Genomic DNA, 71,799 nt, shown 5'->3' with positions numbered 1-71,799 from the left:
CCAAGTGTGTCACCCTGGCATGCTGAATATTTGAAGCTGAAGGAGAGTGAGAAAGAAACAGAAGCAAGAAGGTTACTCTGACCTTCACGTCGCCCTTCTGCCCTAAAACAGGTCATAAAACCCTCACCGGAGAGGTGTGTCCTTATCTCGAAGACAAAGGGACACCCGGAAGAACTGGAACAAGCAGGCCTTGCTAAGTTTCCCCTGTTTACTCCCCTTAGCTCATCCACCTTAACTGATCCTAGAGCTATGGGACCGCCCCCTCCTCATCAAAGCTTGTGTAAACACACTCAGGTCTAAGTGTTTCTTCGGGTCTTCTTTTCTTTATGTGGGCGCTCATGTCTCATAAAACATATTTTAGAATTGTATGCTTTTATCCTGTTGACCTGTCTTTGCAAGTTATATTTTCAGACCCAGCCCGGATGCCTAAGGGGGTCCAGGAGAACTCTTCCCTCCCCTACACTGGTAAAAGGTAAACATGAAAGAAACGAGTTCTTTTTTCGCTCTCCGACCTGAAACGTGACCATAACCTGCTTCCCTGGCCCTGTCTGACTCCCCTTGGAGGCCACTCTCAAAAGTCATCACATCCCAATGACCGAAATCCTACTGTAAGAGTGTTGGTGAGTAGCGCTTTCCCTCTCGGGGCGCACCTGCGCTGTCCCTGGACCCCCTGTGCTCCCCCCCCCCCGCCCCCCAGTACGTTACCTCTTCCGTTCCTGTCTCCTAAGCTCCAAGGGCCTTCCTCTCTGCTTCTAGAATTTAGTTCCTGAGCCCATTTCTTGTACAGCTCACTTCTACCTCTGTGACTTTCTAATAAACTTTCTCTTCTATAAAAAAGCAGTTGGTAATAATTTTTTAAAAGAGTTTATTTATTTCTAGAGAGAGGGGAAGGGAAGGAGTAAGAGAGAGAGAAACATCCGTGTGTGAGAGTAACGTTGATTGGTTGCCTCTTAGGGATTGAGCCTGTGACCTTTCGCTTTGCAGGATGACTCCCAACCAACCGAGCCACGAGCCACGCGCCACGCAGGCCAGGGCGAGAAGTAGTTTCCTGAAGGTTTCTAGGGAGACAGAGAGGTGGTTGCGTAACACACCACTAGCAGCTTACCTGCTTGAATATTTCTCTCTCCCACAAGGTTTTCCAAGGGCAGCCTCACATTTTGGTCTTTTCTCTTTCTCAGATCTGTCCAGCCTCCCTCCCTGTCTTTGATGCTCTCACTTCCTCCCCTCCTCCTCCTCTTTCTCCCCAAGATCTTCCCCTTCATGTCGCTTTCCCTTTTAAAGTAGGGCAATGGCCCTTTTTGACTCCTCCAGTTTGCACCCCTACCTCCTCAGCAGGTGCTCTGCAGAAGGGCTCCTCTCAGGATACGGCATTAAGAGAAGGTGGAAGAGAGAAAGAAATGGCAAATTAATAATCAGTTTTCTTTTTCTGTTTGAAATTGTATAATGGGGGAGGGGGGTTAGGTGAATGTGCAGTACAGCAGAGGATACACCAAAATATGAAACCTGCAACCAAGCCTTTGTGCCTAGACAGATCGGCTATGAGGGCACTAAAAAGACTGAGCAATTTCCCTTGGCTTTTGTGCCAAAACGACTCCTTAGAAGTCATTGATGACCCAACTTGCTAAGGCTCCTCTGTGTAACTTCTAAAAGAATGCATTGCAAATAGCCTCTGTATGATTTTTAACTCACTTCATGCTCTCTCACTTAAGGTGCGTTTTATTGCCTTCCAGATGCAACCTTTCTGCAATTAAAAAATAAATGTATTGCTGAGTCCTTCACTGAACTAGTAAGTGCTCAGATGCGATAGGCCTCCTGCAGGTCTCCTCCCCTTTGCTGGTGTGGGCTGTCAGTTATATGAATGTAGGTCTAAAGACACGGGGGAAGGAATTTTTAGCATTGCAACATTCAGGCAAATGTTCAGTGTCCAACCAAAGCTAATTCTACATGGGACAAAAATAGATGGAAATGCGTTATTTGTGTTCAGCTTGGCTTGCTTTTTTGACTTAGCCAAGAAATGATTTCATTTTTATATTTTGCTATGTTCTTTACAGTGACTTAAAAAACATAGTATAGAATCTTTAAATAGAATATCTGTTATTCCCCAGCAGCCCCAAATGGATATTTAAAAGAGTTTAAAAGCAGAATATAATGCAATTCACTTGAGTGCTGCTTTCAAGATAATTTGGGTTTTTTTTTAAAGACATACTAATTTTTCACTGATTATAAAAGTAACATATGTCTATTGTCAAAATTGATAAAACACCTAAAATAAAAACCATCATTAATCCCAAAGCCCAAAGATAATCACTATTGATATTTTGGTTTGTATTCTTCTTGTCTTTTTCTATGGTCAGGGACAATTTCAGGGACATGGAACTCATGTTCAGAAGGGCCCTACACTTGGTATTATTGCTGTCTTGGAATTATTAATGATTTTTGAATGAAAGGTACTGCATTTTCATTTTATACAGGCCCTGCAAATTATGTAGCTGGTTCTGTCTACAGATGTTCACACATACATACATACTGATTATATATACATATACATATGTTATATGCATATACACATATTACATACATTTATAATGTATTTATAATCTGTGGCATTAAAATCCTAAATTTCTTTGTAAATGCTTTAAATTTTTTTTTTAACATTTTAATATAGATCAGTGTGTCTGGTTCATTTCACTTCCTTCATGGCCAAACCTGGGGGCAGGGACTGCTTGTTTCTCAGCCTTCTCTTTGTCCGTGAAGACCAAGGTGTAAAGGTATCTGCTGCATTGGACTTTAAACTTCACATTGTCCTTATTTTTCTTGATCTTGATGGATTTGGCATCCTTTCATCTGGCTGTGAGCAGGAAGTCCTTGATTCCCTCAATTTTGTGAGGCATGGCTACGAGGCACAGCCGGCATCTCGGATTGACCCCCTTATTCCCTGTGTACCTCTCAAGAAGAAGCTATTTTTAATACTAGTATACTTCATCATATGGAAACATAATCACTTATTTATGTTCCTATTTTTGCAACCTAGACTTTTAAATTATGGATCGTTATAAATAATGATGAGAAATATAGTTTGGTATTATCTTAAAAATGTATTTCCAATTATTTCCTTAAAGTAACACCCCAGAAGTAAAACTGAAGGGATAAAGGGACATAAGCTTTTTTGGACCTTAGTATTTAAATTGCCAAATAACTTTTCAGAAAGATTGCTATTATCAGCAGAGAAAAAGAAACTCCCTCTTCATACCCTCAGCAGCAAAAAATATAATTGAAAAATATTTGTTAATTGAATAAGTTAAAATATCATTCAATTACCTTAATTTCCATTTCTTTGACTGCTAATAAAACAAGTTTTAAAAAATATATTTATTGCTCTTTAAAAAAAACAAAATCCATCCTTCGCTGGTGTGGCTCAGTGGATTGAGCGCTGGTCTGTGAACTAAAGGGTTGCTGGTTTGATTTGCAGTCAGGGCACATGCCTGGGTTGTGGGCCGGGTCCCCAGTTGGTGTTTCTCCCCTCTATCTCCCTCCCTTCCCCTCTCTCTAAAAATAAACAAAATCTTTAAAATAAATAAATAAATAAATAAACAAACAAATAAATAAATAAATAAAATAATATTCAAGGAAAAGAATATTTTATTTTTCTCATGACAGGGAGAAGGTGGCAGCAAACACCTATGAAAGGATTTATGGAGGCTTGACAGCCACAGCAGGGAGGCATCCGGGTTCCCTTCCTCACATTTGCTTTCTTGGTTAGGAGGCATTGGGGGGGTAGAGGCTTCCCTACCTATGATGGAATCCCAGATTCCAAAGCAAAGATGGAGCAAGGGAGAAAGGTGCATGCATATCTTCTGTGGACAGTGTCCCTAAACCCCAGGAACACAGGACATGGGATCTGGGGCAGAGGCAGACCCTGGATAAAATGAAATTCAGATGCCTGGAGAGAGCATGTTGGCTGCTACAGAACAGGAGTCAGGAGGGAAGGATGCAGGAGGGCACACAGGGCAAAGAAGATGTGAGGGGCCCCTGAATCCCAGACACATATCCTCTGAGGACTAGCGTCTGTCTAAACACACTCATAGGCTGTTAAAATAAATAGAGCGAGGGAAGGAGAACAGTGTTGGCTTTTCTCTTGTGATCTTAAAGTCATCTAAGCCTGAACCTCTCCAAATTCCTGTTGGTGGCTGGTTGTGTTTTTTAAATTAATCAACTTAGTGGAAGTTGAAACTACTTCTGCCTTCTTTGATGCGAAATTCTCTCTAATCATATTCTAGATTCAAATTTTGCCTGGTATTATTGCTATTTATTTATGCGTCATGTAATATGGTATATACTTTGACAGGAAAGTCTATATACTTTCAGCATTACATTCCCTGAAATATCTAGCACAGTGCCTGTCAGAAAGGAAGCACATATAATATTTGCTGAATTTAAATTCTTATTTATTTTTTATCACCATAGGTACTTTTTGGGCAAACTTATCTGCCTCCTTGAAATTCCTAAATCATAAATGTGTGTTTAGTTTAGGCTCTTTGAAATTATATTGCTGCATGAACAGTTTTTTTTAAAAATATCTGATCTAGGACAAGTTTGCCTAACCTCTTTTTTTTTAAAGTGTATTTTATTGATTATGTTGTTACAGTAGTCCCAATTTTTTTCCCTTTGCTCCCTTCCACCCAGTAGCCCCCTTCCCTCCGGCAATTCTACCCCCTTAGTTCATGTCCATGGGTCATGCATATAAGTTCTTTGGCTTCACCCTTTCCTATATTATTCTTAACTTCCCCCTGTCTATTTTGTACCAGCAGTTTCTTCCTCTGCCACAACCCCCACTAGTTTTCATAGTCAGAAGCAATGAGGCTTTATTTTCCCTGGCACTAGAACCATGAGCTGTGTGGTCTGGTGTGGGGCTGGGCGTGCTCCCCAGGCATCCTTCCCATCTTTTTAAGTGTGACTGTGCTTTCTGTCAGGCTGCTGCCACCGCCACCGCCACCACCACCACACTGGGTCCTCTCCACCCGGCTCCACCCCTCCTCTCTGTCTGGATGAGTATTTCCTCTTTATATCTTTATTTGTTGCACTTCCATGCAACTTGGTTTTCTGGAACTTCTGGTTGTCTCTAGTTTTGAGGTCGTTGTATTTCTTCTTGGTTGTGGAGGGAGATGCAGCGTGTCTGTCTAGGCCTCCATCTTGACCAAAAGTTGCCTAACCTCTTTGAGCCTCAGTGGATAGCATATAGGAATAAAAATTCTTATTTGACAGTACTTGTTGGTGCAAGAATTTTAAGAAGAACATCCCTGACTAGTGTTGCTCAGTGGGTTGGGCATCATCCTGCAAAAGAAAGGTTGCTGGTTCGATTCCCGGTCAGGGCACATGCCTGGGTTGTGGGTTGGGTCCCTGGTCAGGGCACAGATGAGAGCAACCCATTGATGTTTCTCTCTCACATGATGTTTTTCTCCCTCTCTTTCTTCCACCTTTCCCTTCTCTCTAAAAATAAATTTTAAAAAAATTGTTTTAAAGATAAAAAGAACATAAGTTAGCTAATATAGGACCAGACATGTACTAGTATTTAAGGGATCATTGGTCATTCAATCAAAAACTTAGGAAATTTCAAAGTTAATTTAAAACCAGTTTATTTGATTATGTAAAGAATGTGCTAGTTATTTGTTAACATTTGTTATTAGTTATTTCCTATAACAAAACCATGATATTATAAGATCCTTTCTTTAATCAGCTTTCTTGAGATAATTTACATATAACAAAATGGATCCATTTTCAGTGTACAGTATTTGACAGATACATACAATTGTGTGTGTAATTACCACCACAATTAAGTTGTAGAATATTAACATCACTCTAAAAGTTCTCTTACACCACTTTTTCAAGGAATTCCACCCTTCCACCCCCAGAACTGACAACTGCTGATCTGTTTTCTGCAAAAGATACTTTTTATTTATTAAGCAAATATTCATGAAGGCCTTCTATTTGGAAGTCCATGAGCTAGATACTTCATGGAATACAAAGGTAAGTAAGACAGATTGTTTCGTTAAATACTTAAAATCTAGCCTAGTTTTATGTAATGTTGTGATTACTTGCCTACAAGTAATAGAATGGCAGCCGTCTGTCTCGAGAGACGATGGTGTAGCTTCTTAAGAGTCTATCTGCACCGCCAAGAATGGCTGTGCAGTCCGACTCGGGAGTGACACGGTATCTGTCTCCTCCCGTGTTGAATCGACATCTTGCGATGACGCTGGAGTGTCCTCTCTAGTGAAGCTGAAGCTACAGAGCCTGGGCAGGGTGATATGGAGGGTCTGCTGTTGCCCATGCAGCAGACCCCCCCTCTCTTTGCAGCTGAAGGATCCAAGGGAAAGACAGAGTCAATACAGCTTGGCTTCGGGTGCGCCGCAGGAGTTGCCGGTGTTGACTACAACGTCAAACCGCCTTAGGGACTCCGGCTCCGGATTTTCTGTCGGGGTTTACTCCCTTAGCCTTTCCCCTGAAGAGGTATGCCGCAAGGCAGCGGAGGTTTTTTGGAGTCAGAGTTTTCCTTCTCTGATGTGCCCTGACTGGAAGATCGAACCAGCGACACTTAGCTCGCAGGCCGACGCTCAATCCACTGAGCCAAACCAGCCAGGGGAAACAAGTAATAGGGGACTAAATTTTAATATGAGTTTTACCTTCAAAAGAAGAATGGGAAGAAAATATATTGCAAATGCACCCTGCTCAATGGATTGAGCTCCAGCCTGCAAATCAAAAGGTTGCCAGTTAGATTCCTGGTCAGGGCACATACCCAGGTTCTGGGCCAGGTCCCTGGTTGGGGGCGTGCGAGAGGCAACTGATCACACTTCGATGTTTCTCTCTCTCTCTTTCTTTCTCCCTACGAACTCTATCTAAAAATAAATAAGTAAATAAAATCTAAAAAAAAAATGAGGAAATCAAGAGAATAACTATTAGAAATCACTCTTGCCCTGACCCTGACTGGTGTGGCTCAGCTGGTTGGGTGTAGGTTGCTGGTTTGATTCCCTGTGGGGCTCATCTAAGAGGCAAAGAAAGGCAATTGATGGATGTTTCTCTCACACGTCCATGTTTCTCTCCCTATCTTTCTCCCTCCTTTCCCCTCTCTCTGAGGGTAAATAAATAAAATCTTTTATAATATATATATAGCAAATGCTTCCTTAACTTTATTATACATATATAGCAAATGCTTCCCTAATGTTTAGAACACAGAACAAAATCATGTACCTTCATGAATACAACTAATTACGATTTCTTTAAAAAGGCACAAAGTTGTGATTACTTGATGTTCCAGAGAATTATTAAAAAGTAAACTCTTTTTAAAGTTAAGTAACATACATATAGGAAAAAGTGCAGAAATCATAAGTGCACAGCTTGATCTTTCTAGGTTATTTAATGTCAACCTAGACCAGCTCTTTGACCAATATGGTAAAAAAAAAGAGAAAAAAGCAACATCCTAAAGCCTTTTGGTTTAGAGAGAATAATTACATCATTGAAAGAAAGAGATAAGAGAATAATGTTCTACAAAGGTTCACAGAGAATTGTGGGATAAATCATGAGAAAATGGATGGCACATTAAAATTCATGAGGAAATGTGAATAACAAAGCGATTATTATTCAGAATCAAGGTTTTTTTTAATCATTACAGAAAGACAAAATCATTATCATGATCTGCCATGTGTTCTTCCTTTGTCATTAGATGCGGGGGACAGGACTATTCGATGTTATGTGTTACCCAGGGGAACAGTCACAGTGGTGAGGAATGGTGGTTGCGGTGCATGTGGCTTTCTCCGATTCTAATTGTAAGTGCGTTTAGACCAGCGAAAAGGAGCAAATTAAAAAGAAGGGCAGAACAGCTGGGGGACGGGGTGTATTTTCCTGTGACTACAAAGAACTGAATCTGTTCTTCACCTCACTGCCCCTTGCCTCATGCTTTACACCTGCCAATTCCGAAATAAACAAAACTGGTATTTGCATTTGGAACCTCCTTGGTCAATGCACTGGGGACTGCAGTTACTTTCAAAAGGGGTAATACATGTGAATTTAGAAAGATATTAGCATCAGCAGAAAAAACCAACCTGGAAAAATAATCATATAAACATTTGTGTAGAAGGGTAAAACATTTATCCACACTGTAATTCCAATATACAAAGAAAATACTGTTCTTTATTTTCTTTGATGGATCTAATTTTCCCTGCAAGCATCCATAGTTGGAGGGGGGGGGGGGGAAACAAACCAGACTTGAAGCTTCTCAATTCAAGCTAACAACTTTCTTTTTTTTTCCAGTTTAAACAGTCACTTTTGAATAATAGATTTTCTTTTGGGTAAATGCAAAGTTTTTCACGTTTCTCTTCTATATAATGTCTGGCTGTACAGAGGGATTTATGACCTCATGCTGGCATGGAGAGGAGGGGCCTCGGATCCCCGTGGGGGTCTCAGGATGCAAATTTGTCCCTGTGGCAGAATGACATCTTGGTGGATTGGTGGCCATTGAGGGCCCCTTTGAGATGTAGCAGGTAAATACCTAGCTCTTGGATAGTATGCTGGTATCCTCGCTGGGTCTGTGGTTTAGAGCATTTGTTCTACACACTGTAGCGTCTTAGTTAGCCTTCCTCGTTTCTGTGCTCCCTCACTGGGGCCCTCGCAGGCCACACAGGAGCCAGGGCCCTGCGTCACACTAACCCACCCACCCAGTTCTCTGTCACAGCTGAACAACCACTGGATTGGAAGTTGCACCAAGTCAAATAGGAGCAGGGCATGAGCCCTTCTTACTTTCAGCTTTCTCCTCATGCTACCTAACATGTCTTCTTTTTCTAGTAAGTTCCCCCAGAGAAGAGCACTCAAGACACAGGAGTCTAACGCCTCTTTCCCTTTCAGTGCCAAACTTCATGCTCTTTCCCTCTGAGCAGGCTTTTTCTATATCCTCTTGCTTCACGAGGAGTGGGCAATTTTTCTGCACTGTGAAAGGGACGCTTAGGAGTGGGTCCTGAAAGGGTAAGTTGTCTCCCCTGCAAGGCATCTGGGAACTGGAAGGTTATAAAATACCTACCTATTTTCCCTAAATATTGTTCTAGTTTCTTTTTGAGGGAGGATAGTAAATACTCCATAATTGTATATGACACAATGTTAAAAAATTATGACTGTCAAGAAAAGAAAAATTAGGCCCTGGCCAGGTCACTCAGTTGGTTAGAGCATCATCCCCACATAGCAAGGTTGCGGGTTCAATCCCCAGTCAGGGTACATACAAGAATCAACCAATGAATGCATAAATAAGTGGAACAACAAATCGATGTTTGTTTGTTTTTTTTCTCTCTCTCTCTCCCTTCCTCTCTCTTTAAAATCAATAAACATATTTAAAAAATGACATGTGTAATATAAAATCTGTGCCTTAAATAGGTAATATTAGTTATGAACAGTATTTAATCATTAATAATTTTTAATATTTTTCGCTTTTTGATTTTATGAGTTAAATGTTGAGAAAGTTTGTCTTTTTTCAGAGAAGTATTACTGTTCCATTTTTCTTTCAAATAATGTTGATGCTGAAGTTTCTCAAATAAACCCAGCTTGCCACCTTCAGGCAAGTGAAAGATTTACAGAGACCATCACCAGAGATAGAATATTAATTTTGCAGATTCCTCAATAATCCATAATTAACAATATCTTGATCACTTTATTAGTGCCTTTGTGAGATTTCTTCTATCCACAATCTTTCCCTGGCATTTACTGGAATCTTCCCAACTTTCAATCCTCAGTTCCTTTTTGTTTGTTTTTCTTTTTCTTTTCTTTCTCCTCCCTTTTATTTTTATTTTTCAAAGTTCAGTTCAAATGCCACTAACTCCAAGAAGCCCTCCCTGATCACTCTCGCTAGTTTTTCCTCCTCTAAATATTTTACCTCTTCAAATACATGTAATGCCATAGAAGGTAGTGATCATGTCTTCCACATATTTTTATGCCTCTGTACGGCTATTAAAAAGGGTGCATATAAGAGTTGTGCATTCTCATATCGAAAGAATACATGAATGAATGAATGAATGAACAGGAAGTTGGAGTAATCATTGAGGCTTCATTTAAAGGGGCCCTATTTTACTAATAAAATAATGGGAATCCCACACTTTCATGCATAAGTGTAAAGCACTAATTTTCATTGACAATGGCTAGAAGTGTCTCAATCTTTACTAACCTAATTAAATTGTATCATTAATGAATGAAATGACTGCTTGGTGACTGGTAGTGTGATACCAACTCAACATAATATCTGGATACTTGAAACAAGATTAAAAAGAAAGAGAAGAAAGTGTGGTGATGATGTTGTCTTTTGCTTTTAGACTGAAAGACGGATACTTCTTCAAGTTCTATTATATGACCATCTAATTATTTTCCTCCAGATTTCCAAACTACTAACACCCATGGGCCTGTTAATAGAATATGTAACAGTGGTAGGGGGGTCCACCTCCACTTCATTCAGAAAAATTCCCAATTGTTCTGTCTAATTCTACCTGGTTTAAGGAGTGAAGTTCTTCTTCATGCTCTCATTCCCTTCGGAATGTACAAGCTCCCCTTCCTCTCTTTCCAGGCCTACATGTATACGGGGCTGCTAAATGACACATGGGTCATAGGTTTTGTTTTTTAAAATTTATTTTTAAAGGATGAGTGGTTCACACGTGGGGATGGCCCATCTTCTTGAAACCCTTCCATTAGAACTTTCTGATGAAAAATCCCTTTTCTTCTGTCCACATTAAGGGCTCTTTGTTCCTTCTATCAGTTCTCCCTTTCTCATTATACTCTCCTTTCTGTCTGTCCTCTCTCTAAGCGCAGTCTTACCCATCTCACGCACAGGAGGGTCTGGGCTTAGCCCTGTGGCCGGCAGCGTCCCTGATGGTCGTTTCTGCTCCGGTGAGGGCTGAGGAAAAACAAAGTCCCTTGGTTTACAAGTGAAATAGAAACAGGGGAGGGAAATACAGAGAAACAATCAGATTCGTATTTTGAAACACAAATCGCCACAAATGTAGGTTTATAATACCTACGTTGAGCAAAAGTTGGTTCTCTTTCCTCTAGTCCTGCATCCTTTCTCAAAGTGTGTTTCTACTCTCATAAATACACCCTCTGATTGTACCCCAATATCCTCATTGACTAAGTCCTTTAAAACCATCATACACACACTGTAGCAGTGGCATCTTTTTCTGGCTATTCTTTTCCTTCCCTTTCTTTTACCTTAGTTGATTCTAACCAGGCATCTCCAAATGCACTAAATATATTTTTGGTTTGCTCTTTTACTCTCTTCTCATGCAGTTACAATCTGACTTCTATCTGCTGCTCTTTACAAAACACCTATCATTTTAATCAAATTTATTAATTAAAAAATCCACGTACTTCAACACCATTACTCTCTTTCTGTGACTTCCTGTTATAATTAGCTTTCTACATATCCCCACCTGTCTGACTTTTTAACTTTCTGGATTTCGTTGTATTAAAATTCTTTGTTTTCCTTTTGCTCCAGTTATTTCTCTTAAATTCTAACATTGGTTCTATGCTCTCCCTTTTTTCCTGAAGATGATTTAACATTTTGTTTCCAGTTTTGGAAATTTTTAATATTGAGCCCCCTTCCTGTCTTTTGGGTGCTCAGAAACAGAGGCCTTGCACTCAAGGACATCGGGAGAGACAGCTAACGAAGCAATAGCAGCAGGGTGCAACTCATACTTGTCACACTTCTTTAAATATAATTTCAGGTTTTTCTTGTTACCTACAGAAAACAGGAAACAGAGTCAACGTTGTTGGGAACGCTGACCCTTCTTCTCAGAGTCAATCCATCCATATATTTTATATTTTCACTTTATATTTATATCTTGTTCATCTTTTTAATGTGTAAACTCACTGGGCAGGAAATAATTGTTGATCTTTCAGTTTGAATAGCCCCTGGAGCACATGGTTATTAATGGTAACATGTTTTAAATGCCCTTGGTTTTAAAATCAACAATGTTAAATAACATCTACATTTTTCATGTCTACTTTTCTTCATTCTTGGTTAGCAGCTTTTATTCTGGATTCTCTCATTTAGATGGCTCTCAGACAAGAATAATTATTCTATAATAGCTGATTAACAAACATTGGAAGAAAATACTATATTAGGCATCAAGATCTAGACAATTCCATCTCCCATTACAATAAAGTGGTTATTAGTGTGGTCTGAATTCTGGTTTTATTTCCTCTTTGTTTTGTTGTTTTGGACAAGTATGTGAGCCTTGATTTTCACATGTAAAAATTAGGGATAATTGCAACCTACCTCTCTGGGTTTTTGTGAGGAATAAGTGAAAATTTAATATTAAATGTTTCACTACTAAGTGATTGATAAATGATAACTATCATTGGTCTGAAATGATTCTGCCCACTTTCTTAGAAAGTGACTTAATGATGTCACCAACATAGCTGCCCTGTATTCATCAATATCTTGCGTTTACTACTGATGTAGTTTTGCTTTTTTTGGTTTGTTTTTCTGATTTGTAATATTTTGAATTTCTAACGGACTCCAGAAGGTTGGGAGATTCCCTTAATGGATGAGAGAAGTCTGAGATGTTCTCCTATTACCAGATTTGTTCCTGTAGCACAAAGGTTTTGAAGATATCGAGTTGTTAGAAAGTTGTTCTTCATGTGGTGTCATTTAAAATTTGATAAACTTGCATTTTAGAAGATGTTAATTAGTCCCCCTTTTTAACCTCTGTAAATACAGTTTATTGGAACTTACATACATTCATTTATCTATTTTTTGGCAAAGGCATTTTTAAATTTAAAAATTCAATTACAGTTGATGTTCAATATTATATTGTTTTGGGTGCGCTCTCTCCCTCTCGGAGCATGCTCACACCTTCCCCGTCCCCCCTCTTCTTCCTGCCAAGTGCATTACCTCTACCTTTCTCTCTTTCTCAAGCTCCAAGGGCCCTTCTTTTGCTTCCGAGCTTGTTTCCTGAGCCCACTTCTTCTACAGATCACTTCTTCTACCTCTGTGACTTTCTAAATAATTTTGCTTGCATTTGAAAAAAAAATTATATTGTTGTCAGGCGTGCAGCATAGTGGTTACACATTTATTTAACTTATAAAGGTATCTCCTCAGTCTAGTATGCACCTGAAACCATACTAGTTAATACATAATCAGTCCCATTTATGAGGAGTTGGTATAAGCACATTTTTAATGAGCACAGAAACATTTTGGGGTCCAATGACATCTTCTGAAACCTGATCAGATAGTAGCCTTTATAACGGTGAAGGGACCACTTTTGGCTTCTCTTCTCTGGCAGCGCTGGTTAATTGTCACAGCAGAAACAGTTGAAAAGGGCAAGAAACAATCCTCTTCTTGTATTGGTTTTGTTACATTGATACTGTTCACCAAATTGGAAAGGTCTTTCACAGAAAGGTCTGCTCTCCAAAGTACCTTTTTTGAAAAGTAGTCCCATCCGATTATTGTATATGTTTAACATTTCAGATCTTGTGGTTTCGAAAAAAAAAAAAAAAAAAAATCCACACCTATTGAAAGGGAGCTTAATTCCTCCGCCAACCAATCATTCTTCTGCCCAGCAAATCCAATAAATACTGACAACTCACTTTGAGTGGCTTTGCTGGGCTCCGAACGTACCATGGTTTTCTGAAGTTCCCGCCTTTGTGTCTAGTTGAGGGCAAAGGGGAAGCCAATAAACATGTAAATTAAAATGCAGGTTCCGATGAAGGAAACGAACAGCGTCGGGGGCCTAAGTTTTGGACATAACAAAGCTAGACGCTCTGCAGCTCGGTGCCGCGAACAGGTTATTTCAAGACGGGCAAGGCGCGAGTGTATTGTGGGCGCCACACTCGAGGAAGGTTCCAGCTCCTGGCAAAGGGTCCAATCCCGTTAGGTGTGCGAAGGCAGAAGAGGCGTGCACTGACCCTAGTGGCTGAGAAGGGGTGTCGCCTGGCCTGTCTACGCACAAGAGGAGACACAGGAAAAACCCCTCGGGGATGCCTTCGCCACTGGGGGACCAGCCCACACGTGCAGAGGGTGGGAAACCCTCGGCTCCCTGCCCAGGCGCGGTCCGCCGGGGGAGGAGCTTTCTTGCCGCCGCGCGACAGGTCACCGAAGAGCTCCGCCTCCCCTCGCGCTCAGTCGCAGGCGCGGAAGTAAACACCTCTACGTCATCAGGGCGCGTCTTCGGCTTTCCCCTCCCATCTCCCTGGGTCGGTGGACGTGCTTACCTCCGCTCCGGGCCAGTTCTATGTCCCGGTTTCCCGCCGTCGCGGGCAGGGCGCCAAGGCGACAAGAAGAGGGAGAGCGGTCCAGAGAGCCCCAGGAGGAGCGGCCTTCGGCGGTTTCCGTCGCTAACAGAGGTGCGGTGCGCGGGACGCCACGGAGGCCAGCGAGAGTTCCGGCATGGGGGTGTGGGGGGCGATTAAAGTTAGCCTTTGGCCAGCAGAGCGGAGTGGGGAAGAGGCGCATCGTTCTCCTCGCCCTCCACGCCAGAGGCGAACTTTGCGTCCGATGAGTACTTCGCTCTAGAGGGGGGCGGTCCTAGACCCAAGTTGAATGAAAACCTTGCTGGGGGACAAATAGTGAACCCCAACGCCGACACGCTCTCGGCTGTCAAACAGGCTCATAAAACCTTTGTTTTCTACCCATCTCTTTCCCCCTCCCCCGCCTTTCGTCGGGCCGCCAGCCTGCCTTTGGGTACCGTATAGAGGGAGCCAGTTTCCAGGAGCCAGTTTCCATGGTTACCCACCACTTGGCCTTCTGGGATATGTCACTCTGAACAGGGACCTAACTTGAACCATGAATCAGAAGCAAACACAGGTGGCTTTTAACTCAGCTGAGAGTTTTCTGCTGTGTTCCAGTTTTGGGTCTGTTGAATAAAATTGGGTTTTGTGCTTCTGTATAGGTATGCTTACATATACACCGCCTTGTACTAGGCTTACTTTGTCAAGTACTTTGAGTCATGTATTAGCAACTGCCAAGTTAGATTTCACTAAAAAGTTGTTCTGGGCTTATAAACCCTCACAAATTAGACTTAGGTGATTTAATTGAGAAGTCATAGGTCGATCTTTTCCAACCCTAAAATTTTATTGTCTTGCTCTTTTTAGTTCTGGGAAATTGAGCCAGAGATATCTTTACAGACCTTTTAATTACACAGTTGTTTTCCTCTTTTTACAGAAGAGAAAGGATGCACATCACAGGAGGGAGGAACTACTCAAACTTTTCCTATTCAAAAACAAAGAAAAAAGCTTATTCAAGCTGTGAGGGACAATTCATTCCTTATTGTTACTGGAAATACAGGAAGTGGTAAAACAACTCAACTTCCAAAATATCTATATGAAGCAGGTAATTTTATTCTGGGATAATACTGGGACTATTTAAAAAATATTTTCTTAAAGGCTAATAGGACTTTTGTGTTCCAAAATGCCCACCATTTGTTTACAGTCCCAGTTCTTCTCTTGGCACACCCTCCCTATGTCTTCCCTGCTTCTTTGTGGTTTTATTTCAGATTCAAGAATTAGTTAAGATGGTATGTTTTCTATTTTTAATTACCATAATAATCCCAAATAGAATTTATAGGTAGATACTGATTCTCTGTTATAGAATAATAGAATAAGGTTGTCTTGCAGTAGACTATTAACTGTTGGGTATTAAAATAATTTTGGGGGGAAGGAATATATTAATATCTGTTGCTGACATTGGTATTTATTGGTTCTTTCTCCAGAACATCATCAGGTATGTGTTCAGTCCCTGATTCTGCTAATACCAAGTTAGCTAACAAGTTACCTTTAAAGTATCTTTCACTTCATCATGGTAAAACTTTCTAGCATCCAGTTGGTGTAGAACAAAATTATATTGGATGTTCATGTAAAAATAACAAATTTCCTAGGTTATATGTTAATTTACTCTTATGCAAACCCTGGCTGGTTTGGCTCAGTGGATTGAGCGTCAGCCTGCGAGCTAAGTGTCGCTGGTTCGATCTTCCAGTCAGGGCACATCAGAGAAGGAAAACTCTGACTCCAAAAAACCTCCGCTGCCTTGCGGCATACCTCTTCAGGGGAAAGGCTAAGGGAGTAAACCCCGACAGAAAATCCGGAGCCGGAGTCCCTAAGGCGGTTTGACGTTGTAGTCAACACCGGCAACTCCTGCGGCGCACCTGAAGCCAAGCTGTATTGACTCCGTCTTTCCCTTGGACCCTTCAGCTGCGAAGAGAGGGGGGGTCTGCTGCATGGGCAACAGCAGACCCTCCATATCACCCTGCCCAGGCTCTGTAGCTTCAGCTTCACTGGAGAGGACACTCCAGCGTCATCGCAAGATGTCGATTCAACACGGAAGGAGACAGATACCATGTCACTCCCGAGTCGGACGGCACAGCCATTCTCGGCGGTGCAGATAGACTCTTAAGAAGCTACACCATCGTCTCTCGAGACGGACGGCTGCCGAAGACTCTTATGCAACAAACCTAAGATGCCGTTGATTAAGACATGGCATTATTTTACATACTATTAAAGGAAAACTGCCATCAATTGTAAGATTCATCTCCCTTTCAAAGATATTTAAAATGGTAAAAAAATAGATGCCTGTAAACTCTGTGTAAGGTGGTATATTTAAACTTCTGTGATGATGGTAAATCTAATTTAGGAAGTGTGTGCAATTTTCTGGATTCCTAGAGATTGAAAAATTTTGGCTTACTCTTCTAAAAATAGTTTTAGAAGATTTTATTTTTAGAGGGGGGGAGGGAGAGAGAGAGAATCGATGTGTGAGAGATATATTAACTGGTTGCCTTTTGCACACCCCCAACCAGGGACCTGGCCCACAACCCAGGCATGTGCCCAGACTAGAATTGAACTGGTGATCTTTCAGTTCACAGGCCAGCATTCGATCCACTGAGCCACACCAGCCAGGACTTGGCTTACTCTTTAGAGTAAGTCTTTAGATTAGACTTTTAGAAAACCAAGCCTAATTAACATATGTATATTTTGAATGTTTATTAATATGTATTATTTTTAATTCTTAAGTTTTCATGATACAAATGTGATACAGTATGTTGTTAATTTGCAGAGTTTTGGAAATACTTGAACAGATTGTATTGATCATCCAGAAACAATTTAGCTCTAATAGGAAGCAACTGTTAACATTTTTGTGTTTTTACTTCTGGTTTTGATAGGGTTTTCACAACATGGTATGATCGGTGTGACTCAGCCACGCAAAGTAGCTGCCATATCAGTCGCTCAGAGGGTTGCCGAAGAAATGAAATGCACTTTGGGATCCAAAGTAGGATACCAAGTTCGTTTTGATGATTGCAGCTCTAAGGTACAGAAGTTTTGTTGGTATTTATGTAAGTACTGTAAACTTATGGAAAGAGTAGAGAAAATTATGAAAGGTTATAACTTAGAATTCTATTTATATCTTTAATGAAACAAAGCCTCATTAAAATTAATTTTGTTGCCCATTGTTAGTGCTTTAGCTCTGGAATCTCTAATGTTTAACCCATTTTCTGCCTTTTCATTTGGTTTATAAGTGACAGTTATGTTTATTTTCCTTAGGATTTTTTTCTTTTTTAGCTGCAAAGACCCTACATATAACTTATACTTGTGTTCTTTAAAAAAATCTTTATTATGAAATATACATAACATAAAACTTACCATTTTAACTGTTTTTAGGTGTACAATTCAGTGGCATTAAGTACATTCACAGTGTGTGTCACCATCACCACTATTTATTTTCAAAACAGTTTTCATCATTCCAAATAGAAACTGTATCTGTCACATAGTAATTCCCTGTTCCATTCTAACTCCATCCCCTGGTGTCTTCTATTTTACTATCTCTAAGCATTTGCCTGTGTCATGTAAATAGAATCATACAATATTTTGTACTTTGTGTCTGGTTTATTTCACTTAGCATGTTTTTAAGGTTCATCCATGTTATATGTTTATATCTTGAAGTCAATGGAAAACTGGCAACTTTATTAACAAAGTTGGTAAAAAGTATTTTTGTATTGAGCAGCTTCTATAGTCATGGCACTAACACGTTTTAAATTGTTTTCTTTTTAATAGTTAATGGTTACAGTTTACATTCTCTCAGGATTTCTTAATCACATACCAGATACAAAATAATCCCTGATCTACATATGGTCCCTAATGGGAATGGATATCAACTGTTGCACAGAATGACTCTCTAAAATTCAATCTTTGCCTTCCTAGTGGTCACTGCTGTGGATTTTTCTTTTTTTCTTCCATTGTTTTATGCATATCACTACTGTTAACTCCTAGCCTTTGCACCTTATTCTTACCTTGTTTTTTTTTTAAGTATATTTTATTGATTATGTTGTTACAGTAGTTCCAATTTTTTTTCCCCTTTGCTTCCCTCTGCCCAGTACCCCCGCTTCCCCCAGTAATCCCACCCTCCTTAGTTCATGTCCATGGGTCGTGCATACAAGTTCTCTGGCTTCACCCTTTCCTATATTATTCTTAAAAAAAAAAAAAAAAATTAATTGCTTTTTTATAACAATAAAAAATAACAATCCCCCCTCTCTGACTTAAGACCCTTTATAATCTTATAAAGGACAATGGGCAAAGGTCTTGTACTCCTCTAGCTGCCTTCTTATCTTGTTTTAATGCTAGTTGTCTGACACTAATAATTTTTAAATAGGAAAATGAGCAGGAAGGAAATTGGGAGGAAATTACATACCTCACTATTTCCTTTACCTTTTCTCCTTAGTCCTCTGAAATAGTGACTTGAGATGGGAAATTAATCCCATTTCATTGTTTCCCACAACTTGTTCACCTGAAACTATTGCATTATCTTACCACTTTTCACTGCCTTCATTTTATCTTCTTAACTGGTCCCTTTTGTTGCTTTATCCCAGAGCATGCACCTTAGTGACTTACCCCTGTCTCTGTATAGATCGTAAGTTTCATAATTTGCCATCATTGTTATTAGACTATTTTTTAAAAATTTTATTTATTTATTTTTAGAGAGAAGGGAAGGGAGAGAGAAAGAGAGGGAGAGAAACATCAATGTGTGGTTGCCTCTTCCCCAGCTGGGGACCTGGTCTGCAGCCCAGGCATGTGTCCTGACTGGGAATTGAACCAGCGATCCTTTGGTTCACAGACTGGCTCTCAGTCCACTGAGCCAGGCTGTTATTAGACTATTTTATGTACTCTTTTAATTAGTTAGATTAGTTTGGTCACTTAATGTATGTACATTTTAGGGGAAAATTTAGTTTGCAAAGCAGAGGTGAATTTCTGTGATCCTATATGTATATATTTATATGTGTTGATATACTTTGTGTTTTAAACATTAGGAAACAGCAATCAAATACATGACTGATGGATGTTTATTGAAACATATTCTGGGAGATCCAAGTCTTACCAAGTTCAGTGTCATTATTTTGGATGAAGCCCATGAGAGAACTCTAACTACAGTGAGTATTTTAATATGTTGGTTATATATTAGACAGTTTACTTTGGAGTAGCTTTTTATTGCATAGAAAATTGCCTCCTCTTACAATTTAATCTGTTGAAAAAAGCTAGTGTAGCTCAGTGGATTGAGTGCTGGCCTGCAGACTGAAAGGTCACCAGTTCGATTCCCGGTTAGCGCGTATGCCTGGGGTTCGGGCCGGGTCCCCCGGTTGGGGGTGTGCAAAAGGCAGTAGCTCTATATTTTTCTTGGATATGTTTCTCTCCCTTTCTTTTTCCCTCCTTTCCCCTGTAAGTAAGTAAATAAATATATAAATAAAATCTTAAAAAGAAAAAAAGATCACCATTATAAAGTGATCTTAAAAAAAAGAAAAAGGAATTTTTTGGTTAGGAAAGCAGAATATTTAAAAAGAGTTGTTTATTAGGCGTTTTCGTGACATTTAAATTTTACTTTTCTTTCAGGACATCTTATTTGGTTTATTAAAGAAACTATTTCAGGAGAAGTCTTCTAACAGGAAGGAACATTTAAAGGTTGTGGTGATGTCAGCAACTATGGAATTAGTCAAGCTCTCTGCATTCTTTGGAAATTGTCCAATATTTGATATACCTGGAAGGCTTTATCCCGTCAGAGAAAAATTCTGCAATTTGATTGGCCCTCGAGATCGAGAAAATACTGCATATATTCAAGCGGTATTACATGGCATCCTTTTTTGTCTTTTTATATCTGTGATTCTAGTTGATTGAATAGTTTGATAATTTATTTGTTTCCTATTTTAATGGCAGCTCTTATAGGTTCTAGGACTTTTGAGAACCAAATTTAATTTTTATGTGGAACAGTGGGAGGAGGGAGGGGGCTGTATTTCCACTAGCATATTATGCTCATATTTCTTGCTTTAGATTGTGAAAGTGACCATGGATATCCATTTGAATGAAATGGCTGGAGACATCTTGGTTTTTCTGACGGGTGAGCATTTCAGTATCAGGTTTAAAGTTACTATTTATAAGAGGGGATGTGGCACCACGATAAAGTATTTTTGTTGGGAAATATGGGCAATACTCATGTTGCCCTAGCTTTTTATGATAATCTAAATAATTTTAGATTTTAGATGCTATATAAGATAATTTTATATTGCCATTAAAAATGTTAGTCTTATTAGTAAACATGTAAAACACACTCACTGACCTTTTAGTAGAAAGATTTTAATTGGTAAAGTATTAATAGTTTTATTAGTCTGTCTTATATAGAGGTGTTACCATACTAGTCCTGAATCTGAATTCCTTTATTGCAAGAGACATCCTACCAGCTCTTTTCTTCTTTGAGTGGTTTATGCTACTGGATGATAGCAATACAGCAGGTGTGGAATCCATGTCTCATAGATGAGCCTGTTTCGCAGGTCAAAAATAGAATAGTTAAATCCTAGATTGATGTGATTCTTCAAGTAGCAGCATCCTATGAACAGAAATGAGTCATTTCATCGCTCACCTCCTACTCTGCCTTTTACTGAAGTCAGAAGTGAGACATTGTAACAACCTGCCTTTTTGAGGTTACTTAAGTGTTACACCTAAATGTAGTATATCTTCTGGACTAGATTTCCCCATGTTAATGATGAACTTCACTGAATCTTCCTCAAATACTGTGTTAACAAGATGAAAGGATTGAAGATTATAAACATGTTGATTCCTTTAGAGATTTAAATTTTTTGGAACCTGGTTCTTCTATTTTTTGTTTTATTGTTGAGATTTGGTACAAGTTATGTCTTCACTTCCTTTAGATTACAATGAGAGCTTTAAAATAACTATTATGCAAAACTGATTTTGATGTAGAAGGCCTGTTCTTCCTTCTAAAATTAAATTAATTTTGCTGTTCAGTTGCTGACATTGTTTTCCCCCTTGTTTCAGGTCAGTTTGAAATAGAAAAAAGTTGTGAGCTACTTTTTCAGATGGCAGAATCTGTTGATTATGATTATGATGTTCAAGATACCACTCTAGATGGCTTGTTAATATTGCCGTGTTATGGATCTATGACAACAGGTAATTCCCCACTACCATAAAAATTTGACTGATTTTTAAAAAACATTTTATTGAATAATCACATACATATAGAAAAGTACACAGATCCTAAATGCTTATTTTTAGGTCAGTGAATTTCACACACTGATCTCACTTTTGTAACTAACATCTAGAACATGAAACAGAACTTAAGAGAATCAGCATCCCTTGAGAGATTTTTTTAAAAAAATCTTTTCATGTTTACTTTTTCAAGAGCCTTCAACATGCCCCTTAGTGTTGTTAAGAGTGAACTATGTCCTCCCCCAACAGAACAAAAATGTTGGTAATTTTTTGAAAGAAGCACTGTAATTTTTTGATAGTAGTACCGTAAGTCAAAGCTCATTTGCCATTGCCACACAGTTTCTAGAAATTATAATATCCAGATATATCTGAGACTAAACACAGTGGATTTTTTTTTTTAAGTATCCATACAATAATCTACTTTTCAAGAAGGATGTAAATTCAAAGAGCAAATGCAAACTCCTAATCTGATATTTGTTCAGGATAAATATCGTACCTGAGGTTTAGAGTTCTTGTGTAAAACTGTTTTATTAGGAATTCGATTTGTAGAACTAAAGGGAAATTAACTGTAGCTACCTAGAGTTTGATTGGATTAGCATTTAATGTAAAAGGCATTTATATGTTTTTTTCTTAAGTATTTTATTTATTTATTTTTTGAGTGATGGGGGAAGGGAGGGAGAAAGAGAAGGGGAGAAACGTCAGTGGTGGTTGCCTCTTGTGCGCCCCCAACTTGGGACCTGGCCCGCAAGCCAGGCATGTGCCCTGACTGGGAATCGAACTGGTGACCTTTTAGTTTGCAGGCTGGTGCTCAATCCATTGAGCCACACTAATCAAGGCTATTATATATATATTATGTGTATTTTTGTTGAATAGATGGTTCTTCTAATATTAACAAAAACAATTCAGGAATATATGTGTTGGTAAATAACCACAGACCACATACTTTTATGGAAATTTCTTTTGTGTTGATATTAAGCCCTTGCTCTCAATATTGAAATCTATTTTTAGATTTTTTACATCTTAAAGGGAATTCTCAGGGTCATTAGATATTTAACGTTCTTATTGTTTTCTGGGGATTTGATTTAATGACTCTTAAAATTTATTTTGTAAGTGATAAGGTAATTAAAAACAGTTATGGTTGCTTTATTATTAACCATTAACTAATTAGATGTATTTTTCCATATAAAGTAAAACATTTCTTCTTATTGCCACATTGAAAATAATGTCCTATATATGCTATTGCTTCTTTTTTAACATCCTGAAATCCAGTTTTTATACTGTTAAAAAGTTGCTAGTGACTTATTTCTCACATCTCATGGCTATCATGTATTTTGATTTTGTGATAATAATAAATGTCTTTGAAATGCTTTCTTTTTGGATACTCTTTAATGATCTCGTTTTCCTGACCAATCTTTCTCTTAAGGCTTCTCTGCCTTCCCACCCTCCCCAGCTTTTGTACCCTTCTAAAAGTGACTCTTTTGTAAGGTTTAATTCTTAGAATTCTCTGTTTTGGTGACGTTGGCTCCTAGGACTCACCTGTCACTTCTCTGTGGATGATTCCTGAAAGCTCTTTCTAGTTCACATCCACTTCTGCAGCATAGACCTCCTGGGTCTCCTCCCTGGGCTTTCTGGTCTGTGCATCAATCATCTAGATCCCCCACGGTCTTCCAGGAAACCGGTCCCTGGTGCCAGAACGGTTGTGGACTGCTGATCTAGGTCACTCAGTCCAAACAAGTGGTGGCAACTGCAGGTTTTCTTTTCCCCTTGTCTTATCCAGATTATTCATTCTTTTTCTTTCTTTCTTTTTTTTTTTTTTCATTATCATTGTTGGAATTGGGATCCTCAGTCTGCTTTCCTGAGTTGTTAACATAGCCTGCTAACCTGTTTTCCGTGATTTTATTTATCATCCTACGTGCAATGGTAAGCGTAGTCTTCCAGCAGCACAGCTCTGATTGCGTCAGTCTCCTTAGTACCAGCTGAATTAAAATGCCAATTTAATAACTTGGCATGCCGTACCCTTCTAGCATGACTTAAGCCGGCTTTCAGCTTTAATTCCCACTGAGAGTGTAAATGGTAAAGATGTGGGACTGAGTGAGTAGAGCCATTACCGAAGGGGTTTGTTTACTTTAGTTTCCTTTCTGGTTCCAAAGGCACTCTTAACGGTGAGCTCCTGGCCATCCATTGTGAGCATAATAGTATTTATTACAGCAGGTGATAGCAGTGCAAAGCAGCATGCAGATGGAGCTGATGGGGTCCTCAGTAATGGGTGGGGTGGAGTTAGATGAAGTGGGGATATAAGCTTTCTAAGCCTGCTTAATATAATACAGACTTGTTTTCTTTATTATTGCTACTTTGGGTGGTGGGGAGAGACACTTACCATGTTATTTCCTTTATTTCCTGCTATGCTTCAGGAACAGAAAACTTGGACTTGGGAGTGAGGAGAGAGAAGAAGCATTTCCTGTTTATAAAGGGGGTTGAAAGCCCATGTCTGGGTTTAGTGACTGAGGATAATGATGGGACCTATCTCATTGGACTGGAATAATTAAATGAATTAACATGATAAGTGCCATGCCATCAACTGGAAAAGTGATTAGCTTTTTAGTTTTAAACATCTCTGAAGTTAGGGTGCATTTCACAATGGATGGTAACAGTTTAATTGGCAACTTTTCTCTTAGCATTACATAAAAAGTTGTGCATCTTATAGCTAATGGCATTAGATTTAAGTTAATAATGAATATTCAAGCCCTGGCTGCTGTGGCTCAGTGGATTGAGCGTCAGCCTGCGAGCTGTGTCGCTGGTTCCATTCCCAGTCAGGGCACATGACTAGGTTGCACGTCAGATCCCCAGTTGGGGACGCAAGTGAGAGGCAACCACACAGTGATGTTTCTCTCCCTCTCTTTCTCCTTTCCCCTCTCTCTAAAAATAAATAAATAAACAAATAAATAAATTATTTTTAAAAAGTGAATATTCAGTAAAAGTAAAGAATTATTGCTTTTATTACTAATACCATTATTATAGTAACTGGTGTTTGGCAACTGTTGACTAAAGGCATGAATAATTTAATGATAAAAAGGGCAAAGATAGAAAGTATCTAATTAATATTATCTAATATTATGCACTAGGTAGAATCAATTAGCATAATATGCTGGTCATAAGTTTTAAAATATTTTTAAACTAAAAGATTTTAGTATTACTAAATAATTAATGAAATGCACAGGGAAAATACTTTGGAAATATGTTTCCAAATACTTTAGAAAAATAGCCAGTTTCTTCTAAACAAAAAGAGGCACTTCAAGTTTAGGGTGCTATCTGAACATATTTGCAAGAGTATTAAAATGTTTATTCTTTTATAATGTTAGATTGTATTTTTATGACAACCTAATTAATAGTAACAGAAACTCAAGGTATAAAGAATCAAATGTATTAACCTAATGTTCTAACATCAATTTAGCAGAGAGAAAGGGATATGTACCCATGTGAAAAAAGGCTACTTAGATTTTACATTCACGTTAGTTAATAGAGTTGATGTACAAGAGAAAACAGATAAAGTAAATATGGAGATTACCGGTTTCTTTAAAAAAAATAAGCACTGTTTTTAGGTTAAATGACTTTAAAAATCTAGTTGGTGTCTAATTTAGTAAAAAACTATGGAAATTCATTATATTCAGATAACCAATATTTCAAGAACAAAGCACTCTAGAATATTACCAAAAAGAGTGCTAAGTGGTTATTAATAAGTTAAACTACTGACTGCTTGTGCCAAAAATCAAGTTAAAAGGATACAGAAGTCAATTTGAAGTTCTCACCAGCCAAACCTGAAACAATGTTAGCATTAAAGTAATGACAGTAACCTATTTTAAACCATTGAGTAAAGTAGGAAATTCCCAGTCCATTTTAATAAATGGAAAGGTGGATGAGGAATGCAGTTTCAAAGTACCTCCCTACAAAAAGTTATTAATGACAAAAAGAGTAACTTCGCAGTGAAAAAGTCTCTCAGAAACCACTCCAACCAAATGACCCAAGTCAACGTCATTAGAACCTTCAAGCTGACTGCTGCGTCCTTTTAATTCCTGTGCTTTTTGGCACAGTAAGCCATGAGTAGTTTAAGATAACAAATCAAATTAATGTTACTTCCAGATAGTCAGAATACAAATGATTTCTTTTCTAGTATGCATTCTTCTATACTTTACAAACCCTCTACAATGAATAAAATAAAGGGGAGAATCAGTCTTAAGCCCATGCTATATGCCTGGAACATTTCCTTCACCAATGCCTCCCAATGTTTCTTAACATTAATTCCAGAATGAATTCACTTCTCAACTCCTCCATGAAAGTACTTTCTTATCACTTCAGATTACAATGATTCTTATTACAGACAACAATTAACTAAACTGGCAGTTCCCAGCCATTTTGGTCTCAGGATTCTTTTGCTGACTACCTCAAAGAACTTCAGAAACTGACTTCTAAATTTTTTAATTTATTTGAAAACAGTACACCCATTTCATGTTAACATATATTTTATGAAAAATAACTATCTTCCAAAAACTTAATGAGGACACTAGCACTGTTTTACATTTTTGCAAATACATGTCTGGCTTAATTAAGAGAAGGCAGCTAGATTCTCATATCTGCTTCATGCATATATATCAACCTTGATTCTTCTTTGATACTGCACCAAAATTCAACAAGGGGTAGTTTTTTAAAAAGTTAGTTGCAATGAGGAATCTGACTATATCAATGACCTTTGCGTACTCTATTACATAAAAGTTCCTCAATCCAGGTGAGCTCTCCCTCTCCGGGGCACACCCACACCATTCCCTTCCCCTCTCCACCTTCTTCACCCCAGGCATGTTACCTTTGCCTCTCTCTCTCCTAAGCGCCAAGGGCCCATCTGTTGCCTCTGCAACTCATTTCCTGAGCCCACACAGCCCAGCTGGCTCACTTCTACTACCTCTGTAATTTTCTAAAGAAACTTTCACCTATAATTTGAAAAAAAAAAAAAAAAAAAAAATTCCATTGGTTCACAGTAAACTTTGAATGGATCTTTCACCCATGCATGGTTTTGGAGTATCGTTCACTAGTCTTTTGGAAAATATCGATTCACTGAATTATGCTAATCTTCTAAATGCTGACATATTTCATTATACATTTTTTAAAAAATCTCATCCGTGCCCTGCCTGGTGTGGCTCAGTGGATTGAGCACCGGCCTGTGAACCAAAGGGTCACCGGCTCAATTCCCAGTCAGGGCACATGCCTGGGCTGCAGGCCAGGTCCCCAGTTGGGGGTGCACAAGAGGCAACCACAGGTCTATATTTCTCCCCCTTTCTTTCTCCCTCCCTTCCCCTCTCTCTAAAAATAAATTTAAAAAACATTTTTAAAAAATCTCATTTGTTAACATCTGATCTCATCGAGAGAACTTTTGAGAAATGGAAAGCTATCAAGCTCATAGTGGAGGATGCAAGTTTTCAAAATTCTAATTTTTGCTCAAAAGCTCAAACTTATTAATTGGCATTATCTTCACAGAAGGCAGCTAGATTACTTTTCCTCTAATGAGAGATACACTTTATTAATTTTCTAGAACATATCTGCTGAATATTCAAGTATGAACAACCAGTTTGTCACTTTTTTTTTTTTTTTAAGTAAAATCAGTATTCTGTGGGGAGAAAAAGGTTAATTCAGCTCACAGCTCAAATGACTGCACAAGCGCTTTTTCTCAAGACAACCGTCATCACACGTTGGAATGCACAAAAGTGTGTTATGTGTACTTCCAATTATGTCATACAGAATATTAGAAATTGTGCCCTGACCAGTGTGGCTCAGTCATCACACAAAGCATAAGGTTGCCGGTTGATTCCCAGTCAGGGCTCATGCCTGGGTTGCGGGTTCATCCCAGAACAGAGCATGCACAAGAGGCAAGCGATGGCCGTTCCTCTCCCTCCCTTCCGCTCTCTCTGAAAATAAATGAATAAGATCTTTTCTAAAAAATATTGTGTGTACTCAACAGTTGAACTTTAATAAAATTAATAATTTTTACTAACACAGCAAATATACTCTTAAGTGAAATTGCCTGTTTTTCAAACTGAATGGTGGTGAAGAATACAATGGCTACTGGTATTACTTGTTACTACTGCTTTCATTCTCAGTAAAGACACAGTAGTTTTTACCCACTACTGCTTTTGCAACATTGGTGCCAATGTCAACAAACTGAAAAAGGTAAATAATATTTTATGAAAAATAGTTTTAATCTTGCTGAACCATGAAAGGGTCCCAGGGCCTCCCAGGAGTCCACAGATCAAATTTTGAAAACCACTGTCTTAAATAATCAATGATGATAAGAATCAGTAGTAGTTACTTCTGGGGATGGAGGAGTGAAACAAAGGAATCTTTTATTATTCTAGAAATGTTCTATGTCTTGATCTAAGTGGTGGCTGCTACGTGTGTGTGTGTGTGTGTGTGTATAAAATTAAGCTGTACCACTTAAGGTTAGTGCCACTAACTACATATATGCTATACCTAATTTTTTAATGACTTTAGTGTTAAGTTTTATGATTTTTGTCTTCTGGTATATTCAACTAAACTGAAGAAGGCTTTTTCTTTCCCTAAAGAGAGAGGGGTTGGGAGAGAGAAAGAGGTGAAAAACATCAATCATCCATCGATTGATAGGCTGCTTCTCACAGGGATCTGTCTGCAACCCAGGCATGTGCCCCGACTGAAATCGAACTGGTGACCTTTTGGTTTGCAAGCTGGCCTTCAGTCCACTGAACCACACCAGCCAGGGCCTAAGAATGCTTTTTGAAGCCAAGAATTGAGGGAAACATCTATCCCGCACTACCTGTCTCCACCTAATGAAGGAAAATTCCGCTCTGGTACCCAAGAAGGGAAAAGAATGGAAGGAACACTTTTAACTCTTCTTTCTCCCTCACACACATCTTCCAATGGGAGAAGTGACTTAAGAGACAGAGCTGTCTGTCCATCTGTGACCCAGCCCTTCACAGTCCTCTTAATTTGCAGTGGCCCACTCTTAGAAGGAACATAACTTCTGCTCACCTATACAGAAAGTTTGCCAAGGCAGGCTCTACCCGTGTAAGAAAAAGGCCTCCAGTTTTAGCGTTAAGTTCAATTTGGAGAGAACATTACAGAGTTCAAAATCAGCTCTATTAGTATTTTCACTTCCATCTTTCTGATGATGGCATTTTATTTTTAAGTTGGTTCCAAACTTGCAAAGGGAAAGTAAAGCAGTATTATTAGCCTCCTCAAATTCCAACAGCAAGGGCTTTGTAATATACATCTTTTTTGTGTGTGTGTGATCTTTTAATTTGGGGGAAAGAAGTTAGGAAAAATATACGGTAGAGATTTGGTATCCTGAAAAAAATTTCCCCAGTTAATAAATATTACTACTAAAATTTAAAGTCTGCCTATTTCCCATATGAATTTTACTTGAAATTAATTTAAACCTAACAAGCATGCAAACATTATTACTTACCATCTTTTATCTATTTTATAAGTTTATAAAATTATATAGCCAGTACTAAACAAAACATTGAAAAGGTGGTCAAGATATTAATAATTAACAGAAGCTCAATATTGTGCTTAGAACTTTATATATTTCATTTGAAAACCCCACAACCATGGTAAGTATTACTACCTCCAAAAAAAAAAGGGTAAGGTCACATACCAAGAAAGGGGCCTGGGATTTGAGCATGAGCAGAACGATTTCAGACCCCACACTTTTCACCGCTAACCGTGCTGCAGCTTCTATGAGGCAGGCCATTCATCTAACAACTTTCTTTCAGTTTTACAGGTAAGTTATTCATCTTGATCCTTATTCCCATATTCTGCTGTTTGTTTGTAAAGCTTGGAAATAAATTACACAAGGATAAGACCCACAAATTACTTGTTAGATTCATATGGTGGAAGCCTGGAGTGTAACTAAGGGATTAATTAAGAGTAAACCATTCCTCCCCAAGGAATTATTTGGTATTAGCGCTTCTCTCATGAAATGATTTAAATTCCTTTTCTTTTCAATTATCATCACATCATTCATAGAGGCATGCTTGCCATTCATTGCTGTTCTCTCAACAAGCAGCTTAAATGATGCCTTGCTTTATAAATAACCGTTCTGCATGCATACACAAATTTAGTTATGAAGTTTGTTAATTATTAAATGTGGAAGAGAACGAGATTCGCAGATTTTGCATGCTGTCCTAAAACAATGTGCTCGTAATTCCTCAGCTGTGTCCGCCTGCCTCCCTTGCCACCAGTTCACATTTTCCACTTCTTTGAGAAAACCTCTGAAAATTCCCAACTCACTTTACTTAGAGCTTCGCTATTTACTTCTAAGCTTTCATTCTATATTAACTCTTCCTGTCTTATACTGTGCTTCATAATTACTTTGTTATTGGTTAATTTCTTACAGGGCAGGAAAAATAAAGGTAACATTCTCTTTTGTATCTTTAATTAGGTTTAAAGGAAGGAAACATCTATTCAGTTTTACCTCCCAAATGTTTTATATACCAATAAACATTCAATAAACAGTTTTAGTTATGCTCCAACCCCCACTATCATTTACATCTTTGCATACATGATATATGTGTGTTTATGTGTGTGTGATGTTTATAAACCAATGACAAATTTGACAATGTGCACCAGCCACAAAAAAAAAAAACAAACAAACAAAAAAAAAACAGCCTTCAAAATTAAATAATGTCTGATATTGGCAAAGACAGTTTAGTGAAAATAAAACATGTCTTAATATTTAAATATATAATCCTATCTCAACTCAAAATGGAATTATTTAGTAAACCAAAAAACAAAGGAAGTCCCTTCTTCATTTCTAAATTCATTTGTTCATTCAACATTTACAGTGTGCCTTGGAAACAGTATATATAATTTATGAAAGGGCATAAAAAGTGTGTAAGTACAAGAATTAGTATATACAAAAGACCATTTCTTAACATGGGTCCCGTCTTTTAAGGGGAAAAAAACTTGTGAAATTTACATTTGCATATATAAGAAAAAGATTAAACACATCAATAGCACAGAAGCACAAGATGATATTCGAACTGTATATTGACACACAAGCAGCATTTACCAACTAACCACCACATGCATGCTCTCTTCAATGATAAATGATTTTTTATATTTATCTTGTCATAATTTCAATAATTTTTCTATAACAATATTTAATCTTTCTAAAGTTATTTACAATTTAAGAGACATCTGTATATGTATATACAGACATATATATCGCCATTGCTGAAAATAAGTACATTTGCATTTGTTTTATTAAGTAGGAAAGTACTATTAAATATACAATAAATGTTTACATTGCTAAGTTATCAGTAGGAATAAGTGAGTCAGTTGGAAAAGTTTTCAGTGACAAGTGAGGAAGTGATCCCTGAAAATAGAATGAGGGAACAGGAGCTGAAGAGAAAGAATGGATATCCTGCCAGTGAACAAGTTTCAGGTTGCAACTGCAGAATGCTACTTCAGTGACATTTTGAGACTCAAATTGATCCATCAATTTTCTCCTTGAACAACCAAGTAAAGTTTAGGACCCAGAGGCAGCCAGTATCCCAGGGCAATCTTTACCCTCAAACTGATCACCTGTTGCCCCGGCCGCTGTGGCTCATTTGGTTGGAGCATCGTCCCATATGCCAAAAGGTTGTGGGTTCGATCCCCGGTCAGGCGGATATGGGAGGCAACCTATTGATGTTTCTCCCTCTCCCTTCCTCTCTCTCTCTCAAATCAATAAACATATCCTAGGGTGAGGATTAAAAAAAGAAAAAAAAAAAACTTATTACCTGCCAAATCGATCTGTGGCAGGATGCGCAGATTGTGCCAGTACTCTTGCCTTGATTCCAAGGGTGAAAGGAAAGATTAGAAGATAAAATTAATATTTGAATAGTTGGCGATTTCATTTCAATTCTTTGTCCACTAAACCCTAAAATCTTATAAAAAGATTTTCTTTATTTCTTTTTAGAGAGAGGGGAAGAGAGAGAGAGAGAAACATCATTGTGTGAAAGAAACGTCAATTAGTTGCCTCTTGCACACGCCCTCTGGGGACCTGGGCCACTACACAGGCATGTGCCCTGACCGGGAATCAAACTGGCAACCTTTCAGTTCGCAGGCCTGCATTTAATCCACTAAGCCACACTGGCCAGGGATAGACCACTGTTTAAAAAGCCTGTTGTGAACTTCTGGCCAAGATGGAGGCGTAAGTAGACATGCTGCGTCTCCCTCCACAACTAAGAATGAATACAGCTATCTCAAAACTAGAGATAGTCAGAAGTTCCAGAAAACTGAGCTGCACAAAATCCAACAAGCAAAGATATAAAAAAGAAATACTCATCCAGACAGGTATGAGGGGCGGAGAGGACGTGGTATGGAGGTGGCTGCAGCGACAGGCAGGCAGAAAGTGTAGTCACACATTAAAAAAGTAGGGAGGGACACCTGGGGAGCGCTCCCAGCACCAGACCAGACCAGACCGCACAGCTCCCAGTTCCAGTGCTGGGGAAAATAGAGCCTCATTGCTTCTGACTGTGCAAACTAGTGGGGGTTGGGGCAAAGGAAGAAACTGCTGGTCTTTCAGCAGAGTCCACTTGTTTAAGGGGCCCCTATGGTCCTAGAACGTCTGCAGACCCACTCACTCTGGGAACGACGGCCAGGGCAACAGCTAGAGAGGCGCCAGTCCCATAGGGAAGTAAGAGAAGTGCCTGGAAAAGGGGGGAGTGTTGAGCAAGTGGCATTGTTCCCTCTCAAATCTTCCCCCACATACAGTCCCACAATGTGGTGAAATGGATCACCTGTACTGATGAAAACATAAGGCTCCACCCTTTACAACGTAACAGGTGAGAAGGCTCTACCTAAGACAGAGAGGCAAACACAGGAGCATGTCAAGTTGAGGAGACAGAGAAGTATGTCCTAGAAGACGGAACAGATCAAGGTTCCAGTGGGAAAACTAAGTGATGAGGAGATAGCTAACCTAACACAGAGTTCAAAACACTGATGATAAAGATGCTCACAGACTTGACAGATATGCTTGAGTACGGCAAAGGCAGAAGGGAAGAAGTGAAGGCTATGCTAAATGATTCAAAGGAAAATCCACACAAAACCAATGGTGAAGGGAAGGAAGCTCGGATTCAAATCAATGATTTGGAACATAAAAAAGAAATAAACAGTAAACCAGTACAGAAAGAGGAAACAAGAATTGAAAAAAACAAGGAGAGGCTCAGCAACCTCTGGTACAACTTAAACTTGCCAACATCCAAATCACAGGGGTGCCATAAGGAGAAGAGGAAGAGCAAGAAATTGATAGCTTATGTGAAAAAAATAATGAAGGAAAACTTCCCAAATTTGGTGAAGGAAATAGACATACAAGCCCAGGAAGCACAGAGAGTCCCAAACAAGCTAGACTCAAAGAGGACCACACCAAGACACATCATAATTAAAATGCCCAAGGTTCAAGATAAAGAGAGACTTTTAAAAGCAGCAAGAGAAAAGCAGAGAGTTACCTACAAAAGGGTGCCTATAAAACTACCAGCTGATCTCTCAAAAGAAACTTTGCAGGCTAGAAGGGACTGGCAAGAAGTATTCAAAGTAATGAAAAGCAAGGACCTACAACCAAGATTACTCTATCCAGCAAAGCTATCATTTAGAATGAAAGGGCAGATGAAGTGCTTTCCAACAAGGTAAAGCTAAAGGAGTTCGTCATCACCAAGCCCTTATTATATGAAATGTTAAAGGAACTTATTTAAGAAAAAGAGGATCAAAACTATGAACATTAAAATGACAACAAACTCACAACTATCAACAACAGAACCTAAGGAAAAAAACAAAAAAAACTAACCAAACCACCAGAACGGGAACAGAATCATAGGTATGGGGATCATTTGGAGGGTTATCAGCTGGGAGGGGGAAGGGGGAGAAATGGGGAAATGGTGCAGGGATTAAGAAGTATAATTGGCTGGTACAAAATGGACAGGGGGAAGTTAAGAATAATATAGGAAAGGGTGAAGCCAAAGAACTTACATGCACAACCCATGGACATAAACTAAGGGAAGTGGGATTGCTGGAGGGAAGGGGGGTACCAGGTGGAGGGGAGCAAAGGGAAAAGAAATTGGGACTACTGTAACAACATAATCAATAAAATATACTTTAAAAAAAGTTGGGGAAAAAAAAGCCTGTTGCTTAGCCCTGGCCAGTGTGGCTCAGTTGGCTGGAAGTCATCTGGCAAAGCAAACGCTGGTTTGATTTCTGTTCAGGGCAAATGCCTCGGTTTTAGGTTCGGTCCCAGTGGTTGGGGCATGTTCAAGAGACAACTGATCGATGTTTCTCTCCTTCACTTTCTCCCTCCCTCTCTCTCGCTCCAAAAATAAATAAATAAAATCTTTAAATAAATAAAAAAATAAAAAGCCTGTTGCTTAATTCAATAGGCCCACAGAGATAGTTTAGGGAATATTAAAGTAAGTTATTTCTCTGCTATCCTGTCTCTACCTGAAATATATGTATATACCGTATAATTCCAAACACAGGGCAATATGTACTTTTTAAAAAAGATTTCATTTGTTTATTTTCAGAGAGAAGAAGGGAGGGAGAAAGAGAGGGAGAGAAACATCGATGCGCAAGAGAAAACCTCAGTTGTCTCTCTCTCATACACCCCCAACCAGGGACCCAGCCCACAACGCAGGAATGTGCCTGGACCAGCAATCAAACAGAAGGCCCTCTGGTTCACAGGCCAGCGCTCAATCCACCGAGCCACACCAGCGAGGGCAAGACTATATGTACTTAAAGGATATACTTCAAAATGTTAACAGAGATTATATCTGGTAAAGTTTAAGAACTATTTTTTTCCTCATTTTCCCATTTTCCAAATTTATACAATGCACATGAGTTACTTATACAATTGGGAATATATTAATAAAATCCATAATTTTGTAGAGAAATTAAGAAAATTACCTTTAAGAGTATTGCTTGCTCCCCATTTAATCTTTGGTCCTATTGGTGTTTCATCAATACACTGTAGTTATAAATGTGTTCTTGGTCAAATAAATTTAAGAAACACATGGAAAATATCTAGCATGCAGTAGATACTTAGCAGACAATAAGCTATTATTTTAAGTATATGTTAGTATCTGTACTAGAGGCTAGAGACAAAAGAATTAATAAAATCTAAAACCTGGCCTTGAGGAATTCACAGTCTAGTAATGGGAGCAGATGTATTAATATATCCTAATACAATATAAGTATTTTCCACCTTCAAGGACAATCAATGTTTAAAAAAGCAAAATGTTCACTAAAACTTTGGAAACATACATATAGTGATCTCAAGCTTCTCAGTCAACTCAAAATTCTATTGCAAAACGCAAAGTGTGGATGCCCTGTATCCATGCTTATATTTTCAACTTTACCATTTTCAAAGTGCTTTCTATACACCTAATCCTTCTAAAAACCCAAAGAGAAGCAAGGCGAACACTGTCCATTTATAGATAAGAAAAACTCAGGCTTATCCCCAAGGCCAACTAGTGATAGGTCCAGTGTCTGACTCAGGTGAAAAGGCTTTTATAGCAGACATAATGTAGAACAGTACATATTAAGAGTTTCAAGTTACAGCAATTCGGGCGTATATACTTTAAACACATATAGCAACCAATGTTTTAACCTCAGAAATAGTCATACACCCGGTTTACATGAAATATCCGTTATTTGTAGTTAGAGAAATTAGAGCATCAGCCCAAACATTAGTGATATGCACAAAAAAACTAGTGATTGCTGTTATCATTGCCCAGGGGCAGGGGTGGCCGGGAGGGCAGGAAGCAAGCAAGGAGGTGACTCCTTCCTAGTCTATTATTTTTCAGAAACATAGTATCTTGAGTTACAAAAATTTTTTTTAAATAAATATCTCCTCTATTACGCTGGATTCAACTGTATTATTTGGTGTACATACTCCACAGAAGTGTATTAAGCACTAACACATAGAAACTTACTACAGTGCTTTAGCCCGTCATATGAATAGAGTAAAACAGATTTTGAGTCTGCAGATATTTAACAATATTATTTCTTCTGAAATAAAATTTAGATCGTCCATAATGACAGTTTAGATAGCTTTTTAGAGCATCCAGTTTTGTTTTGGTTTTTGGCTTTTAATAAGTACTTTTCATTTTAAAAGTCATAAATACAACTGCAGTGTGTACGGCCTATCTCCAGAGGAGTTCCATCACCACTGAAAATTGCTTCTACAGTCCCTGGCTTGGTAGCTCAGTTGGTTAGAGCTACCAAGGTTGCGGGTTCAAACCCCGGTCAGGGCACATACAAGAATCAACGAATGAATGCCTAAATAAGTGGAACAACAAATCGATGTTTCTATCTCTCTTCCTTCCTTTCTCTCTCTAAAATCAGTAAATAAGAACAAAATAAAAAAAGAAAATTGTTTCTACAGCAACAACTTAAACACTAACAGTTGGCTTAGGGCTTTAATGGTTGAAGGCACATTAGCAGTCCTATGTACACCTTATAGTTTAACTGTGACTATTAAAATACAGATAAACCAAAATGAGAAGTAACTTTTGATGCTTTTCATGAGTGGGAGACTAGCATAACCATTGAAGTCGCTCTTTAGTACTATGTGTGTAATGAATAAAATTGTATAGAAGAATGCTAATATATTTCAGTAACATTTTAAAAGGTGCTATGGTACTAAATCAGGTTTTAGACTATAAATTTAGAAATTTACCACTTCAAGTAAATATCAGGCTGCAAATTCCAAGCAATTTTAACCCAGTTTAACATTCATCTCTAAAGTAAAGTTAACATTGATTGATAAAATCCATAAAATGTTCACATTTTAGCTAACATCATGCTTGAAATGAAATAGACACTACTCAATGAAGAGGCAAAGATTCGGCCTGCTACCTGGGAAATTAAGAGGGTGGGCTATCTAGTCTCCTTTTGGCAAGGCATCTTTCCAAAAGAAACTCCTTTGTTTTCTTTAAACAATAGTGTCCTGTCATACACTCAACCATCTTTTTGTCTTTTGGAAATCCACGTGTCATTGCCAGGGTGCAGGGTAGGGCTTTAAAAATAAAACAGGTGCTACGTTTGCAGCCTTGGGAACCTGGGTCGTTCCAGTTTCTGTCCCAGTCGAGCCCAAGCTCTAATTGTGACCTTGGAAAGTGTACCCATCTCCGGGGCCTCGGTTCTTCCCTCTCGTATTATCTTGCTGAGAGTGGGGGTACGGGGAGTGGGGAGACTGGCCACCAGGGACTGCAGACACCTGGGCTGCAGCACGCTCCAGGTTCATGCAGTTGCTCCGTCCTGAAAACCTGTGGCCCAGGATGCCCACACAAGCCCACCAATGGCTCACAGGGAGCAGCCTGGCTGTCCCCGGTTACCCGGGCCGGATACCGCCCCGCCCCCTCGCTGCCGCCTCTCCCCACCTGGTGCCTCGCTGCGCGATCATTCTCCCGTCCGCCAAGAAACTATCCATCCACCCTTCATTTCTCACCCTGGTCCTTCCTCCTTCTGAGAATCCCCGACACCGCTGCACTCAGACCCTCACCTTGGCTTTGTCCCAAGATCCCTTTCCTTCCCAGAGAAGACCCTCCCCCCTTCACATCACCTTCACCCCCGCCTCCGCCATCGGGTTCTGAGGACCCCCTCTCACCTCCGCGGTGAGAGATGTGTTTACTGAGGAATCGCTGCTTCTTTCTCTGGTGCAGCAAGGTCGGGTATTTGAGCAACAAGAACGAGGTCACCAAGTACCCTCCCAGGGTGGAGAGAAGGTAAAAAGCCGCAGTGGACGACATCTCAGTCACGCTGTGGGAAGTCTCCCACCGCTGGGGCCTCTGAACTCCTGGCCGGCGGTCGCAGCGACGGCGCCGGCTGCTGCCAGTCAGCTCGCCCCCAGGCGGTGCCCGCGGCGCGGCGCACTTGTCCGCGCCCCCCCACCACGCAGGCGCAGCCGGACCCTGGCGGCCCAGCAACAAAGGGGCTCCAGCACGCAGGCGCGCTCCGGCGGCTGCGTAGGAGCCTGCGGAGGACCCGTAACGAACCCTTGTCACCCAGCTTTGCGGTCAGAGCCGCGGCGCTTCGGAGGAGCTCCAACCTGAGGCGCAAGCCTGGAAACCTGCCAGCGCCTTCTCCATCGCTGGGGCACAGAAGACGGTTCAAGGACAGCCCCACTGAACGACGTGGTGATCTGTATGATAAAAACCTTTCCCTTTTCTTCCACCAAGAAAAGGTAGCCCAGCCCCTCCACGATACCCGCTGACTCTGAGCTTCAGTTACTCCAAGAGGGTAGGACCGGGAAAGGGGAAACTCGGGAAGGAGGCCCCACTGAGTTCGGCTCCAGCAAGGAACCCAAGATAGCCGTCTCCGGTGGCTTTCGGTGCGGGGCACTTCGCGAGGGGCAGAGACCCTCCGGTCCGCACCACGTGCGTGGGAAGTTCAAGTGCGGCACGTGGAGGTGCCCCGCGCTCCCTGCCCCCGACCCGTGCTCCCGTGCTCCCCCTAACAGCTGCCCAGCAGCCACCAGCTCCATCTTTGGCACGTGGGTGGTGCAACTGACGTCACTACGTTGAAGGAGCCGTTAACGGTTTCCCAAGCCCTTGAAGGAGAGGAAAGAACGAGAGGGTGGCTGAAGGTATGTATCCAGAGTGGGGCCCTAGCAATGTGATGGGCCTTTTCCTTCCTCCTGCGTGTGCGGGCAAGGCTTTCGGGCCTCCTCACTGGACCATTCGCCCACCACCGCCCTCCGCTCGCCTCCTGGAAGGGGTGGGGCCAGGCAGCCTTTGGAGCCCCCTTTGCAGGCCCCTGCTGCCACCACGGCCCACAATGGAAGCCACGGAGGGGAGGGGCCTCTGCTCGAATTTTGTGAGTTTATTTGAGCCAAACTGACAAGTGCCAGGAAGTAAAACCTCACCGAGTTGAGAAAATGCTCTGGACAAGAGCAGTTTTACACCTCATTTTATATATCGCAACCCAAAGAGGTGAAAATGGGCTAGATGAAATCCGTTGGTGTTATGTTGGGGAGGTGAGAGGAAGCAGAGCTGGGAAACCTCTGGGACTGGATAAAAAGAAAAAGGATAGACACATCTTTTACATTGGGGGGGGGGGGTTGTAAGAACGGAGTCGCTCAGAAGACCATAAAGACACAGCGAGCAGGAAAATAGAAGTTTATTGGGAGAATCAGCAAGCGGGGGGAGAGAGCCCTGCCACGGGTGGTCAGGACTACGCCTTTCTAGGGGAGAATGGGTTTCTTTTACAGGGGCAGAGTATGGAGGGGGATTTTGTGTGTGTGTGTGTGTGTGTGTGTGTGTGTGTGTGTGTGTGTGAGAGCCTTGTTAGCGGTCTGGCCTTCTGGCAGCTGCGTGTGCGACAGGCTGATCAAAGCAGAATGTGGTTTATTTTCAGCCTGAAAACACCCTGTTATCTCCCAGGCAGCTGCCGGTGGGGGAGGGGGCCATGGGATTTGGGGATGTGTGTGTGTGGGGGGGTGGTACAGGATACTAACAGTCAACAATTAACATGGTAACAATAGCAAGAAGGGGGTTTGTGGCCTCCGCAGGTGCAGTACCTGTGCTTTGAGGGGTCTGGAAAAAGGACATTTGACATCCAATGCAAAAAGACAACAGACAGGCTGTTAAGGTGAAGATTGACCTTTGTTAGGGAAAAATACCGACCTAGGACATCGCTACCCGCCATGAAATGATTTTATGACAGAAAGTTTTAATTTTTGACCATCCTACATCGTTACTTTTGGTCTCTGAGTTTGTAAGGCTGCCATGCAGGCCTCCCCTGAGCTTGTCTGGTTTTGCACGTGGCCCCTTTTCTTCCACGTGGCATGCAGCTCCCCACCCCCAGACGCTAGGCTGCTCTTCACGCCCCTAGCCCTGTGGTTTCAAAGTTGTGTGGAGGAAATGGGTCCATTTGGGTTAGTGGGGAGCCTTATCTGATCCTGTGTTCGTTTTTATTCTTGAGTGCTGATGGGCTGGGCCACAGTTGCTGGTGAATGGCTGATGGAAAAGCAGAGCAGAAAACCAAACAGAACCAGAACAAATGTGGTAATCCATCCCATTCGAAGTCATTTTGGTAGAATCCAAAATAAAAGTGTCCCTGGTCGGGTGGCCCAGCTGGTTAGAGCATCCTCCCATACTCCAAAAGGTTGCAGGTTGGATCCCTGCTCAGGGCACATACCTACGTTTAGGTTCTATCCCCAGTAGGGTGAATACAGGAAGCAAGCAATCTCTCTTTCTCTCTATGCTCTCTCTAAAATCAATAAAAAATATCCTCAGGTGAGGAATTAAAAAAAAATACCTTTCTTTAAATAACAAAATAAAAGTAAGAGATTGTAGGAACATGCGTCTTACTAATTTGATCCCTTTGCTTTGCTTGAGAAACGCAGCTTCCTGTCACCTGTTGCAGGAGGTGGACAGTGGATCATGCAGACACACTTGCTGATGACGAACTTCGGGAGCAACTTCCAATTCACACAGCAAACGTCTAGGATTAAGTGTTTTCCTTTTAAGGAGAAAAAAATTTAAATGGGTAAGTAAGATACTCACACGACATTACTGTAGGGCTGCCAACTTGTTAATACAAACTCAAAATCAACTAGTTTTGGTTAAGCTAGAGGTATTTGGCCAAATAAGGCTTTTATTTATTTTTATTGTTAAAATTCAAAGTTATTTTAGCCTATAAGGTGTATGTAGCATAAGAAACATCCAAACCCATAGAGAATTTTTGTGAATTTATTTGAGCCAAACTGATGACAGTTGCTGGGAAGCAAAACCTCAATGAGTTGAGAAAATGCTCTGGAAAATGTCAATTTTGCACCTTATTTTATACATTACAATTAAAAGAGGTGGTATAAGGGGGTGACATGAAATCCACTGGCGATAAATTAGGGAGGTGGGAGAAAGCAAAATGGGGAAACCTCCAGGATTAAATAAAAAATAAAATGATAGAAACACACTTTTACACAAATGGGTACAGGGTAGTTAACAGTCAACAATTAATAATTGTGGTTCAAATGGTTGGACCTCTTCCCACAAAGTGAAAGGAACGGTTGCCAGTTTGATTCCCAGTCAGGGCGCATGCCTGGGTTGCGGGTTCAGGCATACGGGTTTGGGTGTGTGAGAGGCAACCAATTGGTTTTCTCCCTCACATTGATGTTTCTCTCCCTTTCTCCCTCCCTTCCCCTCTGTCTAAAAATAAAATCTTTCTTTTTAAAGGGACTTAGTATTGATACTAAAGATTTCAGACACCTGATTCTATCAAGAGAGCCAATATGAGAGCTATATGAGGCCAATTTTACAGTGACCGGTCGACCTTTGGACCTGGATCTAACTGTTCAGCCAGAGGCTACCGTGGAGGCTGACCGTCCGACACCCCTGCAGCAGGCCACAGCTCCTCCGAGACACCCCGAGACGACATTCCCACATCCAGAGACTCTTCAGCCCCAGCAGCCAATCTCATCGGAGGTAACAGGCCAACATTCGGACCTGGACCTCACCGTAAAGCTAGAAGCTACTGTGGAGGCTGACCATCCGACACCCCTGCAGCAGGCCACCTTATTCAGTTCGGGTTAGATGCAGGTGTTCAGGGTGTGTCTGGAGCTGGACTGAAGTTCCTGCAGATGTCTGGGTCTCATTGCGTTGCCCCAGACCCCCTCACCCCCACTCCAGATCGCTCACTGTGCCCTGGGTTCCCTAGGTCACTCACTGTGCCCCAGCCCCTCTGGGTCACTCCTTGTGCCCCAGCTTTCCTGGTCATTGTGCCTCCCGGACCTCTGTCGGCATGTCCGGGCTGCACCTCTGGGCCCCATGGATCATTTTTAAATTGCAGCCCCAGCAGCCAATCTCATCTGAGGGGGAACTATTTCAATTTCCTGTCTAAAAGGGGGAAATAATGAATAGTTTCATTGTTCCTTTCTAGAGTAAAAGCTTTGGCCTTCTTCTCTCCCCAGGGAGGAGGAAAGCTCCTCCTCTGCGCCCTTGGCCTCAGTTGCAGTAGAAAGTGAAACTGATACTCCTGCCGAGTGTACCCAGTTACCAATAAATTGTTTTTCCCTTACCAATAAATTGTTTTTTCCTACTGAAATGTGTACATTCGTAACCACCTCTAGCCTTGAGGGAAGGAATTAAAATGTGAATAGGTAAATATATACATATATATACCCAATAGCACGAGCTATAAGCAAGAAAAGCAAGGCTGAAGCAGGACTCCTGGGGTAGCCAGCACTTCCTCAAGCAGCAGTGTGGTCAAACAAGGGTGAAGAGGGGCTCCTCTCCCCCGTGTCCCCCAGTACAGTCAGTCCTCGAGAACTGGAAGACACATCATCCTCCAGGGTTGTGGGTTATTATGTCAAATAACAATTTATCCTGGTGCTTTGTCCCCTGGCTCACCAAGCGCCTGTTATGTACAACATACTTGACCCCCATTGTGGCCCTCCATCATCAGTTCTTTGGGGTTGTCAGAATATTTGAAGCCCCAGTGGGAGGTAGTTGTCCCTCTGCAGGGAAAAAGGACCGCTTGGTCCTTAGCGATTCTGGGAAAAGTGCTCCCTCTTCTGCAGTCACTCTCAAGACTAATAAAGTTTGTCAGGGCAGCCTTGCTCTGAGAAATCACCGGGAGACTACTGTGGGATCAGGCAATGGGTTTATTGAGGAAAAGGGGGGGAAGGAAGGAGGAGGGGAGAGGCAGCTCCCAGACCAACGGAAGGGACTGTAGGAGCAAGGGGAATGGGGAATGTGGGGAATGGGGACTCCCAGTCCTCCTCGTGGGCCCGTAGGAGTCCCACCTGCACTTCTGCAGGCACCTTTTTTATACTTCTCAACCACAATTTTTGGTGAGGGTGTGTTTGCTTATCAACGTATTCAGTAGATCATTTACATCTGATTGTTAAACACACACACACACACACACACACACACACACACAGGTTAGTTAACATATTGGACTAGGTCCATGACTATTTCCCTTGGGAATGATTTCAGTTCATCTACATATCCTTTGGGAACTGCTAAATCCATCAGCATATCCTTTGGAAACGGGTAAGTCCAGGGCCAAGTTGATTAGCATATGCCAAAAGTCCAGGTGTGCATTCTAGCTGCCTCCATGTTCTGACAAAGTTTACATAAATAAAGGCTGGAAATATACTTAAAAAAATAATAAAGGCTGGTACGAGAGGCAGGGGAGGGCTGCTTGGTGGCTAAGGGGTGCACTCATGACATGGCTGCCAACTGTAACACGGCTACCAGTTGTGATATAGCTGCCAATTGTTTGGCTCCCGCTCAGCGCATGGTGCCGTCACCCCGCTTGCCTGCGTCGCTCGCTGTACCCCAGACCTCTGCCTGTCATGCCCGGGCTGCACCTCTGGACCCCAGGGCTTCTCTTCACATGGCAGCTGTTGTGGCTGCTGGTCCAGGCAGCTCAGGCCCTGGAGTTGACCCTGGACCCTGTCCTGCTGACCTCTGTCCTCCCAGGGTGACCAAGCAGATCAGCAAAAACCCCAACCTGAGCCTTTAAATACCTTTGAAAAGGTTGAATCACCCTCACTCCAACAGGAAGCCTCAGTTCTGCCTCCAGAGGCCCCTGTGGAAGTAAGCGGAACCTTTGTAAACCATCAGCTGAATCTGTTTTCCAATCCATGAGGAAGCCTCAGCTCAGCCTCCAGAGCCCCTTAATGAGGCAGGATCTTCTTTAACCTAGCAGGACACCACAGCTCCACATCCAGAGCAACCTGGAGAAGTTAAATAAACCTACAAACCAGCAGGAGGCTCCAGTACACCGTGAGCAATCAGAAGCCTCTGAGGAGGGAGAACCATCTTCAATCCAGGAGGAGGCTTCAGCCCACTATCGGGGCTGAAAAGGAAAAGAAGGGGTGAAACTGCTTTCCTTCTGCACAGCCCACCCCTGTTTCTGAGTTACGGCCCAGTGAAGATTCAGCTCCATTTCAGGCTTTTCTGGCCTCTGAGCAGCAATCATTTCTTCGGTGTGCTGAACCGGTGCGAGGAAGCTATGAGCCAAGCAGCCGGTAGCTGTCAGCCCTCCCAGCAGCTCCCCCTTGTGGCCTTTGGCAGTTAAAGGCTGATTAGAAACTTGCCCCGTGCTGTCTCCCTCCTCCTTAACGTCTCCTTCAACCATCCTGATCACCTTGCTCTCTCTCAGAAAGCTCCTGCTAGTTAATGCCCCGACTGCCACAGCCATTCTAAACTCTTGTCCCTCAGCCTGGGAGATTCTGTTCCTTTGTCCTCTGGTTATTCCATGTGAAAGCTCTTGTCACACCCTACCAGTATGGCTCAGTTGGCTGGGCATCATACTACAAAGCAAAAGGTAGCCGGTTTGATTCCTGGTCAGGGCCCAGGTCTGGGTTGCAGTGGTTTGGCCCCTGCTTGCGGCGCCTCCGAGAGGCAACCAATCAATGTTCCTCTCACATTGATGTTTCTCTTCTCTGTGTTGGAGACAAGGTCATAGTGACTCCCAAACCAGTGGCAAAGTCATTGGTAGCGAAGGGCAGATGTGATTAAAGGATCTCTGAGAAGGGAGTAGATAGCATTAGCATATTCACAAATCACAATAGGGGCATTTAGATGAACGCGTTAGATTGTACCTCCGGAGTATCCGGTCATGGAGAAACAGGGAAGGAGGAGAGGGGAGGGGACACTAGTTGCGTTAGGGCGGGGAAGCTAAGACTATAAAACCAGGTTCCTTTGTCTATTTGGCGCGCACATTCTCCTGGCTATGAGGGTGTGCCCGGCTCTGCAGACTCGTGAATAAAGGCCTCGCTTTACTGCTCAAGTCCTGTGTCCCGGTTTTTATTGTGAGCGTTTCTCACATCCGTCTCCCTCCTTTCCCCTCTTTAAAAATAAAATATTTTATCTAAAAAAAGTAGTTCTTGCCTTTCCAGTTAAACGGGAATAATAACCCATCACACCCGGAGGGCACATAGGCAATGGTTCTCAACCTTGACGGCACATGAAAATCTCTTGGAAAGTTAAAAAAATTTTTTCCTGAAACATAGGCCACAGCCCAGATCAAGTAGCTCAAAACCTCTGGGGACAAGCCCCAGAATGGAGACCAATTAAGCTTTCCAGGTGATTGTGATTCAGCCAAGGCTGAGACTCCTTGCTTCAGACCTCTAGAGTCTGCCACACTCAGTCTTTTGGGTCTCCTGCCCATCCTGGGAGGGGATGTGGAACAGGCATCACCCTATTCTAAGAGAAGAATGAGGTCCCCTGGGAGAGGGGTTGCCTGCTATGTGGCTACCACCAACAGGTCTGGCTGGGACTTGAAGCCAAATGCCTGCACCCTGGATCCACGGCTTTCACTGCTGACTCTTTAATCACTGCCAGGTGCAGAGGGCAGAGGTTGCTTCCAACCCACCCTGTCTGCCCTGAAATAACCAACATGATGCCAGGCATATGCCAGGGCTCTGGCAGCTGGGTACTGAAGGACTGAGGAGGTGGGAGGGCTTCCCCACTGTGCCCAGGGTAGAATCACTGTGCTAGAGGGGCACAGGGATGAAGCGGGGAGGGACCTGCTCAGAGGCCCTATGGCGGGGCCCTTACCAACTGCACTTGACAGGGCCAAAGACCTGCCAGACTCCCCCACCTCACTTTCCTCTTGTCCTATGAGACAGAAAATGAAAGGGCACAAAAAGGGGAGAAGGAATGAACACACTTTGAGAACTGTTTTCCATGCTTGTTTGCAATATGCCCATCTGTGCCTATGTTGAGGGAAGGACTGAAAGGGGAGTCCTAAAAGTTACAACTCCTAAAAGTTGGCAATACCCGGACTACTCCAAGAACAGCTCAGGGCTGCTACTGAGCCTGCAATTTTGGACCTAAAAAGGACCAACCCAAATCTACACTTGTTCCTCCCTCTTCTACCACCAGGCCTGACACAGAGGGTTCTGGGCAGACCAAGTATAGGGTTGTGCCGCCCTCTGGTGGCAAGGCCTGAGTACAGCTCCCATTCTCCACTTCCAGAAACTCCCGACCAAATCGCCTCACTTTTCCATTAGGAAAATATTTTAGGACAGAGAACCTGCTATATAAGGTGCAACAAATGCCTTTTAGCCCTATACCTAATCATGGCAGGGTGCCTTGATCTCTTGCATCTCACATCGAACACGTGTCAGGTCAGTGCAGTGATTATGAGCCTGGGCTATGAAACCATACAGTAGAAAGGCTAGCTCCTCCAGGACTCCTCGTGGGTCCTTGGGAGTCTCTTAAAAGCCCAGCTACCTCATATGTACAATGGGCACAATAAAAGACCTAACTCAGAGAGTCTGTGCCAATTTGAAGGGCTACCCAGGAAAATAACCATGCCTGGATTTCCAGTAAGGGGCCCAGGCAAGCTGGTGAGCTAGTGGTATTAATGGAGTTTTCCTTTGAGTATTCCGCCCCCCCACCGCCACCCCCCCACACACATTTAGACACTAACAGGTCATGCTTCTTGTCTTTGCTTTGGCTGCTGGGGCTTGAAGCCAAATTAGGGATTCCTCAGAGCACTTTGGGTTTCATGACTTGTATTTGAGCTTGGTGTTGGCATTCTACTCTGATTTGTTCTTGGTCCTCACTTCTTTATATTTCACAGTTTTAGTTATTTCCTATAAGTCTCCTCACATCCTTTCTGGAATAAGATAGGCTTATCTTACTGGGGACTTTGTAGTTTGGTTCTTCACACGTTTGGTGGAATCTGTTGCTCTGCGTCTGTCTGGGAAAAGTCCAATCATTGTGAATATAACAAGAATGGTTTGCGCAACATCAGTCTAACCTGGCAGCCAGGGAGAGTGTACTGGAACGCACATGCGTGAACAATGACTTCACTGTACTAGTCAGTAGGGGCAGTAGACACCATTGAGTGAATATGTGTACCATGTGGCTGTCTCATTCAAAATGACTGAGTAGAGCAACGAATTGGCACAAATTTTGTTTTAAGCTTGAACATTCCTGTGTGGAAACTATTCGGATGATTCAGAAGGCCACAGCTATGGGCAATAATGATTGGCAGCTTCACCATGACGGGCTTGCTCACATATCACAACTCGTTACTTTTTTGCAAAACACCAAATCACCCAGTTGACTCAGCCTCCCTACACCCCAGATTTGGTGCCCTGTGACTTCTGGGTTTTCCCAAAACTAAAATCACCTTGGAAAAGGAAGAGATTTCAAACCATCAATGAGATTCAGGAGAGGACAATGGAGAAGCTGGTGGCAAGTAGGGGAACTATGTGCGGTCCCAAGGTGCCTATTTTTTTCAAATTACATGGCTGGATACCTCCTGGACAGACCTCATATGCTGAGCTAGTTCAACAAACATTTTCAAGTGCTATCATCTTTGATTAAGGCAAATATTCTGATTCAGCAATAAAATGTGGCACCCACACTCCCCGCCACCTTTTGTTTTGGGCTTTTGGGTTGTTTCGTGTGAGTGTATGCTCCCATGCCCTTGGAATGTTATGACTTCGCACAACAGATATTTCCTCCTTGAGAGCCAGTCCCTACCCTGCCCCTCCCTGCATCTGTTTAGGGGATGTGAGGTTGAATGAGACCTAGTGGAGCTCAGAGCCCTGGAGGAGGCGGGGTGGGGGTGGGGGTGGGGGCTTGGGGGTTGGGAAGAAGGTTGTGCTTCTGCCCCTGGGCAGCGCACATGGCCTTTCACCCCATTCGGAATTTCTAGACAGAGAGAGGAAAGCTTTGCTAGGCCATCAGCACATACAAATGGCTTTGTCCTTTCTCTCCTAGTCTTTCCTGGTGACCTGTGTCCTAGTGTGGAAGTCATACAGAGTCGGGAAGTTCTCCCTTATAATTAACTCAGGCCTCCTATTCCCATCTCAGTCCATTTCCTCTTGTTCTTACTGCAGAGAAGACGGGAAAAATCCCCTTTAATCTCCTTTTCCTCTTACCTAAATGATCACAGTTTCTTTTTTTAAGTTGCATTACAATTCAAATTCTGGGAGTTCTCATAATTTTCATTGTTCTTTATCACCCTTTCCACTTTCTCCATATGCTTCCTCAGAGTGAAATCCAAACAGGATCCAGTATTATTTTGCTTGGGTTTCAGCTCTTTGGAGCAAAACCTGTGGCTTACATGGACCCTAAATAGGAAACCCCACCAGGTCTAATGATGGCTGGAGAAAAGAATGAGAAAGGGAAAAATCCTGGCCTGACCCTCCCCAGCCTACGGTCACATCTGTTGAAGTTGGGGCAGGGGTTTTACAAATCCTCTTTTGTGTCACCACCTAACACTTATGTGAGATGGCGCACACAGTGTAGTATTTAGTGCCTTGAACAATTTCATAGAGACAGAAAGTAGATTTGTGGTTGCCAGGAGCTAGGGGCAAGGGAAATGGAAGGTGACTGGTAATGATGGGAGATTTCTTTTAGGGGGTGTGAATCAGATAGTGGTGATGGTTACACAACCTTGGGACTATACCAAGAGCCACTGAATTGTACACTTTAAAAGGTGACTTTTATGATAATGTGATCTACATTTCAATTAAACAAAACTCAGCTTCATTCTGGGCCAATACTTCTGTTATAGTTATATAATAAATTCTGGCAACAGCAATGAAATTCACACAGTGCCTTGAGGTCAGGGAAGTGCTTTCTTTTATACACATTATCTCTTTTGTTCTGTGTACAAATCTGGTGTGAATGTGAACTGTTTTATTGTTCCCGTTTTACAGATTAGGAGATCGAGTCTTAGAGAAGTTATTGGCTTGCTCAGGTTAGAACCACAGCTAGTATATGGCAAAGCCAGGGCTCCCGCTCGGTCAGTCTGCCTCTTGGAAGCCCGTGTAATTGAAACTGGGCCTGTGGACGGTAGGCTGGAGCAGCAGCCACCAAGTGTTTCCAAGGAGTCACAGGACATCATGAGTGGAAAGGATCGTGGGAAGCTTCGGTCCCATTCCTCCGTATTTATGGAGACATTAAGTTGCAAAGAGTGAAAGACTTGCCTTTTGTCATAATGGAGAAATGGGGAGACTAAAGTCACCCAAGTAGATTAGAATCAGCCTTTTCCTCTCTGGCCAATGAGGAAACATAGGGAACTGACCTTTTTACTTGGCACTTGGAATTTTACTTGTTTTACTCACTACTTTCTGTGAAAGACAGACATGGTTTCCATCTACACGTGTAAAAGATGTAGAAGCTGAGAGAGGCTAAATAATTCTTCCAAGGTCAAGTAGCTAGTAAGCTGAAGTTGTAAAACCAGAATTTGATTCTGAATTTCTGGTGCCAAGACTAGGTCCTTTAATCATATGCAGATATGCATCTATTTCAATAGCTCCCAGGTGGACACCTGCCTCCCTCATCTCTCTGTGCATCTCCTGAGGCGCATGCTCAGTTGACCTTCCCAGAGTGGGGAGGGGACCTATGTCTGAGAGGCTCTGCCTCATGCCAGGGGACTCCGTGCCTGAATGTTCAATATACAGGACTCCAAGGTGAGGACCTGTGCCTGTCACCAAGGGGCAGGAACCCACATGTTTGCTCTACTGCCACCTCCCCCAAAAAGTATTTGTTTTTCAATGGTCCTCCCCCTTTTAAAAGGAATTGCTGTCTTCCAGACTTTCAAAGGGGCCAGAAAGCAGTGGTTTTGGTTACTAAACAGGAAACTCAAAGCCCTTTCCGTTCCTTTGAGCTGGCTGGAAGGGCTGGGCCTGAGCCTGAAATGATTACTTTCCTATAACAGACAGAAAAAAAGTTTTGTGTAATTTAAAACAAAAACAAAAAACCTTTTCTGGAGCCCCAAATACCAGTCTGGGCTGACACAGCGCGGGAAAGAGCCACCTTGTTGCCTGGCAGCAGTGACAGCAAACAAATGTGCCTGATGGTCTGTTCGGGGCCTCCTGGCCTGAGGCTCTGTTTGCTTCATTCCAGTTGCTTCCTTCACCTCCTCTCAGTCTCCCCACCTCTGGTGCCGCCCTCACTCAGGGGAGTTCCAGGCAGGCCGGCCCCACCGGATACAGGGACCCAGCGGGGCCTATTCTTGCCTGTGTCTGTTTGCAGGGTGCCTGTTGCTCCCCATCGCTGTTTCCCCATCATTGCTGTTGACGGGCCAGGGGCCCCAGGGCTGGAGCAGCTCTGCCCCCAGGAAATTCAGGGCTCCTGAGTGCTAGGCTGAGGAACAGGTTCAGAGACACTGTCACTCAGGGGCCACCTGAGGAGATGCTGCCATCAGACAGCCCTGCTTGGCGCCGGCACCTTTTGCAGAGTGTGGCCTTGGCCAGCGCACTGTCGGAGAACGAGCCTGCAGGAACGGCGGTGGCCCTGTGGGTGCCTCCGGGCCTGGCTGGCGCTCCTCTTCTCTGCCACGTGGCTGCCCTAGCCCCACTTTCTAGGAATTGTCATCTGTGTCGGGGCGAGAGAAAGGTCCTCTGAGGCCCTACCCTGGAGCCCCCAGAACAGTGGCCTCCAAACTTGTAAAATCACACACTCTTGTCAGGAAAATGTTTGAGCATGTACTTCTAATAGGTACACTTATTGCATGAATGGTATACGTGTGCTGTTACGGAATATGTACATAATACACATATATAAAAATAAAATTTTAATAATTTATGTAATTTTAAAGTATGGAAGAAAAATGAGACAATTATAAATTTGTTTTTAATCTTATTTTAATGTAGGTATACTCTTTTATCGGCCTGGCTGGTTTAGCTCAGTGGATTGAGCGTCGGCCTGCGAGCTAAGTGTCGCTGGTTCGATCTTCCAGTCAGGGGACATCAGAGAAGGAAAACTCTGACTCCAAAAAACCTCCGCTGCCTTGCGGCATACCTCTTCAGGGGAAAGGCTAAGGGAGTAAACCCCGACAGAAAATCCGGAGCCGGAGTCCCTAAGGCGGTTTGACGTTGTAGTCAACACCGGCAACTCCTGCGGCGCACCTGAACCCAAGCTGTATCGACTCCGTCTTTCCCTTGGGCCCTTCAGCTGCGAAGAGAGGGGGGGTCTGCTGCATGGGCAACAGCAGACCCTCCATATCACCCTGCCCAGGCTCTGTAGCTTCAGCTTCACTGGAGAGGACACTCCAGCGACATCGCAAGATGTCGATTCAACACGGGAGGAGACAGATACCGTGTCACTCCCGAGTCGGACTGCACAGCCATTCTCGGCGGTGCAGATGGACTCTTAAGAAGCTACACCATCGTCTCTCGAGACGGACGGCTGCCGACGATGACTCTTTTATTTTTAACAATCTTGTTTATTACTTTCTTATATAGTATTCAAAGGTATGTCCCAAGCAGAGTACATTTCAGTAATTCATTTAAAAAATATTTTTGTTTTTATTGATTGATTTGAGAGAGAGAGAGAGACAGAAACATTGATTTGTTTTTCCATTTATTTATGCTTTCATTGGTGGTTGATTCTTGTGTGTGTCCCGACTGGGGATTGAACCAGCAACTTCGGTGTATGAGGACAATGCTCTAATCAAATGAGCTATCCAGCCAGAGCTCAGTACTTCATTTTTACAGTTTCCCTCACTGAAAACTTAGAAAGGGAGATTGAAATGGAACATCAGTAGCATCTTTGTGCTTACAAAGGTCATGATCCCCGTTTTCCAGTCTGTCCGCCAGTGGCACGAAGGTCTGCACTGAACTTTGCGGTTGCTCTTGCAGATTTTCAGAAAAGTGGTTTTGAACAAGGCTACAAATCCCTCTAAAACTCCTTGTTTGGAATTCTTTTAAATAGATAAGGAAATTGTTTACAATTCTTTCTTGTACAAATAGAGGAGTACAGAGTAAAGTTATAGGAATTTTTAAAGATGACTTATTTTTAAAAACTGGATTTTTAAAAAATTATTTTTAATTCTACACACGATAAAATTCACTCTTTGGTGTATAGTCTTATGACCTTGACAAATAGTCTTGTAACCACCCCCACACTCAAGTTACCAGAGCAGTTCCATCGCCCCGTTAGCCCTTTGTAGTCAGATTCTCCCCTTTCCCATAACCTTTGGCAGCCACTGATCATCTTAGCCTAATGCATTTCAGATTCACTCACATTGTTTATTCTTTCACCAATTGTGAGACACCGAGATTATTTCCAGTTTTGGATAATTACAAATAAAGCTGCTAAAAACATTCTTCTCTAGGTTTTGTGTAAACATAGGTTTCCATTTTACTAGACTATACAAAACCACCAAACTTCTTTTTAAAGATTTTATTTATTTCTAGAGAGGAAAAGAGGGAGTAAGAGAGGGAGAGAAACATCAGTGTGAGAGAGAAACATAAATCGGTTGCCTCTTGCACACCTCCAATAGGGGACCCGCCCGCAACCCAGGCAAGTGCCCTGACCAGGAATTGAACTGGCGATCGCTTGGTTTGCGGGATGATGTCCAGCCTACTGAGCCACACCAGCCAGGTCAAAACCGCCACACCCTTGTCCAAGTGGCCATGCTGCTTTGCAATGTAGGAAGGTTCCAGTGGCTACACATTCTTGATAGCACTTGGTTTTGTCAGTTAGAAAAATCGTCGGCAGCCGTCCGTCTCAAGAGACGATGGTGTAGCTTCTTAAGAGTCTATCTGCACTGCCGAGAATGGCTGTGCAGTCCGACTCGGGAGTGACACGGTATCTGTCTCCTCCCGTGTTGAATCGACATCTTGCGATGACGCTGGAGTGTCCTCTCCAGTGAAGCTGAAGCTACAGAGCCTGGGCAGGGTGATATGGAGGGTCTGCTGTTGCCCATGCAGCAGACCCCCGCTCTCTTCGCAGCTGAAGGGTCCAAGGGAAAGACGGAGTCAATACAGCTTGGCTTCAGGTGCGCCGCAGGAGTCGCCGGTGTTGACTACAACGTCAAACCGCCTTAGGGACTCCGGCTCCGGATTTTCTGTCGGGGTTTACTCCCTTAGCCTTTCCCCTGAAGAGGTATGCCGCAAGGCAGCGGAGGTTTTTTGGAGTCAGAGTTTTCCTTCTCTGATGTGCCCTGACTGGAAGATCGAACCAGCGACACTTAGCTCGCAGGCCGACGCTCAATCCACTGAGCCAAACCAGCCAGGGTTAGTTAGAAAAATACAACATTCTAATATATATGTAGTGATATCTCACTGAATTCTTAATTCACATTTCCCCTAATAATTAGTGATGTTTGAGCATCTTTTCAAGGGTCCATTCGTCATCTGTTTATCGTTCTTTTGCCCACTTCCTTATTGTTGAGTCTTGAGAGTTCTTTATATATTCTAGATATAATTCCTTTATCATATCTGTTATTAGCAGATATATTCTCCCAGTCTAAGTCTTATTTTTAATTCTCTTCGTGTCTTTTTCAGAGCAAAAGGTTAAAATTTTGAAGTTCAGTTTAGCAGTAAATAATGTTTCTGCTGTAGTAGTTAAGATAGCAAGTCACAAAGAGTTTCAATATCATCCATTTTGAATTAGTTTTTGTATAGGCATATAAAGTTTAAATTACAAAGATCATACCAAGTGAAAATATTGCCAAATACCAGTTCTCTCCATAACACGAGTTTCTTTTTGAAGAGGAGTTATATTTCCATTAAACAGTCACCTTTACTTGGAAGGGACAGATATAGTGTGTTTATTTTTTTTTGGAAAATATTGCACAGTAGCCTACTTTTCACCACAAAGTCCCGCTAGTTTGGAATGCGCATCTTTTTGCAAAAGAAAACTCTCTAACTTTACCTTTTTAAGTTCTTCGATGAAACTCTGTGTGGTACTTTGTCCCACGAAAACTTGCAAGGATCCTACTCTTCAAAGATCTGCTTCTGTGAGAGCCGTCTCGTTGACGTCCTGTGAAACAGGGGTAGTGGTATTGGCACCACGCTGAAAGCAAGGGCAGAAGCACACCCCCCCCATACACAGTGAGAGCCCCATACTTCTTTTTAGACACATATGACACACACTAGCCCAGGAAAGATCCCAGTGGCAGTCTATATCTTATGACTATTTCAGTGAAACTTTAAAAAATATATATTTTATTTACTTTTATAGTGAGAGGAAGAGAGGGAGAAATAGAGGGAACAAAACATCAATGTGTGGTTGCCTCTCGTGTGCTCCGAGCTGGGGACCTGGCCCGCAACCCAGGCATGTGCCCTGACTGGGAATCAAACCAGTGACTTTTTGGTTCACAGGTCAGTGCTCAATCCACTAAGCCACACCAGCCAGGCTTCAATGAAACTTTTTAATATAAAAATAAATAGGTAAAATTCCTAGTATTTTTCCTACCCTGGGAGGCTGTCTGGTACACCTTCTGGGGATACTGCTGCCCTGAAAAGTCTTAGGATGCTGCCTCGCACATAGTAGAGGATCCGTGAATGTTTGAGAAATAAGCAACTTCTCCTGTCAGAAATGGGGAAGCCACGGTGCTTCATGTTGTCTCTTTCCTGTCTGCTTTCTTCAAGAATTTGCTTTCCCATAGCCACCTTCTTCTAAGCTCTGACGTGAAAGGTCTTGGCAAATGCTTTTTAGGGACTGACACTCCTGTTATCCATGTGTAGGACCATGGAACCATGAGCGAGTATAATTTTGGAGCTGGAAAGGGACTTAAAGGCCAGCTAGTCCAAATTCCTTCCCAAAATCAAATAGAAAAGGAACACACAGGGAACAAGAGGAGTCCAGAACACAGGTGCCGCCAGGGTTCCTCTTCCTGGGAGGTCAGAGGGAAGCTGAGCTGAGACTTAGGGTTGGTAGGTGAAGAACCGCCCCATCTGAGGGGACATTGTGGGCGGAGTTGGTGAAATCCAGGAACTTCAGGTGGTTCAGCCTGACTACAGCAAAGGCTACCGTGGAAAGGAGCAAGAGAAGAGACTGCAGAGGTTGGTGGGGCCAGATTGTGACGCTCTCGCTACCCTGGCAGCGCTCAGTGTCTCTGCTGTAGGGTTGAGCCGACAGGTTGGCCAGATCTATAGTCTGTGTCACTGGGACTCTGTCTCATCCAAGCACTTGGCCTGGACTTCCTGGTCCCAGGTTTCAGGGCTGTGATCCTCCTATTCATGCTCAGTTCTAGTCTGGGAGCTCCTGTGTTCCCCAGGGGTGTTTCATGACCCAAAGGAAAAGAGAACTGGTTTAGGTTTGAGCAGCAGCTGGGGAACATTGGGAGCTGCACCTGGGAGCGAAGGCCTCTTGGGTGTTTGGGTGTTGGAGACCATCAACAATCCAGCTGCCCCCAAGGCCCCTTTCTCACAAGTCAAGAATTCTGCCTTTCTCTCTGGCTGGCGCCACTGATCCCTAACGTCCTGTGCTTCTGACAGTGACTGTCTCACGTGCAGCGGCCTGTGTCCTGTCTGGTTCTCTCCACTTAACCAGTCACCCCCAGATTTCTCCAGCCACTGAGTAACAGAGGTCATGGGAGAGCCCAGTATTGGTTTGTTTGTTTCTAGACTGGATTTCAGAGCAGACTAGGGTACTTAATTCAGGGTACAATTGTCAGACCACATTAAAAATGCAGGCAGCAATGCAGAACGCTGCTGGCTCATGTCACCCAGACATTGCGTGTAACCAGAGGAGGAAAACACGGACCAGGCCTGTGTTAACGCAAGGAGACGCCAAGTGGCATGGCAGGCGCTGGCTCCTGCGAGTCTCCTGTCCCCTGCCACCCTCCAGCCGGAAGAAGGAAGCTCATAGGTGAGCTAGGAGTTAGAAAGGGATGGCTGCTTAGTGAGCATTGCTGTGACCTAGGCCTCTAGGAGGGTTGTACCTGCCGTGGCGGCTAGGATGCGCAAGAAGTCACCGCGACTGAGAGGAAGGTGGGCTTGGTGGTTTAGTCCTGCCTCAGCGAGTCTTCGTGGTCTTCCGCAGAGCTGGGCCGGGGGTGAGCAAAGGTGCGGGCCCCGGTTGCCACAGCCTCGCCAACTGGGGGAAAGCTGTGGCCCGCACAGGTGCTGGACATCAAGTGGGTCTAGGCAAGGCCAATGCGGATTAATCATCTCGGGTGGGTTTGTTATATCAGATGCTGTCGGGAGGGAAGAAGTTTTTAATGATGTGGTGGAGTTTGTGTTTGTCACATCTTCTCACCTGGGCCGGTGAGAACAGTCCGGGCGTGGGCTGGCCCAGGCTCTCTAGCTGTTTGTCTCGCCTTCTCCCCTCCACCACGCTCTCCGCCAGCTGGACTGCTCCCCTTCGCTGTGTGTCCATCCTGGAGGTCGTGATGGTTGTGATTTGGGTCTCCTTTCCCGAATGGGTGGGTGAAAGGGACGTCTAACCACCGATTTGTGTTCTTGCATTTCAGTCGTTCCAAGGAAGTCAAGGACGAGCGTACCTCTTTAACTCAGTGTGAGTGTCTCTGAACTGTACATCCATTGTTTGGTGCCAGTGTTGCGGGGCGGGGGGATGAACACCACTCAGTGATGGTTAAACAATGGACCCTGCCCTCTGTGCCTCAGTAAAAACCCCGTGGAGTGTGAATTTCCACAAGTGGCAAGCCAGTTCTCTTTGGGGACATTTTTTGGCAGCATCTTTGGCTGCTAAAAATAATATATTCACTATCCCCAGTAGGCACATCAGAGAGCTGTGGTCTCGGGGAAGAAGCTAACGTGCTTCTGAGAACGCCCGCAACATGAGGTCTTAGAGCCAGGTCTGAGATGGGCTGTGGGGGAGGGGAAAGAGAATGAGCAGAAGACACCAGCATCTGCTGATGGCCCTCAGGCTGGGAGGAAGGCCCAGTCAGGAAGACGCCCCATCCCTTCCTGCAGGCACACAGCCTGCCGTAGCCCCCAGTTCATTAACAGGCACGTCACTCACGGCCTCTTCCCTGGGAAAGGAAAGAGAAGCTCCCACAAACTTGATGAACTGTGAAAAGGGAAACCTAGCATGTTCAGCTTCAGCTGATGTGTGTTCTGTGGAGGAGTCTAGTATATTTGACACCCAGGGCTCACTCACCCTTGTGATCAGGACAAGACTGGGCCATCATGTTTGACATTTCCAGCTGCAGTCAGTCCTAGGGAAGCTCTGAGGGCCGCTGCCCATAGCTGTGGGCTTCACAGTGTGCCCATCAGTCTGCCCCCTTAAATCACAAGATTAAAAGCACTTGTTAGAAAAATTCCAGGCAGCGTTTCAACCATCAAGACCATTTTTAGTAGACTCATTGACTCAGAACTCGCAGACCTGAAATTTACTTCAGTGGAGATTTTCCACGTGGCTGCCTCTTGGGGGTTGTTATTGATTTCAGTTATAGATGATGCCCTTCTCACCGTGGGCTTCCCTTGAGGCAGCGGTGTGCAGTTAATGTTTTGCTGGAAGCTCAGCTTGAGCAACCAATGATGAACATGTGACTAACGACCCGCCCTCTGTCTGTCCCTTGGCACAGAGTTAACGTGGGCTGTGGGCCTGCAGAAGAGCGAGTATTGCTAACAGGACTGCATGCTGTCGCAGACATTTACTGTGAAAACTGCAAAACCACTCTGGGCTGGAAATATGTAAGTATTGAGCAAGCTGGTGGAGAGAGGGCCTTTGAGGAGGGTAGCTGAGAGCCTCACAGAGACGCCAGCTTTCTGTGGCCTGTGAAACGGGCTTGGACCCGAACAGGAAACAGCTCAAAGCAGCGCCCGGTGCGCTCCTCTCTTTGCCACACTCCTTCCCTTTTCACTGTCAGTCCCCTGGGCCTAGTCATTCCCTCACACCTGCCTGTGAGAGGGACAGACGGAGATACACATGCACACACCGCTGTGCCTTTTGATTTAATAAACAATAATAATATTAGCACAAAGCGTTTCCTGACAGCTCACTATGTTCCAGACAAACATTACTTTTCTTCATAGCATCCCTAGAGGGTAGGTCATATTTAACCCCTATTTTACTTATTTATTTTTAGAGAGAGGGGAAGGGAGGGAGAAAGAGAGGGAGAGAAACATCACTGTGTGGTTGCCTCTCATGCGCCCCAACTGGGGACCTGGTCTGCAACTCAGGCATGTGCCCTGACTGGGAATTGAACCTGCAATCTTTTGGTTTGCAGACCAGCACTCAGTCCATTGAACCACACAAGCCGGGGTTTAACCCCTGTTTTATGAAGCAGGAAACTGAGGCTTAGGGAGGTTAACAGTACATTCATTGTTATCTAATCATAGCATGGCTGAACCAGGATAGGAGTCCAGGTAGTGGTGTGACTGCAGAGCAGAGCTCATGCCCTCCCCCCTTTTAATGAATTTATTTGTTAATAAAATTATATAGGATTCAAGTACACATTCTGTAATACATCATGTGTATATTGTATTGTGTGTTCACCAACCCAAATCAAGTTTCTTTCCATCACTAAGCCCCTGCGCTTTGGTGCTCCAATAAGTGTCCCCAGAGCATCTCTTAGGTACTAGGCCCTGTGCTGGGCATTGCCAAATGTTGTTAGTTAATGCCCACTGTCAGATATAGTCCTGACTGGACTTTCCCAGCTGGACATTTCTTCCTCATTGTTTAACTCAACAAATGTTTTTCACATCTTCTTGGTACCTCGGAAAGTGTTGTCATCATTATTGGCTGATCTTTCACAAGGCTTCTGTCTGCCCTCTCTGTCACTGCAGGGAAGTTGAAATGTAGGTCTTCCTGTCTCTGGGAGGGTAATTTATTCCACGGGAAAAGCCTCAGGCTCCGTGTGCTGGCAGTTGCTTGGGGTCAGTGTGAGGCACGCTCACGTGACCAGCATTAGTGGCTTCGGGAGGAGCTGGCAGAGTGGTAACGCCCGCTGGTCCTGCAGTTGTGTTGATTGTCACAAAGGTACCACTCCAGGATTTTGATAGTGGCCGAGGTTGTGTGGAGTAGGAGCAGGGAGAACAGGGGATATCTCTGTGCCTTCTGCTCCTTCTGGTTGTAAATCTAAAACTGCTCTAAAAAATATGAACTCTGTTGAAAACATGCTGCTGAACAGTGGAATCCAGGCATCAAAGTATGCTTGCATTTAAGTAAAGTCCAAAAATAAGCAAATCTTTAAAATGGCTGCAGGTGGAACCTGTAATGGAGCAGCACTAACGTCTCCCATGAGACGTTTAGGATAAGAAAGAAAAAAACAAGACACCCTGGGTCAGCGGCTAAAACAGTTTGGCAAGTACAAGGGCCTGTCCAGGACAGGAGAGAAACATCTGTCTTCCCCTCATAGTGATCGACCACCTCGTGTGCCAGGCTTAGGGCTCCAGTCTCTCATTCTGTTACTCCTGACCCTCATAATAATCCTGTGAAATGTTAATCGTTATCCCAGTTTTGTAAATTGTAAACAGTTAAGTGATACTTAACTATTACTTGTTACATACAGGCAGCAGATACTAGGAAGCAGAAGTGGAGTTCAGTCTGGGGTGTTGTAGACTCCAGAAGTAGTGCTTTGGCCCCTGGAGTCCAGGTTTGCAAATGCCCTGTGGCTTGGGGCTGTTGATTTATATCGAATAGGGATATTCTCTCACTTTCCTAGTTTTGTTTTTTCATCTCTCCACCCTGAGCGTACTACTATGGAACAACAGGCTTTATTCCTGAACCACATTCTCTGTTGCACGCGCACACACACACACACACACACACACACACACACACCCCAGGGAATAATGAAGTGTTGGAATCTCCTGCTGTGCCCACAGCTCTCGGGTGTGTGTGTGTGTGTGTGCATGTGTGCACATGCGCACATCCTCTCAGTGCCCCTCCCCTCTCCACTATGTGGAATGAGACCTCTCAACAAAAGACTAGTCTGAACTCTCCTTCTGCCACCCAAAGCCTCCGAGCTCTAGAACAGAAGACCCAGTTCATAAAGGTGCTGCCCAGAGCCTGTCAACAGTAGGATTTGGTTACTTACTCACGTGGGGACTCAGGAGGAAGAGCTGATGTCCGCTGCTTCTCTTCATTGAGCTTAGCCATCCGATGGCTCTGATGATACACCAGGAGGTTTTTAGGTATCTCTGCCTGCAAATAAAATAGCCTTTTGATCTCACTTCTATGCAGGACTTCTTTCTGTGGGGCTTATTATAAGCGGGGAAAGTCCACAGCGCTGCAAGGTGAGGACGGTAGGCTGCCAGGTGCTTTGTCCCGAGCTTCCCACCGGAGGCCTGGCAGCCGGGTGGGGCTTGAGGCCTGCCAGACTCTTCAGCCCGGAGTTCTCTGGAGAAAGGCACTGGAGGAAAAACAGACTCAACCCATCTGACATAGAAACAGCAAGATAAGAACCGAACAGAAGAGCTGTCGGGCCTCACAGTACTTGGCTTCTCTCCCTGAGGGCCTTTTCTCCAAGTCTAACCAAGTCCAGTGTAAAATTGTGACACGGAAACTTGATGGGTACGTCCCCAGGGCAGACTCCGGGTTAGCGTCAGAAACCCAGTTCCCCTAAGGCACAGTGCGTCCGCGTGCGCACCCCACAGTTGTTTCCTGAAGACCTGTTATCTGCTAGGCACTAGGAATCCAGCAGAGAACACAGCAAAGGGAACGTCTGCCCTCCGTGAGCTTTGTATTGTCGTGGGGGAGTCAGGACCCAAAGGGGATGTGCACCTTACAGTGCGTGCCCGCAGTGGTGAGTGCTGTGGCAGCCCAGCAGCGGAAGGTGGGAAGGAGAGCAGTGGAAGTTAGGGTTTTTTTTAAAGATTTAATTTATTTTTAGAGAGAGGGGGAAGGGAGGGAGAGAAACATCGATGAGTGAGATACAAATTAGTTGGTTGCTTCTTACACGCCCCCAACTAGGGACCTGGCCTGAAACCCGGGCATGTGCCCTGACTGGGAATCGAACCAGCGATGTCTTGGTTTGAGTTTGCAGGCTGGCGCTCAATCCACTGAGCCATGCTAGCCAGGTTTTTAAGTAACTGAGTAATTGGGAAGGAACTTAACCAAGATGGTGACATTTGGGCAAAGCTTTGAATGAGCAAAGATACCAAAGAAGTCCTATTGTAAATATCAAGAAAGTCCTGATGTCGCCCCAGCGCAGTAGTTCATTGAAAGGAACAGAGCGTGTTTAAGTAGCAGGACTTCCCTCAGTGAGTCTGGGGGAAGCTGGGAGCAGACTTCAGTGCCTGTCTTTGGCCCCACCTTTGCTCCCATGCCACAAAAGTCACCTGCTTGTCTGGGGTCATTCAGCGTCTTTTCTCTTCCTTGTGTTTCCTAGGAACATGCCTTCGAAAGCAGCCAGAAATATAAAGAAGGCAAGTACATCATCGAGCTAGCACACATGATCAAGGACAACGGCTGGGACTGATGATGGGGGCACACCCACCCACCCCAGTGTCCACGTGAATGCCATCCAGCTGAACGTCCTACCCAAGCGTGAGAGAGTGACTGAACACTTGGTTCCATCCATGTAGGGGCCTTGCCCTCGGGGGCATCCTTCGACCCTGACACCGTCTTTCTGGTGCCTGGCCTCTAAATCGCTGTCTCTCTGTCTCTTTGCTTTGTATCTGTTTGTTAGTTGATCCTGGCTTCTCTCTCTGTTCTAGCGTTGGCTGGAAACAAAACAACAAAAGGAACAGATGCCTGACCGCAGGCGGCAGCCCACTGTGATCAGGGCCTAGGGCCCACGCTGCCCCTTGCTGGGAGCGCAGCGTGGGGGACGAAGAAGAGGGGCGGGCGGGGCCGCCAGGGTTTCAGGGTGGGCGCGGGAGGGGCAGAGTTGTGCTGCTCCCAAACACCTGGGACTTAGGCTTGAAACAACCAACTTGTCTAAAAGGACAAAGAGAAAAAACAATACCTCATGACCGCATCCTCTCTGATCAGAAGCTTCGGTTCCTGCACCAAATGTGCCAGGTTAGCACGTGACACCAGAAGCCACCCTAATTCTAGAGGGCGGGGCAGCGGCCAAGCTGGGGGTGTCTTGGCAGCAGTGAGTGACTCCGGGGGAAAAGCCCAGAGGGGTTTTGATGACTCTGAAGTCCCACGGCTGCTCCAGGTGGTCTTTTCCTCTCCAGCCACCGCAGGTGAGAGGAGAGGGGGCTGCCATTTGCAGCGGGTGCAAGATCCAGACATCCCGAAGGCCTGGACCAGAAACAGAGTAAAATCAGCCATTGAGGAGAACAGGGAGCAAAGGGGGCTGCCGTTTGGGGGCTCCTGCGGGAATGGCTCAGATATTGGGCCAGGGAAGAAAAAATTAAAACCAGTTAGCATTTCTGACCTTCTTTTCCTGACCCTCAATAAGAGAAGAGCACTGTGGCGAGGAAGGGGGTGGGGTGAGGCGATGCTGGGTGGAGTTTAGATTTGAACCCCAACACGTTAGGTGCACCTTCGTCTTTGGTATGCAATGGCTTCTGAGAGGTCAGCAATTCTTTCTACATAGAGTTTTGGGTGTTTTTCTCCGGTTCTATCCTTGTAGATTGTGGAAAAGAAAGTCCCAAGGCTTAGAGCTTCGCGATAGCTTGGCTGGTAGATTCCTCATGCCCCTAGCTGTTCTCCTTGGACGAATGTGTCGTGTGGAGAGAAAACAGTGATCCAGCAGTGGGGAGGGCTTAGACTTGATGTCAAACGTTAAGTTACAAATTTTAATATTACCCCCTACTCCTCACCTCCCTATCCAAAGCTCTATTCTAGGGGAAGTGGAGAACAAAACCCTGCAAGGCTCCTGAGAGAGGGAGGAGTTTGTTACATTTAATCAACACTGTGAAGTCTGGTCTACAGCAATTCAGCCAGTACACGGTGCATGACCGAAACTCATTTAGCTGAGTTAATTTCATCGCTTAGACTGAAAATGTTGTTCAGATATGTGTAGGTTGTATCAGGTAATTCTCAGTATCTCATTGTCCAAGTAGGCTGATTCTGTAGGAATATTCACCTTAATGTCACAAAAGGGTGTGTTCATGGAGACAAGAGGCTATAAATTTGATTCACCAAGATTCTAGCAGCCAGCCCAGGACATCTTCAGAATTGAACTGAATTCCCACAGGGAATGAGTCCACGGTGGAAATGCCTTTTCATGTCTGTGTACTGCTGGCTGAACGGGGGACCTGCGGTGGGCACGGCCCTGCCCTGGCAGTGGGGGGCAGCAGGAGTGGCAGGAAGCAGGGCGGCTCCTGGTTCAGCAGTAGGCTGCCTCTGTGAGACAGAAGGAGTCTTAGAAATGGAATTCTGTTCCCAAGGGCTTCTGGCCCACGTCTTTTTGTGCTTTAGTAGCCCTGGGAGATTTTGTTCTCCCCACAATACTGAAAAGCAGACTGAAGTTCAGAAAAAGGATTGCATTTCTGCTCCTGGAGAAATACTTTCTCTGGCTCCCAGGCACTCCCAGGCCCAAGATCTCAAAAAGAAAAAAGAAAAAGAAAAAAAGAAAAAAAAAAAAAAATATATATATATACACACACACACACACACACACACACACACACACACACATTTTTTTCAACTTTCACATTCCTCAGCTGGCTTGCCAGCATAGAAATCATAGATTCCCCTTCACCACAACACCCTGAAGGTAGTGGCCTTCATTTATGAATGTTGATTGGCTCCTTTGCTCAGAGAATGTCCTGGCTATTGATACTCCTTGCCATAAAAAGAAAAAGGGCGCTAGGTAGGTGTTTTGTCTTTAAAAGCAAAAACGGAGGGTAATGACCTGGAAACCACAGGGTGCCCTAGAATCGTCTATGGGCAGGGGAGACCTATGTGTCAATGTTCTTCCTTAGGGTTGGGGCCTCTGACTGTCGCACAGATCACAGCAGGCTCCCACAGGACCCTGGTTTGGGGTTTTTTCAGTAACTATCCATTGAGCATCCAGTGGGTGGGTGACGCCATACTTGGTGTAAGCGATCTGAGTAAGATGTTGGTTTTTCCATAACTACCGAAAAATAAAAACCCAACTCATTAGGCTTTCCCTTTGTGTTGATGAAACCGAAAGTGCTTCTTAAAACTTTAGCTCCATTTGTGGCTTGTCTGCCTAACGTCTAGTAGTATCAGAGAGACTGCAGCTGAGCAATGGCGCTGCGTCAGCCAATGGCCTCAGTCAGTTCATTCTTTAATTTTCCTCACCAAATTATCGACTCAGCGCATAACCAAAGACCTCATCCATTCACCCCTGGTCGGTTCGGGGAATTGGAGTTCGACGTCAAGCTTAGATGGGGTTGAGGGAGTAAGGAAGGGGAAAGGGAGCAGCGAGAAAGGGAAAGGCATGGAGTTCTATACCTCAGCCAGCAGCTGCCTTCATTTTCAACTGAAGTCCAGCCGCAGACTCTAGTTCCATCTTGCCTGTGCCATCCTAGGCGAGACGGCCTTCCTTGGTGGTCCTGGATCACACCCCCCCCACCCCCACCCTTGATATTTGTCTCAGGCTGCTGATGGGCTGATGTGACATGAATCAGATTCAGCCGAGGTTGATGGTCACAGGTAGTCAGCGGGGCCTGACTGAGTGCTGTCCCGACACCCATGAGGGCACGACGAGGGAAGAGACAGGAGAGAGAGAGTCTTGCCTGGTGGGTCAGTGTGGGGGGGGGGGAAGGTAGCCCCTTTATAAAAAGATTTTCAAGTGGATATATATAAAAGAAACAGTTGCTTGTGAAATATACTTTTGTAAATAATATTTAATTTTTTAAATAATATATTTGGTGCTGTTTTCTCAGATCCCTGAGAGCACTTTTTATTTTCATTTTTAAATTTTATGGTTTCCTCTGCATTTCTTGAAGTATATTTTAAGGGAAACAGTGATCACCAATGTATTGTTGTTTTTTAAAAAGAGATCTCTATCACATTAGTCTAGAGGCAATAAAGCATTGCCTCTCTGTATTTTCCCCCAATAGAATGAACTCTTCAGTACATTACCAGATTGAGATTCGAACTATTTTCTTGCACCAGTATTGGCTAGAGAAGAAGATAACTATAATCAAATAAATTTAGTACCAACTTAGAGTGAAACAAATTGGAAAATTGGACTCTTGTTTTTAAGTGTGTGTGTGTGTGCGCGCGCGTGTATGTCAAAAGCACTTTGGGCTGTGCCTCCTGTTTTCTTTTTTATTGGGGACACTATACCTATAGTTTACACCTGGGCACATAAGGGTTTATTCTCTTCCTCTCTGGTGGTGGTTTTGTTTCTGAGTGGACCAACCGCACAAACCACGAGGATCTTATTTTCCTGAGCATGGAGCCGTTGCCGGTTTACTCCCTTTTCTTTCTTTGTGTGCTCAACTTTTACAGACTATAAAGGAAAACTGTTGTTTGTGAAGATCAAGCAGAATCGGATCTATGTTTCTGAGATGTGAGTGTGTCCATCACCTAACCCAGGGCTCTAGCTGTTGCAGAAGCCACATCATGTTAAAACATTGACTGGTTTGGGTTGGAAGAATGGTAATAAAATAATGCACATACCTTGTTGATAAACAGCTTTTTATTTATTTTTTTTTTTAAGGTCAGTTTGCCTCAGGTTCAGGAAGAGGCTGAGAAATCAAATTTTGAACACAATCAACTTACATATATTTTTTTAAGTCTGCCTCAAATGAGAAAATATGCTAATGGTCTAGGTAGAGGAAAGAGATGTTTAATTTTTAAAGTTAAAATGCAGTCATGAAATCTGCCAGTAGTGAAAGGTAAAGCCAAGAAGAAGCAAGCTCTTCTCATTTTACCAAATTCTCTCTGCCCATATGTTTTTGCATAACATTTCAGTGAAAGTGAGAGTTCGCTTTTCCAACCTGCAGAGACTATCTCGAAATACAGACTCTTGATGCTTGTGTTTACAAACTATTTGTTGGGTTTGGGGTTTGTTACTTTCTTTCCTTTGTTTATCTTTTTTGGTGTTGATGTTGGCATTTTTCAGGTCACTTTGCTTTAATAACAAAGATCATTATTTTCCAATAATTTGTCTTCACTTTCTCCTGTATTTGTACATAGTGACTCAGTATTAGAGAAAAGTGCATTGTTTCTGTCATATTTCCAATCTGTGTTGGTGCTCATTTGAGAAAATAAAGTTTTCAAATATTAACTCTTTGGAGGGCTCGTCTGCCTTAATCGACCCAGCCAGTTTTAGGTTGACATTTAATATTTAAAGTAACTGAGAGGCCTGTGGGAGGTCATTTGTAACCCCATTCACAGATCTGTCAACTGAGACCCCGAGGCGTTCTTTTCTCTAAGGACATTTGGCCAATTAATGAATTTAAATCGGGTCTCCTGCTTATCTACAAATGCGTCTCCTGGCTTTAGCTATCAGAAATGCATGAACTACCTTCATCATTTCTGTCTACTAAGCCCCATATTCTTAGCTCTTCTGTTTACACTAATTTCTTTGGAGATAGGAATACATTAGGTAAGGGGGAGAAATGAAATAAAAGAATATAATTATATGAAAAAGAGGTAGCATTATCTGAATAACTGACTGGCAAAGGGAAATGAATATTCAGTTACAATATGTGGAAAATCACTCGTTCGACACATTTTTTAAACATCTAGTATTAGTTTCTAGGCACAGGGCGAGGCAGTTCCACCATCCTGATAAACCAGCTGTCTTTGCTTTCCAGATGCCTCCCTGCAGCTCTGTCCACATGCACCACACAGCCTTGCAGAGCCAGTTGTAAGGGCAGTTTTGTACTCCGGGCCCCTTTAAACATTTTTGTCTGGACATCATCAATTTATTCTGTATTTTAAAGTACTTTTTCCAAAGCTTGCTTCCATAACTTGGGACGCTCCCACCTTGCATAGGCAACCTACATCACCAAGAAAGAAAACATTGAAACCCCGCAAGTGTGTGTATGTGATGGTGTGTTTTCACACTGGTGATAATTCCCTGTAAAATAGGAAATCCCTTCTCTACTTCCCATGAATTTTCACCTACCCACCTGGGCCCAGCTACAGTTGACTTCCGTTTGTCCTTGAGAGCATTATCTTCCTGTGACCTGATTTGCTCCAGTGAACATGCCTGCTATCATTTCATTCCTGTTTGCCTTTGGCCTGTGGGGAGGAGAGAAAAGCACGCGTGCCGGAGGTACTCGGACTCAGACAGGCAATCCCTGGGTCCTCCCCTCTCCAAGCTCTCATCCCCTCAGCGTCTGTCCAGGGGGTCAAGCTGGCAGAGAGTGGGGTGAGGTCGCGAGTGTCCCTTGAGTGCCTGGTCTGTTCCAGACCCTGTGCTTCGCCCGCGTGACCTCCCTTAGGAGCCTTGCAACGAGATACTTCTCACATCATCCTAGGAGTCCTCACCACGCCGTGGGAAAGCTGATTTGAAATGAACTGTTGACCATTGCCATTTTACAGATGATGAAATCGAGGCTTTGCCAGGTTTCCTGGCTGGCGACAGGGTCAGAGCCCAGCCTGTCTGGCTTCTCACAGCCCTGTGTTCTTTCCCTGTGCCGCCTTCCAGACTTCCCGCGTTCTTCCCCCGGCCTTCTTAATTCTGGTGTGGCCTCAGACCACACTTTCCCACCTGACTGCTTCGTAAGTAGGGGTTCAGGGAACGCAAATTAGGAAATTAATGTAAACAAAGCCACTAAAGTCAGTGCTACATGAAAAATATTGTATAATCCATAGCTGAATATATAAGCTGGGCTTTGCTATTTTTTAATACTCCGTAATGGGTTACATATGTAATCCTTGGCCCCTTGGTCAATAGTAGAAACTCAGTATGGTTTGGTGAACATTGAATTAATGTGGATGGGAGAGAATTAAGGGCTTCAAAAAATCTGTTCGAGGTGTTAGAACCCCTAAGAAGAGAATGGAGATGAGGGTAGCATTAAATGTTTTCTACGTGAGGTAAATTGTTATGCCATGAGTCGTCCAATTATTATCCTCATTTATTTTTGACGTAACATGTGCCCTGTCTATGCGGGAAACGAACCCCGGGGAGCAGAAAGCCAGTGGTGCTGATTGCACAGAGTGGGGGAACAAAGGGCTATCTATGCGTGGCCGCCCCACCGGTGGCCACATACCCAGCCACGCCAGCCACGACCCTCCAGGCAGCTGTTTCCTGCAGAAGCAATTGCTCTTAAATCCTTTTATCTGGTGTCTGTAAATGACTCACGTCCTGGAGCAGGAAACAGGGCTAGCCCTTGGAGTTAAGGCACCCAGCCTCAAACGCTTGTTTCACTTAGTAAAAAGGGAATGTCGGGGAAAGGGCTCAGCCCAGTGCTTGGTATATAGTGAGGAGTCAATAATCAATTAGGTGTTATAACAGATTGCTCAGGTCTATTTTGAATTGGGAGTGGGATAAAGAGGACCATTGTATTTGTTCTTGACATGCAGTCTGTGTTTAATTTCACAACAATCCTATGAAGCAAACATCCCCACTTTACAGAGGAGACGCTGAAGCTCAGAAAGTGTACGTAACATGTGTATGAAAGAGCTGGGATTTTATTTTATTTTATTTTTTTTTAACTCTTGTTCTGATTCCGAAGCCTTCACCGTATCTGTGGCCCCGGCTCGCCACTCAGGAAACAGGAATTAACTACCAAATAGGAAACTTTCTGGCAAATCTCTAAGCACACACCCAAAACTTCATGGCTGTTTTGTTCTCTTCTGTTAATTCTTTTTTCATGAAATGAAATTCCTGGCCTTTCTATAGTGGAAGGGAAGAGCTCAGAACTGAGACAGAAGTCTAGGTGTAGTCTGCCTTTATTTTACAGGATTTCAGGCCTGTTGATTTTATATTTCTTAGAAGGGGAAAAAGAGTGTTGATTTCAGTTGTCAAGACTACTTTAAAAGATAAAAATTCAAAAACTTGCCCATGCAGAAGTGACTAACACATACTAAAATATGACAACATCTCTGTGGGGCCACTGGGAACCAACTCTCCAGACCAGCTTGAGACAAGCCAAGGATTAAAAGTTCATGTCACATGAAGGTACCTATAATTCCCAACTAATAGGGGATTATTTTAATGAGAGACTTGCTAGAGATGCTGAATTTTTCAAGGCATTGGCAAATTATTTGAAAACTAACAACTATTGAGTTACATATTTTTTAAATTTTTATTTATTTTTAGAGAGTGGGAAAGGAGGAGAAAAGAGAGGGAGAGAAACACCGATGTGAGAGAGAAACATCGATCAGTTGCTTCTATGCCCCTAACTGAGAATCAAACCAGCAACCTTTTGGTTCTCAGGCCCATCAGCGCTCAATCCACTGAGCCACACAAGCCAGAGCATTATATTTATTTGAAATTAAAATCATGTTAATGATTTATCCCAAGTTCAACCATGAGCAGGTCAAGTAGAAAGAAGGTTGGCGCTGATGTTGGACAGATGCGGATTTTAAGCCTGATTGCATGCTTACACATGATTACTTTGAGGAAGTCACAGCAATTCCCAGGACTAGTTCCCATCTGTAAAAACACATGAACTATTGTGAGGATCGCAGAACAGCCACAAAGTGCCCAGCACATTGCTCAGCTCAAATAGGCTTTAGCAAGTGTCACTGTCTTTTTCACAGTGGTGGGCATTGCTAGCACATAGGATACATGTATTTAGGACCCAACATTCATCTTTCTAACCTACTTCCACAAAGGAAACTAAGGAAACCAGCCCTTGGTCATGGGCCAGGTAAGTAACAACTGGAAGTGAAACCCACAGCACCTAGGCCACCAGGCCATGTGTCCCTGTATCATGCTACTTGCTTCTACTTCTAGGGAAGAGTGTGCACATATGGGGGGGGGGGTGTGAACAAGAGGAACATCTAGAAAAACATCTTTGAATTTTAGGATCCTGCTTGAAATTTTTATACCAGCCATCGTGGGTGGTCTTCAATAAAGCAAACTTGGCCGTTACCCTTGCATTCTGGTCTGATGTGCAGGCAACACACGGGAGAGGAAGCCGGATGCTCTCAGCCTCACTCACGCCCCCAGCCTCCCCTGCACTGCCTGCCTCCAATTCCAAGCCACTTCTCCAGAGTCCACGCCAGCACAACGACCAAGCAGCCAAATCAGGAATACTTTATTTATGGCTTTAATAATGGAGTATCTTGGGAAATTTTTTGGTTTCCCATTCCCAGAAGCAAAACCACATCTGCAGAATGTTCTTGAAATATATTACTCTATGTTTTTTTCCTACGACATTCTTTGGGCCACCTTAATAGAGTTTAAGATGTTTCTTTACAAAAATAGGGTGATTTGAATTGTCATTCATTTGGCTAGCATGTTCTATACCAAGCCAGCACAGTGTCAGAAATTGAGAATGCAGGTTGATAATGCTGCTGATCCTAATGTAAGCACAATGCTATGTTGAATGTGCCATGTTTATCACCCAAACTGCCACTAATCCAACAGGAGTTTGTTTTATCTTTGTCCAGTTCCCAGTCCCTTATTTCCACAGTTGTCGGAAAACAACACCCATGTGTCCTGAAGGCACCCCGACTTGAAGTTGTTTCCATGGTGACGAGACATGCCCAAGGTTCACGTTTATTTCATTTTCTACTTCAGTGATATTCTACAGAAATGGTGCCATCTGAGGGGAGAGGATTGACAGAAGGGAGTGCCATTGACCTTCTGGGGACCCAGCTGCAGGAGGGACCTCCGGGAGTTTCTGTTCAGCAAGAGGGAGCGGGTATTTATTGCAAAGAAAAGGTCAGAATTGCCACAGAGGTGACTGCTTTGGACCTGTTGTGTCCAGTGCGTCTGGTATTTCATCTTGTCTTGGGTAGATCTAGGTTTTGCCTGAGGGAGGCTTTCCTGGAAAAGCAACGCCATAAAGCAGGCCAAGCTCAGGATGAGAATGCCTATAAGCTCCTTTCTGCCTGTGGCAGGTGGGGATTTAAAAAACAGAGACTTCCAGGCCCTGGCGGCAGTGGCTCAGTTGGTTGGGCATTGTCCTGCAAACCAAAGCATCGCCAGTTCGATTCAGGTCAGGGTACAGGCCTGGGTTGTGGGTTCGGTCCCCAGTCAGGGCATGTAGAGAAGGCAACCAGTTGATGACTCTCCATGTTGATGTTTCTCTCTTGCTCTTTCTCCCTCCCTTCCCCTCTCAAAAAAAAAAAAAGAAAAAAAAGATTTCCAGACTCTAGCTAGCTGTGTGACCCTGGATAGGTCAAGTACCTTCTGAGGTTCAATTGGCTTTTAACTGTGAAGATTGTGAGGACTGAGTAAGATAATGCGCATTGAGTGCCCAGAGGAAGCCTGGCACTCCGGAGCTAGAGCGGTGTTAGCTGTTGCTTCAGTAGTGGCGAAGGCAAGGCATGGCGGTGTGTTACTCAAAGTGGAAACATTGACGTGAATCCCTAGACAAACCCTAGGATTATTAATGGCATGGTTTATAACTATACTTTTTCTTGGCATGCACTTTCTGAACACGTTTGATATTACAGCAGTCCCTCTCTATCACGGTTCACTTATCGCGGCCTCACTGTATCGCGGGGATTTTAAAAATATATTTATTTATCGCGGATTTTTTCGCTATATCGCGGGATTTTGCAGTACTGTACACCTATGTTGTTAAAGTTACTTAGGTTTAAGAGTGTAGAATATGTTTAAGAACATAAGTGGTGTTTATAAAAGTGTGGGAAAGGTTAATAAGGGACTGGGAACGGTTTATAAGTGTGTGGGAAGGGTTTGTAAAGCCTTAAAATATATATAAATACTAAAATAAATGTAAGGTTCCTACTTCGCGGATTTTCAATCTGATCATTTCCTCTTCCTCTCTCTTCCCTAACCTCTTTCGTCTAGGCAATCCCTTTCAGGTGAGGGACGGGGGGTGGAGAAAGCTGCTTTCATTTATGGTATTTTCTACCATAGGTGTTGGGACCCAGGTACAGGATCTCATCATCTGTTCAATGTGATTGGTCCCTTTTTGTCATTCATCTAGGTAGGAAGCATATACTTTGGTCAGATTTTCTGATGAATACATTTGGAAAAATCCACATTGCTCTTGGCAGAGGTTATGAAACTGACCTGTTCTTGTTGAATCCTGTTTTCCAACCTGGTCTCCCTTAAACCAGAAATGTCAGCTCTTTCAGGAAGATGACTGGGAGGATAATATTGCAAAAATAGCCACATGTAAAATCATTATTAAAAATTGCACGTTCAACAGAAAACCTCACCCTTGACCCAGAATGATGTTATTTCTTAGTTCTTTAGTAAGTAATCTGACATGCAGGATCTTCAAATCGTTTTAGGGAATCATCTTGCTCTTTTCCTTGTCACTCCCCATTCACTTCATTGGCACACATTTGCAGGATCAGCTTGCAGTTTATAATTGTGGCCATTTGGTTCAAGGTTCTATTGAGACTACTATGACCTCTAAAGAGGCTGCTTGAATCAAGACCTAGAAAAATCAGCCCTGGCCAGGCAGTTCAGTTTGTTAGAGCATCGTCCTGATACACCAAGGTTGCGCGTTCCATCCCCAGTCAGGGCACATACAAGAATCAACCAATGAATGCATCAGTAAGTGGAACAACAAATACCCCTCCCCACTCTCTCAAAAATCAATTTTTTTTAATGTAGAAAAATTAGATCTGAAATGAAGACCTCAACCCCCTCCATCCTTGTGCTTTAGAATTGAAAGGAAGGCATGTCTTTCAGCTGCTT

General features: G+C 43.1%; 1 protein-coding gene, 1 long non-coding RNA gene and 1 pseudogene across 2 annotated transcripts; 2 read left to right on the top strand and 1 right to left on the bottom strand.

The window, feature by feature from the left end:
• Positions 1–2,680: 2,680 nt before the first annotated feature.
• Positions 2,681–2,891, bottom strand: LOC149998645 (large ribosomal subunit protein eL38 pseudogene; annotated as a pseudogene).
• Positions 2,892–14,205: 11,314 nt separating this feature from the next.
• On the top strand, positions 14,206–42,982 carry LOC149998644 (putative ATP-dependent RNA helicase DHX40). Its single transcript, XM_090257571.1, has 9 exons — positions 14,206–14,364; positions 15,182–15,349; positions 17,172–17,317; positions 19,311–19,430; positions 19,888–20,115; positions 20,323–20,389; positions 21,325–21,456; positions 40,890–40,973; positions 42,879–42,982. Exons 1-9 carry the CDS (start codon positions 14,253–14,255, stop codon positions 42,980–42,982), a joined length of 1,161 nt encoding a protein of 386 aa, XP_090113697.1. The 5' UTR covers positions 14,206–14,252.
• Positions 42,983–55,678: 12,696 nt separating this feature from the next.
• Positions 55,679–60,593, top strand: LOC149998643 (uncharacterized). Its single transcript, XR_016513956.1, has 3 exons — positions 55,679–55,724; positions 56,758–56,866; positions 60,508–60,593. It is a non-coding gene; the product is annotated as an uncharacterized LOC149998643 (long non-coding RNA).
• Positions 60,594–71,799: the final 11,206 nt, after the last annotated feature.

This window comes from Furipterus horrens, unplaced genomic scaffold (assembly GCF_987537825.1).
Source record: "Furipterus horrens unplaced genomic scaffold, mFurHor1.1.pri manual_scaffold_11, whole genome shotgun sequence".
Classification (NCBI taxonomy): Eukaryota; Metazoa; Chordata; class Mammalia; order Chiroptera; family Furipteridae; genus Furipterus; species Furipterus horrens.
The sequence above is the reverse complement of the archived record's forward strand: the minus strand, read 5'-3'. Positions and strand labels throughout refer to the sequence as shown.

What these genes read in the sequence shown, in the direction of transcription:
- LOC149998644 (XM_090257571.1), top strand. Translation starts at nt 14,253, where the DNA reads ATGTCCCGGTTTCCCGCCGTCGCGGGCAGGGCGCCAAGGCGACAAGAA. An exon ending in AAAATATCTATATGAAGCAG is followed by an intron (nt 15,350 to 17,171) that starts GTAATTTTATTC and finishes TGGTTTTGATAG; the next exon opens with GGTTTTCACAACATGGTATG. An exon ending in ATGAGAGAACTCTAACTACA is followed by an intron (nt 19,431 to 19,887) that starts GTGAGTATTTTA and finishes CTTTTCTTTCAG; the next exon opens with GACATCTTATTTGGTTTATT.